The 71,279-nt window shown below is 39.9% G+C and overlaps 5 protein-coding genes across 12 annotated transcripts in view; 2 read left to right on the forward strand and 3 right to left on the reverse strand.

The window, feature by feature from the left end:
• Positions 1-444: 444 nt before the first annotated feature.
• Positions 445-21,933, reverse strand: LOC143882501 (internal alternative NAD(P)H-ubiquinone oxidoreductase A1, mitochondrial-like). Of its 7 annotated transcripts, XM_077385982.1 has the most exons (10): positions 21,803-21,933; positions 18,750-19,462; positions 10,967-11,028; positions 10,708-10,836; positions 6,430-6,590; positions 6,249-6,314; positions 5,995-6,158; positions 5,786-5,900; positions 1,127-1,306; positions 445-1,016 (listed from the first exon to the last, which is right to left on the reverse strand). In XM_077385982.1, exons 2-10 carry the CDS (start codon positions 19,232-19,234, stop codon positions 861-863), a joined length of 1,518 nt encoding a protein of 505 aa, XP_077242097.1. In that variant the 5' UTR covers positions 19,235-19,462; positions 21,803-21,933; the 3' UTR covers positions 445-860. The 7 variants fall into 7 exon arrangements, with proteins under 7 accessions (XP_077242097.1, XP_077242094.1, XP_077242095.1 ...); XM_077385979.1 differs by lacking the exon at positions 10,967-11,028 and having other exon boundaries at positions 10,708-10,921; positions 18,644-19,462; XM_077385980.1 differs by lacking the exons at positions 10,967-11,028; positions 21,803-21,933 and adding an exon at positions 21,401-21,568 and having other exon boundaries at positions 10,708-10,921; positions 18,644-19,462.
• Positions 14,133-16,824, forward strand: LOC143883812 (uncharacterized). Its single transcript, XM_077387106.1, has 4 exons — positions 14,133-14,769; positions 14,860-15,064; positions 15,164-15,374; positions 16,699-16,824. Exons 1-4 carry the CDS (start codon positions 14,133-14,135, stop codon positions 16,822-16,824), a joined length of 1,179 nt encoding a protein of 392 aa, XP_077243221.1.
• A 13,465-nt stretch (positions 21,934-35,398) lies between the features above and the next one.
• On the forward strand, positions 35,399-35,975 carry LOC143883837 (uncharacterized). The gene has a single exon (XM_077387151.1). The coding sequence runs from the start codon at positions 35,557-35,559 to the stop codon at positions 35,761-35,763; it is 207 nt and encodes a 68-aa protein (XP_077243266.1). The 5' UTR covers positions 35,399-35,556; the 3' UTR covers positions 35,764-35,975.
• Positions 35,976-60,981: 25,006 nt separating this feature from the next.
• Positions 60,982-66,883, reverse strand: BFN1 (bifunctional nuclease i). Its single transcript, XM_077387152.1, has 9 exons — positions 66,748-66,883; positions 65,375-65,555; positions 64,036-64,143; positions 63,539-63,594; positions 63,347-63,430; positions 61,751-61,846; positions 61,603-61,667; positions 61,409-61,482; positions 60,982-61,194 (listed from the first exon to the last, which is right to left on the reverse strand). The coding sequence occupies exons 1-9, from the start codon at positions 66,880-66,882 to the stop codon at positions 61,070-61,072; spliced, it is 924 nt and encodes a 307-aa protein (XP_077243267.1). The 5' UTR covers position 66,883; the 3' UTR covers positions 60,982-61,069.
• Positions 66,884-66,972: 89 nt separating this feature from the next.
• LOC143883839 (endonuclease 4-like) overlaps positions 66,973-71,279 on the reverse strand; it is an 11,052-nt gene continuing 6,745 nt past the window's right edge. The window contains exons 8-10 of one of the 2 annotated variants that reach the window (XM_077387153.1): positions 69,794-69,861; positions 69,401-69,474; positions 66,973-67,416 (exon numbers count right to left, since the gene is read on the reverse strand). In XM_077387153.1, coding sequence (XP_077243268.1) covers positions 67,298-67,416; positions 69,401-69,474; positions 69,794-69,861 — 261 coding nt within the window. In that variant the 3' untranslated portion in view covers positions 66,973-67,297. Of the gene's footprint in view, positions 67,417-67,448; positions 68,037-69,400; positions 69,475-69,793; positions 69,862-71,279 lie in introns of those variants that run through there. The other variant, XM_077387154.1, reaches the window with a different exon arrangement.

Raw genomic sequence — 71,279 nt, forward strand, 5'->3', positions numbered from 1 at the left:
TGTGATGAACGTATCAAGGGTTTTTTCTTTCTCAGCTTGGTTAAATTTCATATTTACACTCGTAGCATTCATAAAATTTCAAAATGCCCCCTTCCCTCAGCAAACTCCTAATTTGTATTTCATGAGTAATCCCATGCATCCTCGGTGCACTGTATAACACTGTTTCTCAACTCCTAGCTATCTTATGCTCATCTTGATTGGTATGAACTCCTCATGTGGGATTCACCTTTGGATTAGCCATTACCCAAAAATCAACTATTTTAATAATGTCTTCAATGGACTTTTTTTGTCTGAATCTGGATGGCATCGTTTTTATATTATACAATGTTATTGTAATGAATCTTGATCATCGGCCGTAGGAACACCCAGTGATAAGCATTTTAGTGTCGAATAACCTAAGGTAAGGCCTGTTAGATGAATGTCGGATCAATCATGGTCTGAAACTAGAAAGTAGTGAATGACTTAGATCAATCATGTTCGCCCTTATATGAATGGGTGAAACTAGAAAGCAGTGATACAAATGCATCGAGAATGCATGAGTGCTCTGGGTGTCATTAATACAAATTGTAGAGAAAGAATACCTGAGAAATAGAGAGAATATAAAGTTTAGTTTCTGTGTCCATGCTTGTTGGTTTTGTTTTCCAACTTCTGCAGCAGAAGAACTAAACACCATAGACAATACAGGGACCAAAACCAAAAATGCCTAACCCGCTATTTTTCCCGATATTTCTACAACGACTCATGTCATGCATCTAACATATGGTTTTCTTGATAAAAGAAAAGTAAGAGAATTATCCCCATTCGGATATGATGCCAGGTAGTCTCACTCTCACCACCTCCATTTGGCAATAGCAACCACATCAGCCAATCCGAGAGTTGTCGCGACCAAAAATGAGGGTAGTAGCCCAATTAACGGCCACGTAGAACCTGTTCCTCCAACTCACAACTCGTGTCAAATAAGCAGAACGCCATATCAGCCAGCTGATAAACCCTGCCATGGATAGTCCCTTCGCATCCTGCCAAATACAAAGAAACAAGAGAGATTACTGATCATCCAAGACTAGTTCTGTAGAGAGAGAGAGAGAGAGAGAGAGAGAGAGAGAGATCAAATTAAATAGTAATTTACCTTGCTCTGGCGTAGATCAACCAGTGCTTTGTAACGGCCAACAGAGGCCATGCTTCCAAAGTGCCTGTAGACAAAAGGGTCACCTAAAGGAATGACTTTGGCTCTGAAAGCTTTGCCGCCTTTCTCCTTCTCTATCTTGCTGAATAGATTCGCCAGATACTTTCCTTCTCTCTCTGCAACCTGTTCAAGGAAAACTAGTTCAGAACTAACCATTGCAAGCAGTCCTATGAAGTCAATATCAGTAGAACCAAACTGAATAAATATACCAACATGACAGTATACTTAAATATTGGGGAATGTTACTATGAGAATACTTAAATATTTAAAACCCATGAGAAGCCTAATTCAGGTCCACCGTAACATGATCTAAACCATTCATTTGGTGGGCCTTATCGTGGAGAAGACATGACCAGAAAATCACAGTTATTAGATGATCCCAACTTCTGATAAATTAATAATGGCTTGCAAAAAGGAGGTTAAGAAGAAAATAAGAATGGCATAAATTCAGGTTCTACGATCCAGTGCTTATGTGGAGTGATTTTCATGTTATTTTATCTACAAGTCGGGTTAAAACTCTCCCGATGAATCATCTTACAGTCTTACTCACCCAGATTGACAAGGTTTTAACGTGGCCAAGTTATCATCATCCAAGTTTTCCCCTACTAATTAGATCAAAAACCCCTATTAATCCGACACATCATGGAGGAATTGGAGAAGTGTTTGGCATAGTTACTTTCAAGATCTCCGTGGGAAGATCGCAAAGGTTAGAAATGGTCATTGCTTTTTGGAATCAGTAGAAGGCGGATAGGTATTTTAGGTCTATAGCAGTGGAAGTAACGCAGGGAGTGTGGAGCATCAACACCAAGATGGAGATTAACACAAGCAGCAACTAAAATAATCTCGTGGGGGTTGGAAAACCTATGCCACGGTTTGGAGAAAAGCTCCAATATAACACGTGAAAGGAGCGAAGCTCCTTCACCCACGTGAAAGAGCCATTGCTCTTTTCACAAGTGATCTCCCAAAAATAAACTTTATTCAAATCTTTCTTTCTTTCCTCATGCCATAACATAATATATAGAGTTAAAATCTAAGAATGGCAACCCTAAATACTTGCCTATCGATTATTCTCCATCTTCTATCTAAAGCAACAAAAATAAAAGGAAGAAATATCTCTAAGATAATCCTAAAATAATAATCCCGCATTAGACACTTACCATATCCTAAAACTACCTATAACATAGCCAAATCAAGTCCTAACAGCGTAATCTCGGGCTCTTTAGATAGATAATCGAAAAACCTTTCTAAAAACACCAAAATCAAGCTAAATAGACAAGTTTTGACGTCCCAAAAAATTACTATAAATAAAATAACGAAAATAAGAAAAATAAAATAAAAGATTTGATTAACGCCATGCGTTCTACATGAGGAAGCATCTCTTCGTGAGTCACAGGTGTTCTTGGTTCATGGTGCTGCTGGAGCTTTTGGGGTGGAGTTTTTGTATTGTATAAAGAAAAAGTCAATCTATAGTATCTATAGCTAAGAGGGGTTCTGTGGGTATTTTTTGTTTTGTTCTTTTGGTTTAGGGTTCACCCTCACCTATCATACTATGTAAGAGCAAGTGGGGACTCCTGGTTCCCAGTGCCCAATGTAATTCTCATGGTATGAATACAATTATCATATTTCAAAAAAAAAAAAAAAAACTACTTGGACTTGCCTGCGTTGTTGAAAAGTTGAACGCATCAATCATTCTCAACCCAAGTTGACTCCATATTGCCTTCGCTGAGTTCTTTTAATGGTAAAAGAATTTACTAATGAAAAGGGCAAAACCCAATGACCAATGTGGTCATTTAGACCAAACACAGTAAAGAGAAGAAAACAAAGTAAGTCAGTAGAACCAGCAAGGTGGATCCTGAATGTCTCAAACCCGAAACAACAACTTGGAGGGGATGGTCAATCAAACTAAACGACTCCCTTAAGACCCTAACTCGCGCTACAGCATCTGCATCTGAATTGCTGATCGCCAGACATGTTAGTAAGTCTATGCAATGGCCCTCCAGGGTGTTCTTGATCTTCTCTTATCCAAGGGTATATAACATCATCTCAGCCATTAATCACATTGAGGGAATTGCCCCACCCTCAATAATAAGCTCAAATATTGTGAATAAGTGCTGGCATCTCCCCCTACTATAGTCTCTAACACCAATCAGACCCTAGTAGGCCAAAATCAAACCTCCATGGGCTGTCCTCAGCAAGCCTCTAACAGGGGTGGGTCCTCCACGACATGTCTATTCATCCTGATTTCGTACCAAGAACTATAGAAAGATGTCACCAATATTCTTTTCAAGGCAAGAAGGATTGAAGCCCATTAAACAACCAACATGAATATCTGCCTCCGAAGTCTATCCACATTCTTAGACACACCTCTGAAGACTCCTATTTCTTTCCTTCCAAACCAACCAGAGAATGATTTTAAAGAAAAGATTCCATAGAACCTTACATCGATAAAATGACGATGCGTTAACCCATGACTCTACCAGGCCACCAGGCCAGCAATGTGACCAAGGAGAACCCAAGAAACCCCAAAAAGACCAAGCACAAAGTACTAGAACTTACAGGTGAAATGGATGAGTGAATGATACGACTAGTTTGATGTCAACGAGGCATAGGACACAAAGATTGAAAATGATTTTACAACGAATCCACAAATAATCGATAGTAAGAATTTTATTGAGGCAGGCAATCCAACAGAAAACACATTTACTCTTGTCGAGGCAAGAATATTCCAAAAAAATCTAGCAGGTGATTGGCCAGGCTTTTGAAGTAAGATCCAACTGTGAAGGAGCGAACAGGAGATCATTTCCAGATTCTTGTCCTTACCCTTCCTTTTAATGTAGGTCGAGTTGACTCTGCCAAGAAGAGAGGCAGCACAGTCTATTTTCCTATAAAAAAAGATCCTGTGGAAAACTTCATTCCACTCCAATTTTCCATTGGTTTTATAGATCGTCTGCTACCCTACTCTCTTTGGGTTGAGCCACACTAAACAGCATCACAGAATCCTCTTTTAAAGTTCTCATCCCAAACAAGTTATCAAGCCATATTCGAATCTTTTCTCCCTCTCACACACTGAACCGGAACCATTTCTGGAATAATGCATTACTCCCATGATATCTCTCCACAATGTTGTCCCCTTGAATACATATTCATCCAACGGTTCCTAGCCTCTGAAACCGGATCCATATTTAGTGTCCGTAGTCTCTCTCCAAGGGTGATATCTATTCTCTCCAAATTTCCACAAGCATTTCCCCAGCAACGGTTTATTCATCAAACTCTGCTTCCTCAAGCCTAGGCCTCCCTCTTTGAGAGGCTTGTAGACCTCATCCCAATTTACTAACTGATACTGAACAAAGAAAAAAGTATGCAAAATAGACAGAGAATTTCCAGGAGAACCTTGATCAGCATAATTCTATCGCCTAGAGAATGTAGGGACTTTTTCCAGGGGCTAATTTTCTTTCCATTCTCTTGACGACTGGGTGCCAAAGGCTTTTGTTCGGTTTGCCAAGACAGAGGGGAAGTCCGAGATATGAATTCAGACTTTATCCTTTTTTGCATCTCATGGTATCAGCAAACATCACACTTTCCGGGTCTTCCAACCTCACCACCTTAGCTAGGGATTTAAAGAAGTTAATCCCCTGACCAGACATTGCCTCAAAACATCAAAGAACAGCCTTTAGGCTTTTGAGCTTCCACAAATTAGGGCTGCTGAATAGTAAGGTATCGTCTGAGTATTTCAGATGTGATATTTCAATATCTGGTTGACCAATCAATCGTAAAGCCTTCAACTAGAACTCTAGATTTGGCCCCGTCTCAATATGCTCAGCCCCTCTGCCAGAACCATAAATAGGAAAGAGGATAAAGGATCACCCTGACAAATGCATCTTGTTGCCTCGAAAATACCTTTCGGATTCTCATTAATCAAAATCGAGCATCAAACAGACGAGATGCACTTCATCACCCCTCCTCTCCACTTTCTTCTGAAGTCATCTTTCTCAAAAGATAGTACAATTCCATCCCACCTCATCATATGCTTTTTCCATACCTATTTTAGGGACAATATGCTTGCTTTATGATAGTGCCTTGGGTCACGAGGACACAGTTGGAATTACGATCAGGAAGTGTGCTCTTCTAGTTGCATCTTCAAAAGTACATCACAGGGACGTTTGGTGGGCACTCATGTCTAAGAGGGCTGGTTGGCACAATTGCAATGGCGAAGGCTGGCTTAGCATATGCCTATGTTGGGGCACCGCACAGGATTGTATGCGTGAAAAAGAAAAGGCCCGTGACACTTGGCCGAGTTCTCATTCCATCCCAAGTTTTTAAAGACTATGATAAAGGAACCATATCAAACTAAAATCATTTGGGTGCGCACATGTCAAGTTTATCATGCACTACTGACATTAAGAGCTTGTCATTATATCATTCCCTTCTTTAAATATTTGGCAAAAGGAATGCAAAATGAGTTTATTCCCTTTGAAGTATTTTCATTTTGAGGGCAGAGATGTAAACGTCAAAAAGATCAGAGATACATACACCACACCATTGTTGCTTTTCAGGAATTAAAAGAAATTCAATACAAGAAAGAGAACATATAAAGAAGCTGACCTGAGCTAAGGCAGGGAGAACTGGCCTCCCTGTCTGTTCAAGAAACCCAGCACAATCCCCAAGCGCATACACATCTTCTACAGAAGGAACCCGCAACCACTCATCCACACCGATCCTAGATAGTTCGTGACAAGCATAATCAACATGAAGAAACTAGCTATTGTAGCAAAAGGCTTGAAAAACAAAGTCTGAGTGTTTGATGAACATACCTTCCACCGGGAGACTTGGGAAGATCTAGTGATTTAACAAACTGTGAGGGGCCTACACCTGTGGACCAGACTAGTAGACCATAAGGAACAATTGTCCCATCACTGAGAATTATCTCATTTGGCCGAACCTCTTTCACGATGCCCCGCATGAGGTGAACACCACTCTGTTGCAAATTTAACGCATTAGACAATGCAAATCAATTTTAGAAAACAAGATGCAATAAAAACAAGTTGATAGGCTTGAATTACAGTACCTTGGTCAAGTGCCTGGTTGCATATTGCCTTAGTCCCACATCAAATGATGATAGGATTTCATTTGCCTGTTCAAAAAATTAAACCAAGAACCTTTTACTTGTACCTTGGTCATCTGCTAATAACTTCATATCTTGATCCTTCTTTTACTCGTAGGAAAAAAGAGTAATATATAGTAAATACCTCTATCAGTGTCACACGAATATCGTCCTTAACATGAGAATACCGCTCGTGCACGTCTCTCATGATAAAATCACTCAGTTCACCGCTGAACTCCACGCCAGTTGGACCACCTCCAATTACAACACAGTGTAAAAGACGCTTCTTTTCTTCTTCTGAAATGCCTGTCATCATGGAGTTTCAACCACATTCATATAAGAGTGTGGTACAATGAAAGAATGTGTTTGTATAAGGAACATATAATCGGATTTGGTAAAGAGAAAAGTGAAGCAACTGTGTAGCAAAGAAAAGGAGTAATAAATGGGTAAAAACAGGTATGTTTTGAATGTAAGTTTTTGAATAAGTGAACTTCAAGCGAGCGAGTCAGGTGACCATGTTGGATGCAAAATCACATGTGTATTCTGTACACAGGATTAATCAGAAAGCAAAATGGTTTTTCATAAAGGGCGGCCCAGTGCACGAGGCTCCCGCTATTGCGGGGTCTGGAGAGGACTAGATGTACGCAGCCTTACCCCTGCTTTGCAGAGAGGCTGTTTCCATGACTCGAACTCATTATCACCAGGTCACAATGTAGCAACCTTGCCATTGCGCCAAGTCTCGCCCTCTAAAATGTTAAATAGGCAGTTTTTTCCATCGATCCTATCCTACATAACTTAAATAAAGAAACATGTTTCATTGTCAAACACAGTGACTGTTATGCCACGATGTCCATTAAGCTAATTAAAATATTAAAAAGATACGTGGTTATATGAAAATTAGTACAAGAAGTATAAAATAAAATAATCACCTATAATAAAGATAGATGCTAAAGAACAAAATCAGTCTTTATGTTTCCATCGACAAAATTATATGAGTAATATTTAAATAATATAAAAAGAGCAAAGAAAAATCGAATTTTCCCTAATAAGCGTGCATGCTTAAACTCGACATGGCAGATTTTTTTTTTTAAAAAGTATTGTACTCGTTTTATAGATACATCTGAATTGATTATTTATTTGCCTGATTGACTTGGAAATCAAACTAGCAGATCAGTTTTGGACATCATAGAGCACCATTTACATATGTATTCTATTCAACGATTTTTCTTTAAGACGTGCCTACTAAATATGTTGATATGATTAAAGATATGTACGATGGAGCAGTAACTAGTGTCAGAACTACGGATGGCACGTCTAGTGAGTTTCCAATTACAATACTACGGATAGCACGTCTAGTGAGTTTCCAATTACAATACTACGGATGGCACGTCTAGTGAGTTTCCAATTACAATAGGACTGCACCAAGGATCAGCTCTAAGCCCTTATCTTTTTACTCTAGTTATGGATGAACTTACGGAGGGTATCCTGAACGAGGTGCCATGGTGTATGTTATTTGCAGATGACATAGTATTAATTAACGAAACCAAAGCAGGAGTTAATACTAAGTTAGAGTTATGGAGAACTACTTCGGAATCCAAAGGTTTTAGATTGAGCAGGACTAAGACAGAGTATATGGAGTGCAACTTTAGTAATGTAAGGAGGCAGGGCGAGGATGTAGTAAATATGACTGGACAAGAGGTACCTAAGAGGATATCTTTCTCTATCTTGGTTCAATCATACATAAGGAATGAGAGATTGAAGAGGATGTTAACCACAGAATAAGAGCAGGTTGGTGAAGTGGAAGCATGCTTCAGGAGTTTTGTGCGATTGTAAAATACCTACTAAGTTGAAGGGAAAGTTTTATAAGAAAGCTATGAGGCCAGCCATGATGTACGGCTCAGAATGTTGGGCCACCAAAAAGCAGCATGTGCATAAGATGAGTGTAGTGGAGATGCGAATGCTTAGATGGATGTGTGGCCACACAAGGTTAGATCGAATTAAAAATGAAGACATCAGTAAAAAGGAGGCGGTGACACCAATTGAGGAGAAGATGAGAGAGCACCGCTTAAGATGGTTTGGGCATATCCAATGTAGGCCTTTGGATGCTCCAGTGAGAAGAAGTGACTCGTGCCAAGTTGATGGAGTAAACGGAGGTAGGGATAGACCGAAAACAACTTGGGTAGAAACAGTGAGGAAAGACTTGTGGGCTAGGAACATAACAGAGAACATGAACTTGGATATGATAGAATGGAAGAAAATGATCCATGTAGACGAACGAAACTAGTGTCAGGATTAGACTTAGTCATTTGAGCCGAGTAGATTCTTTCACCTTCTTCATGAAAATTTTCTAAAGGATTCATTATCCGACCCCAACTAGTTTGGGACAAAGGCTTAGTTGAGTTGAGTTGAGTTAAGACCATCTAGTCAATGGAGAGCTCATTTATATTACCATGCAATTTTCTTTTTGAGATACAGTAACTCCATTAAGATCCAAACATAACAGATGATTTCAAGGTGGATCGAGCGACGACTCTATTACAATCAGTGTACTACATATTCCTATTCCCTATACACCAGCCCAACCGTTTCCCATTGTTCTTTATTGAACTTACATCTCCGGTTTTTTGACACCCTCTTTGGCGAGCTTGTCGGCTTGGTCATTCTTTTATTTTCCCTTCTCTTTCACCTTTTTAAACCACTAGTTCGGAACTTGGAAGTGAACCAGATGGTGAAAAGTGCAGTGAAGATGCTGCGACATCCATGACTAACTCTCATCAGTTTCGTGTCGTAGAGAGAAACTTTTAAACCACTTCTTCATTTACTTTCTCTCTTTGCTACGTTGAAAGATTTATTGAGTTTCCAAAAGAAAGCTACAACATAGAATAAAAGGAAGATTTTTAAGATCTTTCCATCAAAGTTAAATTCAAAATTTGAGAGCTCACTTTCCTCCCAAACTTTCCAATTTTTTCCCCTCGATACCATATATGATTTTTCCCTTCTTGAGAATATTTAGTTTCACACAATAACTTCCCCCTCATTCTTGTCTGGTTTTAAGATTTTATTGCTAACATACCAAAAAAAAATGTGTGGGTTCTTAGTTTGCTTCTTAAACTAAATCTCAAAGAGTCAACACTCTAAAGATTGCCAAATTTTTTAGATTTCATTACTTCCAATTTTCAAATGCTGAACTTTTCGTCCATATAGGGAATATTTTATAAGTCTCATGGAAATTTATTAAAAGTTCATTTTTGACTTAGGGAATTTTACAATTAAAAGAAAAACCATAACTTCCTAAGTTTTAATGAAATAAGAGCCCTTGATTCCCAACTCCCAAGCTTTTCGATTTTTGGAAGATCAAGGGGAGTCGACACTCGGGTGATATGGTCTCGCATCAACTCGAGCTTGATCGATGATTCGAGGGATCCGATGATTGATCCGACAATCCGAATTGATCAGATCTAATTTATGCGGCCATCAATCAAGAGGAAATAATGGTATCTCCCAACAAATTTGAAGGAATCGGCCACACGATATGACATTTGACTTGTGTTCTTATTCGGCTGATAATGTAATACCCGACCCCACCATAGGTGGATAATGTCGGTAATTTTAGTCAATCTCTGCCGTAGATCCCTTGATCGATGGATCTGATCGCATCATTTCTTTAATTGGAAAAACATATTTCTTGAATTTTCCTTCAGATGGATTTTGTATACATATTTCTTAAATCATGTGGTTTCTTAATGATTCCAAGAGATTTAGGCCACTCCAACAATAACAGCCAATTAGAAGTGCTAAACAGATTTCAGAATGGTAATTTTATTTTCATAATGGCAGTTAACGTTAAAAACAGACATTGGCTTGTGGATTGCTTCAATATCTGAGCATGTATGGGAATGGCATTGATTATACAATCACCACTCATTCGTGGCAGTAGTCTGTGGTATATTTTATAGGCTGAAGTACCCGATAGAGTCTTAACTTGCATTTTTTTTCTTTTTCTTATTTTTTTCAATTCATGGTGAGATGGTACTTTATTCAGATGGTCTTTGGAGGTTGATTAGAGATGTTAGAATGATTGGTTGTATGGTTGGTCATTGTTAGTGAAAGATCTACGGCTTCATCTTTTTTCATTCCCTACAAATGTGGGTTCATTCGATTTCTTTTCTTCCAATACAAACTCTTTTTGTTACAGACCCTACTTCTTAGCTTGAGTCGAGCCAAGTAGAATTGCTTTTGTTACAGGATTGAATTAACAGCTTAAGACTTACAATGCCTTAAGTTGACATTAACAACCTTTATAGACAATATGAATTCTAAAGTATTTCTCCTCCCTATCATTAAAAAAGTAGACTATTGCACCTCTCATTCATTCAATATTCTAGAAGTTAGAATGCTTAGTAATATGAAAAGGTTAACTTACCAGGATTTTCGGAGAGCATCAGGTTCAACAGAAGCTTCTTTCGTATTTCTTGTGCGTGCACTACTTCACGGAGAAAATGTGCATGCTCCTTTACTCCTTCGATGTTAAAAGTCAAGGGCTCAGCCCCAGCTGCAATGACCAGCTTATCATAAGCAACTTTAAAGCGATAAGGCTCGTGAGGGGATCCAACATTGCTGGTCGTCTCACAATAAACCTAATATAAAAGAAATTGTATCAGAGGATTTGCTGAATGTTATACCCAAATACAAAAGACAAATGCTGATTAGGGGATCCAACATTGCTGGTCGTCTCACAATAAACCTAATATAAAAGAAATTGTATCAGAGGATTTGCTGAATGTTATACCCAAATACAAAAGACAAATGCTGATTAGGTTTATCTATCTTTTCTTCATTCCAACTCATGGGCCAGTAAACTTTTCTTCTTTTCAGAATTTACAGGCCTAGACTGATGTGTTTAGGATCAAATCCGAAATTGATGTAATTTAACTGAATATTGGACGGAAAAAGAAAGTGATATTTAGTAGGTTATTAACAGAAGTCCTCTCTCTCTCTCTCTCTCACACACACACTGGATGGAAAAGAAACCATATGAGGATATTATAGACTTCATTATGTCTCGGTATGTGCGTATATATCAATTAATATATGTTTCTAGGTATGAATCAAATGAAAGACAACTTGTAGAGGAGCTCACTTACTTCATGCTTGTTAGTGTCAATTTTTGTGCAATAAGCAAGGTAGAAATATGAATTTGGAAAACTTCTTTATCATATGACAGAGTGTTAAATAACCAAATCTCGTTTGAGGATATACAAAGGACTACCTACTATTTGATGTTTGACATCAAAAGACCACTTGCTGTCAAGTTGGTGACTAAGGGTGTCAATTTTGGCTCGGGCTCGGAGGCTCGCTAGAGCTCGGCTCGAAAAAAGCTCGGCTTGAGCTCGGCTCGAATCCTTAACGAGCCAAGCCGAGCCGGCTCTCCAGGCTCGTTAAGCTTAACGAGCCGAGCCCAATTTAGGCCAGGCTCGGCTCGGCTCGTTAAGAATTTAATATATTTAAATATATATATATATATAATATTAATTTATGCATTAAAAGGGTTGTCCAGGGAGTGAAAGGGGGGGCCAAAATATGTCACTTCATTTTTGGACCCCATTTGTTACTAGGACCACCCCCCATAGTGTAAAAAAAGTAGTCAAATTACACTAATAGGGCTGTCCAGGGAAGATGAGGGGTGTGAACATAATATAACCCGAGCTTGGTAAGGCTCGCGAGCCTGGCCGAGCCGAGCCGAGTCGAGCCCGAGCCCGAGCCGAGCTTTTGAGCTTAACGAGCCGAGCCTGGCCAAGCTCGGCTTGGCTCGGCTCGGCTCGTTTACACCCCTATTGGTGACAGAAACCTGAACGACATGGGTGTTTGCTAGGTAAAAAAAAAATTAAGTATGCTCAGTTCTATGAAAAGACCAAAATACCTCTTGTTTTTACCCGATGAAAATTGATTATTTTAATCAAAATAAAGTACTCTTAACCATAGTTGTAAATACCGTTTCGTTTCGTCCGGAATGGACGAAACGAACCGGTTTCGTTCAAATTCCGGAATGAAATTGACAAAATTTCGTTTCGGACGAAATTTCGTTCCATTTCGGACGAAATTTTCTTCCGGCCGAAATCGTCCATAACGGCTAGTTTGACTTGCAGAATTTACGACAATGCCCCTGCAACGGCTCTTTTTGGTTTTTGACCATTTTAACCTCAAAATGTGACCGTTTATAGCTGTTGGGAAGGGTATTTTAGTCATTTTTAAATGCACAATCAATAAAAAACTCTATAAATAGCATTTTCCCTACCTTCTTTTCCTCCACCTTCACATAAGTGATTCTCCTTCTCTTCTCTACTTTCACTTACACTATCTATTCTACTAAATTTCCTACAAGTCTACCCTCTTCTTCAACTCAATCCAAGTCTATTTTAGAGCAAAGGGAAGGCATACATTCAACTTACCACTACAAGAAGTCAAGAACTATTTCCAAAGGCTTATTTCAAGTGAGTGAAGGCTAATTTTTTCTTCTTCTCTTCAACTCAAGTTCAACCCCAAGGTTCTCTTTATTTCTTTCCATTTCCTTTCTTTTATTTCTTACTTCATTTGTCCCCTTCTACTTCATTTTTTTGTAATTTGTTTCAATTTTCTTTCTTCTAATTCATTTTTCCCCTTCTTCTACTTCATTTCAGAATGAGTGGGTCGGGTTCGGGACCTTCTGCAGGAGCATCCTCTATTGGTTCGGCACCCGCTAGATCGGATGACCCGGCATGGTCTTACGGTACATTGGTTCCGGGTCAAAGAAATAAAATAACTTGCATATTCTGTGGCAAAGTCATATCGGGTGGAGGTATAACCCGCTTGAAAGAACATTTAGCGGCTGTTCCTGGTGAAGTAGCATCATGCAAAAAAGTGACTGAAGATGTAAAATATCGAATAAAGCACCTTTTAGATGCAAAGAGAAAAGAAAGGGCTAGGATGAGCATATCCAGAGCAGAGGTTGGAGGTTTTTATGGCACACCAGACGAAGAAGAAGAGCAGGATGAAGAAGACCTTGGCACACAATTGCCTCAAGTCCCTCAACGAAGAGGTAAGGAAGTTCTTGTAGAACCGAGTGGTACAAAAAGGAAGAAGAAGGGAATCACAGGAGGGATCAGGAATTTCTTTGCAGCACGAACAACCCCTGGAGCCCAGCCAAGCATTAAAAGTGCTTTGGCTACTAAAGAAACAATGGATAGAGCAGACATGGCGGTTGGCATGCTTTGCTACGATGCCAATCTCCCTTTCAACGTTGCCAATTCACCTTTCTGGCAACCTATGTTTGACGCTGTGAATGCCGTGGGTTTGGGTTATAAGGCACCTACTTATCATGCTTTAAGGGGTCCCATTTTGAAGAATACAGTGGATGAGGTAAACAACTACTTGGAGGAAATTAAGTTGTCGTGGAGATACACTGGTTGTAGCATTATGGCAGATGGATGGACAGACACCAAACAACGTTCCCTAATCAACTTTTTGGTGTACTGCCCTAAAGGAGTCATATTCCTCAAATCCGTTGATGCATCTGGCATAGTGAAGAATGCCGATGAATTATACAATATCTTTGCAAAGATTGTCGGAGAGGTGAATCCGGAATATGTGGTGCAATTTGTAACTGACAGTGAGCCAAGTTACAAAGCTGCTGGGAAAAGACTAGAAGCCGCGTTTGGTACATTCTTCTGGACTCCGTGCGCAGCTCATTGCTTAGATCTCATCTTGGAGCATCTGTGCAAACCGACTGTATTTCCTCACATAGCAACCACAATTGAGAGGGCTCGAACGATTACAAAGTTCATCTACAACCATGGAAGCCTCTTGAATTTGATGAGGAAGAAGTTCAAAGGAGGGAAGGAGTTGTGCCGCCCTGCTGCAACCAGATTTGCTACAAATTTCATTACCATACAAAGTCTGGTGTTGAATCGGAAAGCACTTCAGCAGATGTTTGTGTCTGATGAGTATAGTACTAGTAGGTTTGTCCAACACCCACTGAGTGAAGGGGTAGTTAGTACTGTGTTGGATAAATCTTTTTGGGACCAATGCAAGTACATTCTAAACATCAGCGAGCCTTTAGTGAGAGTGCTGCGCTTGGTAGATCGGCAGGACAAACCGGCGATGGGTTACCTATATGAGGCTATGGATAAGGCCAAAGAGAACATCAAGGAGAGGTTGAAGAGAAAATCATATTACAATCACATCTGGAGGATCATCGACCAAAGATGGGATAGGCAACTCCACAGTCCCCTCCATGCAGCAGGATATTTTCTTAACCCTGCTCTCTTTTTCACTCCTACCTTCTCTAGGCACAGTGAAGTAACCAGAGGCTTGTTGGCATGCATCACTCGACTGGTACCTGATGAAGGTACACAAGACCTCATCACCAATCAGATTGAGGATTATCGAGAGGCTAAGGGTATGTTTGGAATGAAGCTTGCAATCCGCAACCGAACGAAGTTGGGACCAGGTATATTTGAGTTTTTTGTTTAATTAAGTATAATTCATTTTAACTTTCAGTTTCTCAACAAATAATGATTTACTATTTGTTACTTTACAGTTGCATGGTGGAATCAATTCGGAGGTGACGTGGAAGAATTACAGACATTTGCGATCAGAATTCTCAGTCAGACCTGCAGTGCGACTGGGTGTGAAAGGAATTGGAGCACCTTCGAACACATTCACTCTGCAAAGAGAAATAGGTTGGAGCACCAGAGATTAGATGACTTGGTGTTTGTCCATTACAATCTTAAGTTTCGAGAAAGGTATACAACGTAATATAATGTTTTCAACTCTCACCTCATCACTTTAAGCTTTTAAGTTTAACCTTTGACATTGATTAAACTTAATGTTTTCCTTTTCAGGGACTTGTTGAGGAAATCATCTACCACTAGTGACCCTTTGAGCATAGACCATCTGGATGTCATGATGGATTGGGTTGCAGAAGAAGAAGATGTCATATTCACGCCGGAAGACATTGGGTGGGAAAATCTTGAAGCACCTACTGTTGTGCCGGGGACGACAACGACGACTTTCTCATGCCTCTTGAAGAAGATGTCCATACTGGTGGTCCAGGTGGTGATGACGGCGGCGGCGACGACGACGACGACGAAGAAGACATTGAGTATGATCATCCGGGTTATGATGACTGAGAGTTGTTGCTACTAGCTATTGTCTATGTTTCATTTTCATGTATCTTTTTTTTTAATGTTTTTCTATGTATCAGACTATCAGTTGCACTTGTGCAAGACTTTATGTGTTTAAGTAATGAATATGCCTTTTGGGACACATATTTTGGACTATTTATTAGTTTTTCATCTTTTTCTATTGATTTTTTATTTTTTTGAATTTTTCTCATATTTTTTAATATATTTTTTGTGTGAATGAAAAGTTTCGACCGAAATGCACCAAAATGACCGAAATCCCACCGAAATTCCGTTTCGGTGGCCAAAACGAAATGGCGACCGAAACGGAATTTACAACTATGCTCTTAACTAAACATTACTTTAGTAAACATAATTCTTATTGTGTGTTATTAAGTGAATTACTATATATATTCAAATAATAAATGCCTAAAGGCCTCCCTCACTCTTTACAACTTTGTCGACAGCCTCCCCCCCTCTCTCTGCAGTTAAACCGGCTTCGATGACCCTTGTTGAAATTAAACCGATGACCTCTCTCAAACTAAGAGATTTTTATTTTATTTCTCTTTTTTTTGTGTTTTTCTTTCTTCTTCCTGGCCGAATGTTAGGCTTTTTTAGTATTTCCCCTATTTTTTCTGTATTTCTTCTTCTTCTTGCACAGGTGGATTTTTTTTCCTTATTCAAAATTTTCCTTCATCTTCCTCATCTTCTTCTTGCCCGAATTTTAGGGTTTTTTTTTTCATATTATTCCTTTCTTTTCTCTTTACTTTTGTTCATCTTCTTCGCCTCCTCCTTTTACCACTACCACTACTTCTACAACAAATTTTAAGATTTTTTTAATTTTTTTTACTTTTCTTCTTCTTGCCCCCATTTTTTTTTTGAATGGCATTCTTCTTGCCCAATTTTAGGATCTATTTCCTTGTTTTTATTGTTTTTAATGTGTAAGCTGGGGTTTTGTTGGACCCGTACCAGTGGATTAAAAAAAAAGAAAAATATCATAATAATACAATAGAGCAAATTACAGGCAGGAATAGCTTGTCCCCCTTTGATCTAAAACAATTATATCTAAGATCATAGGGGGGGATGAGCGGCCGTTTGCACGGAAATCTTCTTTTCGATAAGAATTAAGAAGTCCGCAGCAGAGTATGCTTGTCTCCACACATGGGAGTCCTTCAAGATTTGAATTTGTGGAGGAAGTTTTGAAGCTCATTTAGGAAAGGAGAATTTCCCCATGGTTTTTTAATTTTTCCTTTTAGAACATCAACCACCGAGTCCGATTCGATCCAAAGGTGTTCAATGTTCATCTTTTGAGCAACTTCCTTGAATATTGTTGTGAGCTCAAGCAAGTAGATGTAGATGACTTCTCTGTCGGCATTAATTGAAAAGAGATTGTGGGTGTAACCCTGATCATCCCGGAGAATGCCACCTAAACCTGCACCTTCAGAGTCGAGGGATGCCCCCGAGTTTAATTTGTATTCTTCTGTTCTCGGTTTAGTCCAGCTGCAGGTTTTGAGCTCTATCGGTTTTAATCCTATTGGTGTTCCTCTCAGTGTAATAATTGGAGTTTTTTAGTCTAATGGATTAAAAATATTTGTGTATATATCTATCTACATAAAAAATCTGACTTTTTAACCTGTCATCGTAAAAAATCTGAGTATTTTTCCCTATTGGAGAAAATATTATTGCCATAAAAATCAAAGTATATTTACGTAAAAATCAATCCATATGAAAGAGTAATAAATCCTTATCAACGTAAAAATCTATTAGTGTAAAAGATTTAAAAACTATAGGCATAAAAGTAGAAATCTTATCAGCATAAATTCTATAGCCAACAACTCATATTTTACGCTTATATACTTAGATTTTTAGCATAAAAAACTATGGGCATAAAAGTAGAAATCTTATTAGCATAAATTTTAATAAACATAGATGTTTATTACCATATTAGAGTAAAACTCTATAGATGCTATAATATTATTAGCATAAAAATCTATGTTTATAGGCGTAATTATTAGCATAAAAATCTATGTTTATAGGCATAATATCTGAGTTGTTGGTGAGAGAATTTATGCTAATAAGATTTCTACTTTTATGCCTATAGTTTTTTTCGCTTTTACACTAAAAGCTTTTTATGTTGATAAGGATTTATTAATCTTTTATATCGATTAATTTTTATGTTGGTATACTTGATTTTTATGGCAATAAAAATTTATCCAGTAAGGAAAAATACTCGGATTTTTACGATGATAGGTTAAAAAGTCAGATTTTTATGTAGATAGAGATAAGCAAAGAAAGATTTTTAATCCAATAGAATTAAAACCTCAAATTATTATGAGTGTCACTCTAATTGCAGAGAGAGAGAGAGAGAGAGAGAGAGAGAGAGAGAGAGAGAGAGAGAGAGAGAGAGAGAGAGAGAGAGAGAGATTAGGAAGCTGTTTATAGTTTTATTATTTGAATTTATTTAGTAAATCACTTAATAGCACTTAATAAATGTTATGCTCAACAAAGAATTATTTATTAAAGACTACCCTATTTGTCTATAATAATGAATGTTCAATGGCTGAGATTAAGGATATTTTGATCTTTTCAATTATTTAAGTATTTTTACCAAGCAACTTCATGTCAGGCAGTCTTTGACATTAAACTGCATCTAGTAGATGGTCTTTTATACATGCTCAAAGAAGAGGTGGTTATATAAGAATTCTCCATATAATAGTTAGTCTTACAAACAGGAATCTGTTTTGTAAAATAGAACGAAATTCAGTCTATGACACGTACATAAGGCAAGGAATAGAGCTCGAATCCTCAAAAAAACCAAAACCACTGAAAATGACCAAAATCGTCAGTTATTTTCACTTTCGTCTTTATTTTCCGAACAGATTCCCGTTTTGGAAGTGTATGTCTGTGTGTAGGCAAAACCATGTTTTGATAATAGACACGAAATCAACTTGTCACATATACTTTAAGCAGCTGTCAAAGGCTGCTAACAGTTTTTTGGGTATTTTAACAGGTTAAAAGCATATAGGACAAGGTGAGTGTAAAAACGTAGTTTTGCTGACATGATTTTCCTATATACATATAGGATGGAATAAGAAACCATCTGAGGTTATTATGGACCCTCGGTGTGTATGTGTGCATCAATAAATATATGTTCCAAGATATGAAACAAATAAAAGACTACATGTAGAGGAGCTCACTCACTTCATGCTTGTCAGTGTCAATTTCTGTGCAAGAAGCCAGATAGAAGTATGAATTTGGAGAATTCGCCAATGCGGATTGTATTCTACTGACTGGTTCTGCGACTGACCTGAATTCCAGGGTCCCAACACATGTAGAAGCTAGCAGAGGAGTAAAAACCATGTGATTCCTCTGTGATATGCAAACAACATCGTACAACTTTGTGTCCAATCCTTTAAGAAACCGACAGCCAGCCCATCCACTGCCCAATACGACGACCCTTGGTTTCTCATCTGGCCTTGTTGGTTCCAACCCTGGTAACTTCCTATTTTTAATCTCTGAATCAGAATCATCAACAACCGGCTCGGCCAAAGGGAATTGGTACTGGGGAGATACCCTTATTCCCCTGCTCCAAAAGCACATCTGATCCATGGTTCCCATGGCAGAAAGATCCCTCAAACTGCTGCTTGCTGTAACATTCCTAAGTGTAGAGAAGTAGCATTCCCTAGCATATAAATCCTTGCAGCAATTCAAGTAATTACTTCCTATTCTTGCTGCCGAATCGGAATTCAATGACTGTCTTAAGCTACTTCTTGCCACCCTTGACCATGCCATCTTAAAATAGAAGCTCTGAAGAAACCACAACCCTTTATACACTTTTCTTGAAACACTAGTAGTCTGCTAGAAGTTCTGCACGGAAAACCTTCAGGCCCTTTCTCTCAATGGCCACTTCTGAACTAGCAGCCTAAGAAAAACCCAAAAATTCTTCAAACAACAATATGGTTTTGTTCGGCGATGGAGAGGGAAAAGACTGTCTCTTGGAGTAATCTATTTGAAGTTGGCCTGCAAAACAGACGAAAAATGAGAAACGAAGGCAATTAAGAAAAATGACAAACGAATGCAAGAAAGTATATAAATAAAGAAAACCTAAAATGTAAAACAGACGAAAAATGAGCAACGAATGCAATTAAGAAAAATGACCAACGAATGCAAGAAAGTATATAAATAAAGGAAACCTAAAATGGTAGTTTTCTGTATGCGGAGAGAACAAGAGACAAAAGACTTTAACAGTTGGGGTGGGGATACCTTATGTCGTCAAAAAATAAATAAGGATTTTAACAGTTGGAACTTCTTACACAAGGAAACTACAACGCACATTAGGCACATGCCAACGTTGCTTTCCAAGTGGCACTGCGAAAACACACAGGCCCACAATAGAGGGGGCTACTGATTGAGCGGAAGCTTCTATAAACATATCTAGAATAAACAGGCCAAGCCCATGGGCTTGGGCTACCCAGTATGTAGTAAGACTACTAATGACATATGGTGCCAATTGACAAAGAACTGGAGTAGGGGAAAAAACCATTGTAGAGAGAGAGAGAGAGAAGAAAATTAATCATGAACACAGCCTCTTTTATGTGTTCTTGCAGATGAAACAAAGAAAGAAAAATTAGAAGAGATGCGCTAAGCAAATGAATATTATATTATTTGTTATAATTATATATAATTACTCTCTGGATACTAATAATACTCATTGATATGAAAGTATAATTCTCGGAAGGGATTTGCTAGGGACCATCGCAGAAGGACCGGCTGTTGCATGAGAGAGCAGCCACATAGGATGAATTAAATGAATATGACAATGTGAGCCTATGTGGCTGCTCTCTCATGCAACAGCGGGTCCGTGAAATACCTTATGCGATGGTCCCTAGTAAATCCCTCTCTTCCTTATCATGTAAATAGGAAATTCCTTAATTGCTGCAAGATCCCACCCACTTACATACATAGGCCTCTCCAACACAAAACCTGTGCGAACCATCTTTGATCATCCATCCAGTGGGGCCCACAATGGATGGGATGTAGTTTCCGACGACGGAAACACATGTAGTTCAGAAAAATGCCAATAGAAATGAAGATACCAAGGACAGAGACAAAACAGAAATGAAGATTAAAGACCTAAGTTTCCAAACATACAAGTCTTACAAACCCTAATTTTCGAAGTTCTTACATAGAAACAGCTTCCTAAATTGCAGAACAAGCGATTTTGAGAAATTTCAAACAATTAGAGAAAAAATTACCAAATTTCGTAAGCCTAAAGCGTTTGATTAAAAAAACCGTAGTTTTTCACAAATCCTCTCAATAAATGCTCTAAGAGATGTCTTTCACCATCTCTTTTATTTAATTCCATGGCTCAGGAAGCACAAAAAGTTACATCTTAATGAAAAATGGACAAGAAAAAACATAAAATCTCGTATGAGTGCTGGACTTCAAGAACAGATTGCAAATGTAATTAGCTAGGAGTCATAATTTTCGACAGATCTTACACAAGAACAGTTTCTCTCACTGGAAAAACAAGCAGTTCCCAGGCATTTCAGAATCCAATTTCAATTCCATGATAATTAGAGCATTAGATTTAAAAATTTTAATAAAAAAAATGCTTTTATATACTCACATATAAAAGAAAATTACTCCTGAGAAAGAGTTGCTGAGATTTATTTTTTTGAAAACTACACAGCACCAGATCTTTATGGTGAAAGTAAACCCAAGAACCCTAAAACTCCATCAAAGCAGATCAATGAACAAGAAATTAGTAATTATGGAAATCTATACTAAAAAATTCCAAAATTTTACAGAGATCTTTCACGAAAACAACAACTTTCAGAAAATTGATAAAATCGCTGTCAAATGTATCAGATTTCCACGAAATCACAAGCACCGCTAGTAAAGCAAGGGCATTTATATAGATTAAAAAAAATGAGAATTAAGAAAAAAAAACTATACCATGAGACTCTGCTTTTATAGATCTTACAAAAACGCAGAATCTTTTCAGTTGTGAAAAGAGCACTAGTGAAAAGTTTCAAAAAAATCTGATTCAGACAAGACATATCATTTGATCGGAAAACAGGCATTCATAGCTGCAGAGATCAAACTTGAGGAGCAAGAAATTTCCAGATCTTTCTAGTAGCAGCTGTCTACTGACTTTTTCTTTTTAATATTCAATTCCATCGATCCAGGAAAGAGAAGTTCGAAAAGTATTAAAAACGAATATTCGAAAAGCATTAAAAATAAATATTTTAATATCAAAGAGGAGTCATGCAAAACCAGTGAAGAAAACTTAAAAAACAAAAAATCAAAGATAAAAAGATCAGAAGAACAAAGAACGGACGAGATTATCAGGCATACCTTGGAAGAAAAATTAGGGCTCTTGCTTCTCGAGAATCCTCTTGCCTCTCTGTTTTACAGAGTCAAAGCTAACCTGAGAACGAGAATGAGGTCTGGTATTTCATAGCTCTTTCTTTATGTACTGATATTGGCACTACTATGTTTTGGTAATGGACCGAACTCACCTTGTCTTTTATTATTTAAACAGCCGTCAAAAACTCTTTCAATTCCCCAAAAGAAACGCCAGGTGACTTCGTCTCATTATAAAAACATAGTAGTGTTAATATCAGTAGCATTTTTTCCCCCGCCCGTGCCTTTTGGCGAAGACCAGAATCTGGGAGTACGAGAACACGTTGAGGTACACGTGTCGAAATACCAAGACGTTGATCAGACAGCAAAGAGTTTGCTTGAAATAATGAGACCTCATTGTCTGATAGACTTCGTAGTGCATGCCATAAAATGCGTGTAAGACTTTCGTGAACATCAATGTCATGTTATTGTGAAGGGTGAAATCTAAACAGTCCAATAATAATCAACGGTATATCTTTTCCCTAGAAGAGGTTTTAAGTTTCAAGAACATAAATAAATGTCACTATAATGTGAACGGTGAGATCTAAACCGTCCAATAAATATCAACGGTTCATCTTTCCTTGAAGTAACCCTAGAACTCTAGAAGAGAATTTAAGTTTCAAGAACATAAATGTGAATGCTGAGATCTAAACCGTCTAATAAAAATCAACGGTTCAACTTTCCTTGAGGTAACCCTAGAAGAGGATTTAAATTTTTGTTTGCTAAGTATGGGCAGGACTTATGGGTCCATCAGCTTACCTCAACATCTCAATTATGTAAGGCAAAAATGAATTTCGTAGGAATATTGACTTCTTTTGGAAAACACTACTAAAATGAATTTCGTAGACGAAAGTGACATTGGCCAATGATTTGGCCATTTACATTGCTTTTTGCATTTCGTGGGAATTGAAGCTCACTTGTCTTCTTGTGCATCTGTCGCTACCATGGGATTTGGTATTTATTTTTCCAAACCAAATCCCGTTTTGCTAGCACCCCTCATTTCTTTTTAGAGAATCACTGGCAGAACGGGAATACGGTTTGTAAAAACGACAAAATTCACTCACTTACACGACAAGGAATAGAGCACCAAAACCACTGTGAAAATGATGTAATCATCGGTCATTTACGCTTTCCTCTTTATTTTCCCGTTTTCCCTGCTATGTTTGGTTGTACGATGGTGGGCTCCGAGAGTAGTAGAATAAGAAGTTAAAGGGAGAAGACAAGCATATGCTTTTTCTACAAGAATAGTGGTAAGTAGTGTTTGGTTGGGCGGCAATTCTCTCAAAGAGTAGTGAAAAAAGTAAGGATGTCATTAACAAAAAAGAGAGTGAAGAGAGAGAAAGCGAGATAAAACGAGACCTTTTCCACGATTCTTCTACCAAAAATTTAACATTATTTGGTTGGAAGATGAATAGAGGGGACATTAGTGCCACATAGGCGCCACATGTGCAAAAAAGTAATTTGGAGAGTCAAATGAAATTTCAATGAAATATTGGCAACCAAACAAGGAATCAGCATTCATTGGCATTTGAAATTCAAATGAATGTAGAGCATTTGTGTAGATCTAGATATGTTTGATTGCGAGAGGGTGACTCGAAGAGTAGTGGAAGAAGAAGTCAAAAGGGAGGAGACACACATTTTGATTTGCTAGGAATTAGCTCGGAGAATAGTTTACATAGGAGACATCAAAAGGGGTCAAAGGAGAGTCTAGCGCTATTTTGGCAACCAAACGTGGAATGGCATGCCAAATTGAAGCCAAATTCCGACGGTTGTCGAGCTTTCATGCAGCCAAACACACCTCCGTTTGGATGCCAAAATGGGAAGACAAGGGGAAAGGAATGATGTGACGACAATGAAAGGGAAAAGTAAAGAAATGTTTCTCTTTGAAATTTTTTAGATTCAATTAGGTATTAGGTTTTCAAGTTGGTTGGAGAAGTAGTCGGTTGGCCGGGGCCTGGGGTGAGAAGGCAAAAATTACTCTAAAAACGAAAGGTTAAATCTACACGATAGCATTTGGTCACTGCTTTGGATAGATAGCAGTCGTAAGAACATAAAGATTATAAAAAAGATAGCCATCGTAAAAACGGATTGTAAGAACGGAAAGATAATCAGAAAGATCAATTAAGAAATTCTACCCCTTTGATTTCGTTCACAGTAAAAACAGAAAGATAGCGTTCCGTCATAGTAAAACAGAAAGATTAATCTGGTGCAAACAAAATTTGTCGTAGTAAAAATAGAAATTGACATCTGGACACTTCAATCTTTAGTAATGCAAATGATGACAAAATTTCCGACCTCTAATTCAATGATGACACTTGAATGTTTAGTAGGGCATATGATAACAAAATCCCAAAGCTTAAAGCTATTTTGTGATGTTATAAAGTCGTGATTGGTCAAAGATCGATCTTCAACAAATCTAAGATGCTCGGTCTTCACTTGGACGAGGCAGAGAAAACCAGATTGGCATGTCTCTTGGGTTGTTCGGTAGAAGAGTTCCCTACTACATATTTGGTTCTCCCTCTTGGAATTGGCCGATCCAAGAATAGGTCCAAGGACCCGAGAGTGGAAAAGTAGATAGAAGACTCTCTACGTGGAAATGAAACCTTATATCTCTTGGGGAAGAATCCCATTAGTTAAAGTAGTGTTAACTAACATTCCCACTTACTATCTCTCCCTGCTCAAATGTCCAATCAGTGTAATCAAGATAATTGACAGGAGATAAAGGAAATTCTTATGGGTAGGCATTGATGATAAAAAGAAGATTCTTCTAATCAGCTGAAAGGAACTAAATAAACCAATTAAAGCCGGTGGGCTTGGAATTCATTAATTAAGAGAAGTTAATAAAGTTCTGCCGTGGAAGTGGTTGTGGCGGTTTGGCTAAGGAAGTTCTCATCTGTGATTGAAGGTAATTGATATGAAGTATGATGCAATCCCTAAAAACTAGATATCGAATGATAGATATGTACCCATCGCTTTAACGATTTGGAAGGATATATTGAGGTAGAATTACAAGTTCCAAGAAGGCATAAGATGCAAAGTATGTAGCAAAGATAGAGTAAAGGTCTAGCATAGGGCTGGCAACGGGGCGGGTCGGGGCCGGATGTTGGGGTCTCCTACTCCTTCCCCTCTGCGGGGAATTTTTCCCCTCCTCTTCCCCTCCCCACTGCGGGGATGGTGGGGAATCCCCCTCCCCTCCCCACGGGGAATATATAATCCTCATCCCCGCCCTGCATCCTTCGGGGACAATCACTTTACTTTCTCATTTTACTTTGTTAAATGTTAGGTTTAAAACTAAAGATTTGCTAGGGACAATCACTTTAGGTATGTTGCAGCTTGGCTGTTGCATGTGAGAGTAGCCACACAACCCACATAGGCTAAGATTTTGTCTTATTCATTTTATTAACCTGGGGACAAAGGTGGTTGCTCTTAGATTCATTTAATTGATCACTAGTCCCTAGCAGATCCCTAATTCCCAATCCCACTTGCCAAAAAGTACTGTACGTGCCACACCATAGGAAGATCCAAACCGTCCATTTGATGGGCACACCATACTACCATAGGCATAGGATGATCCAAACCTTCCACTTGATGGGCACGTTGTAGGATGATCCAAACTGTCCATTTGATGGGCCACAACGTAAATAGGTTGTGGCCCAAAAATCATTTCCATAGGATAATCCCAACCCTCTGATCTATAGAGGAATTGCATATTATGGTACCTTCTATAGATCGGAGGGTTGCAATCATCCTATGGAAATGATTTTTGGGCCACAATCTATTTACGTTGTGGCCCATCAAATGGACGGTTTGGATGATCTATGGTGTGGCCTGTAAAGTACTTTTAAATTGTAGCCTATCAAATGGACGGTTTGGACCATCCTATGCCATAGCCCATACATTACTTTTTGAAAAATAATGGACTATACGAGCGCACACCATATAAAATCTCATCACTCATCAGAGAGATGTTGCCTTTATTTGGGGGAGGGAGATTTTCAAAGAATTTAATGTTGCCTTACAGTGATGGTTCGAGGGAGAGATTTTAGGGATTTCTAAGGGTAATATACTAATATAATGAGGGACAATGCCCAATGGATTATGGGTAAAAGAAAACATAAAAAGCTATGTCAGGGACAAAACTGTACTAATGGAAATTATGAAAATTTTGGGAGAATCTTGTAGATATGTTTTGATCCAAGGGGTTTCTAGAAGTTTTCCCAAAAAAAAAAAAAACACTTAAAAAAATACAAGAAAAAATGGCATTAATGCGGGGCGGGGCGGGGCCAACTCCATCCCCTTCTCCTCCCCTTCCCTGCACCGGGGAATTTTTTAAATCCCCTTCCCTTTCCCTTCCCCACTCAATTCGGGGAATCCCCTCCCCAAGCGGGGCGGGGCGGGGCGGATCCCCGCATTTTCGGGTTAAATTGTCACCCTAGTCTAGCACGACAAATAGTGTTCTTATGTGCCTCTTAGTGAGCTTTTCTCGGATCCTTTTAGAATGGCCTTAATTATAGAAGCCTTTGTACATGGTTGTTTCGTGAGAGAAGACAATATATCATGAAAAATTGAGTTGAGGCCAAGTTTTTTTAATGGGAAATGAACATGGTTGCCTCCCTAAATAACCTAGTGGAGTCTTATTACATCAGGAGAACCAAAAGAGATAAAAAGGAATTTGGATCTTGAACGCCTTAAGTCTTTTCTTAGTTAGGTCATTCTACGTCTACCTCACTTCTTTCTTGCCACTTTCAGAAGTCTAGAGCATTTTAACCCCAACAATAGTTTACGTGTTGGGATGGATAGCTTTCCAGAACAAGATCCAGGCTATCGATCAGCTCCACCGGTGTCATGTGCTCATAATTGATCACTATGCTCATTGTATTGGAGCAGGCGAGATGGTAGCCCGCATGCTTCATCATTGCTGGTATGCTAGAGTGGTTTGGACCAAAATCATGGACTTGTTCGGAATATCGTAGGTCTTCCCAGCTCACATCTGATCTTCTTGATAGTTGGTTTTTTGTGTCGTGGCTGAACAAATGCATGATGTATAGAAGTTCACCTTGTTGGCTTCTATGTGGGTTCTCTAGAAGGAGAGAAATGCGAGAACTTATAAGAATTTAATTTAAAGTGCCTCTACTTCTTAATGAAAGATCATTTCTCTAGTCATCTCCTAGGCTAAAGTCCTTCCTACCTTCAGCTTATATTCAGACACAAACATTAGACGCATTTGGAAGGAGGTTTTCCTTGGCAAAAATCAGAAGAAAGTCATCACCCCGAGATGGAACCCTCATGATCCTGGGTGGTTAAAATCAAACTTCAATTGTTCTAGCTTTGGAAACATGGTTCTGGTGGGACATTGGGGGCATCCTTATATATAAGAATGGCTTGAGTCATTTTTTGAGCGGATTGGAATCAAGGATTCAAATGATGCAGAGGCAAGTGCGGTCCTTCAAGGTATTAGATCGATGGTGGTAGGGATAATGTTATTGTAGACGGAGATTCCCTCAATATAATCAGATGGTTGGATGAGAGATCTCTTCATCCCTAGAGATTTTAAGAGTTCATTGATGAGATCCTGGAATGTCTGAGGGTCATTCAGTTCTCTTTTACCACGTTAGGAGAATAGGAGGTCAGCAAATGGAGAACGGATCGTCTTGCTCGCGCCGGAGTTTCTAGATCGACTTTAGAGATTTTGATTTCCTATCCTCTGTGCATAGTTGTATTTGTAGTGGAATGCTTTTCTTCTTATCATCTTTGTTCCTATGACTATCTTGGTCCCGGCCCCACATTTTTAGTAAAACTTTCACCATTTCAAAAAAGGAAAAAAGAAATCAACACCAAATTATAGAAATGGCGATCTCACTGACTTCATTGAACGAGAACTTGAGGGTGTTTTGGTTATTTTGTCAGAGGCTTTTTCTTTACTGTTGCAGTTCCTTTTCCTACATTTGGCAAGATTGTCGGTGCGGTCCAGAGAAGAAAAAGATTTCAGTGATGTTGTTAAAGCATAAAAGATTAAATAACATCATCTCCAACGGCTTAAGCTTTTGGAGTAATTGGTACTTTTCACACTTGTTGCCATGGATTTCATAGATTCATTACTCTTTCTCTCTCTCTGTTCTTTTTCAAATTCCGGTGGAACAATGGTATCCAAGGTCTTCTTCCAATAAAATCTAAGGTCTTCTTCCTCGAACAAGCATAACAAGAGGTGGAACAAGCGAACCAAAGAGTCATCTTCCACTGTTGTGAAAAAAATATAGATGCAAAAGTATACCTCCTCAACAACATTAACCTACCATTAAAATCATTTTGATAGAAGATTGCAGAAGACGACCGCCGCCGCTCTGCAGAGCGGGGGGGACATTCAGTGGAGAGAGGATTTTTTTAGGTTGCAATGGTATCTTGTAGGAGGAGAGAGAGAGAGAGAGAGGCGCTTTTCCTCTTGAATCAAGGGGAAAATTATTCGGGGCAAGTCGTGCGTCAAGTTGGCGGTCAAAGACTTGACATTGGAATTGCTAGGGCTCACTTCTCCTGAAACCAAAAACACATTTAGAAGTGACACGTAGGGAAACATTTTCCTGCACAGTTTCCTTGGATTTCTTTTTCTAGTGCCACGTCAGATTCCTAGAAAACCTTTTATTTTCCTTTCTCGGGAAAACAAGTGAACAGAGCCTTAATTAATAGTTATGTCATGTTATTGTCCTATTGCTTTATTAGTATAAACAGCAGGGTCCCACATCCCCCTTCAGAAATCCACAACAATATGTGAGACAATCATGTGACAGAGGAATGCTTAAATAGAGCGTGACTCCCTTTTCTACAAAAACATATTAGTGCCTCAAAAGACTGTTTTTAAGTTAATTAGAATAATCTCAGCCATTCAAGCAGAAGTGAAGAGGTGAACTCGACTCAATGTGTTGTAGGTTTTTAGAAGTGATACGTAGGCCTTTGATATTTATACTTAAAGCGAAGTAGGTTTTTAGAAGTGATATGTAGGCCTTCGATATTTATACTTAAAGGGAAGTGATATATTCACTTCATTTTCTTACTGGGGACAGACCCCTCTAGTGCATTTTTTTTAATACTCTTTTATACAGAGGGGCTGTCTCAAGTAAAAAAAGGGTGAATATATCAATTTTTTAACCTGAATTGTGCATTAATGTACGGGGCATACCTAACTTTTTTTTATGACATAGGGCATCCCCACCCCAATTTTTAGGGCAGGACTATTCCCTACAGATGCACACAATCACCCGTAAACTACATGCTCGGGTATGCCCTGGCGATTACAACTCTCGTCATTGGGGAGCACACCCATGAGTTTAAGCCGAACTCTCGTCACTGGGAGCACACCCATGACTTTAAACCAAAGAGCCACACCCGTACGAGTTCACCTAAATTTTTTATTAATACTTAAAAGTGCAATACACTGGTTTTGGGAAACCTATCTAGACAGGACTCGAAACTAATGTAAAACAGTTTTACACTACACAAAAATAAAATATGATGAAGGGGAGAAAGTATATCACTTCTCTACTAAAACTGTCATGGTTGCTCTTTTGAGTAAATGTTTTAAGAACTCAATCCCCCATGAAAAGATCCCGGTTCAGTCCAAACCGGTTTTTTTTCTTCTTGAAATCGTAGATATTTATTAAAATAGAATGGCAATGGCCAAGACGGGCAATGGAGCTAGGATTACATCACAAGGAAAGAAAGAAAAGGAACAAGACAAAAATCTGCTGAAGCGGGAAGAAAAATAGGAAACAGTAAAGCACCTACTAACAGTCCTATGGGAGAGCTACTTGGAAAATGCAAGAGCCTCCTTGAAGCCATTATCTGACTCCACACACACACACACACACACACACACACACACACACACACACACATATATATATATATATATATATATATATATATATATATATATATATATATATATATAATACAATAATTAACATTATATTGTGACAAAATTGTCTTTATTTTTTTTTTAAATAACCGATTTACCCCATTTTAATGCACTTGAGAGCAATTTGGGACAACCGTGACATGGGGTATTCTCGTATCATTTTTCACTGTATAACAAAATCTTAACTTCCTAGGCTCCATTTGGAGTGCAGAAATTTTTCCGCAAGATGAAAAGCCTTTCCTGCAATCCAAACAGGTTTTTAGAAGGTTAATAAGATAACTTGATAAATTAAAAAAATAACAAGTGCTAAAATTTTCTATTTCTTTTGCTATTTAGGTTGAAAAAATAATTTGTTGGTAAAAAATAGTGTTTTATTAATTGACAATAGGCTAATTGATTTGGTTCTTAAAAAATGCTTTTAACAGGAAATGATACATTTTGTAATAGCTAAAACAAAGTTGAGGGACCAAAGTTCAAGATTTTATGAATGGGCCGACTGTGGTCCTTGAATCGTAAAATCTTTGTGGCACGCATTGTCTTAAAAAGTAAGGCCAAAATGCATGCAACCATAAGAAAGTATTGTTGTTAAATTTTCCTCCGAATATAAATAATGGCGTACCTGTTTTCGGTTAAAAATAGAGAAATAAATAATTAGATGAAACCTTTTCGATGCGGCAAGATGAGGCACTGACTAGGTCGCTCTCTTTAAGGTGATTTTGCGCCTTTGCGGAAAAACCTCCGATGCAACAGATCCGAACGCAATCACCCACAGGATACAACAGCCCGACTCACCGTCGCTATCTATCTGAAGTGCACGATTAGATAGATCTGAACCAGACGATTAACACTCCAATTACCCAGCAATAAACAAAAGTATATAAGGATAGAAGAAAACGTAGTAAACTGTTCTGTTAACAACAGAGAGAGGATGCGGTAAAAGTTGTGTTGCAAAACGTTGGTGAGCTTCTGTTTTTATAAGAAAAAACGTGTCTGTTAAAGACACCATTTAATAAACGTACACACCATTTAAAACCCGTAGAGTTACAACTCTTAAAACAGTCATTTAAAAATTAGAGCCGTTTGTCAAAACGTTTTAAGAAGGGTTTTAACAGCCACACTTGAAAAGGCATGGCTTTTGGGTTTTATTAAAGAGAAAAACACGTTTAACAACTCTTGGTGTTTAAAAAATAAACGGTCACACTTGAAAAGGCACGACTTTTGGGTTTTATTAAAGAGAAAAACACGTTTAACAACTCTTGGTGTTTAAAAAATAATCTCATTTAAGGAAAACCCAACGCACCCGCCCCGGCACAGCGCGCACGCGTGTTTTTATTTGTTCTTAGTGTTCTTTATAAAACTCCCGAGGCAAACAAATTGAATGCCCTTTAAAGGCCCAAGCCTTTGTCTCAACACTTCCTCTTATATGGATGGGGGAATTTTTCTCACTTTCCCATCTTGGACTAAACTTCTCAAGTGAAAAGAGAGCACACTCCAAAGGCTTCAAACTTTTAGTGGGAAAAGTACAAAAGAAAGAATAAATTTAAAAACTTCAAATTTTGGGTGGGAATTTCAAAAGTATAGAGAATCTATTCAAAAAAGCAAAAGAATCCTTTTTGTTTTAATTTTAGTATTAAAATACAAGCAATCTCATATCCCCCAAATGTTCCCAAACCATAACATCACAGAATTTCGATGCTATCCCACTTATTATTCCGAACCCTTTAATTTGTAGACCCCATATTCAGATCATATAGTATAGAAAAACACTCCACAAATTAAAGGGTTAGGTTATTATCCTAAGGCCCCCAAAATTTGAACAATCCAACCTATATATCTATGGCGGAGACCAAAAATGAATAGTTTGGATCATCCATTTCTGTGGGCGTTGGTGTACTTTTTGGTGCTGCACCATTTAATTTGTAAGGATTGAGTTACGGTGTTGAGTAGGGACCTACGTACATGATTAGAGGATTTGATGGGACCCAGCCTGGTATGGGAAAGGTTTAAAGGGCATAGCCTAACACTTTCCATTAACTCTGTCCCATACTAGATTGGGTCCCACCTAGTCCTATACCTAGACAGGATCCCCTCAGGACCGTACCAGATCGGTCTTGTGAAGTATTTAGAGGCATGTCTATGCGATCAATGCCATTTGAACTTGTGGGACATCATGAAGCAATTCACATGGACTTTTGTTCCATCTTGAACCAACAACACGTGCTAGGTAAATTAGTACAAAAATCAACGATTTGGCTTTTGTTGGAAAAGCCCTAAAATTTTCTTGGCAGAACCCTAAATGAGGTTTGATGAATCGAGAGCTCTGGATCATTTTTAAAAAGTATTCTTAACCATCTGGCCAGCCTTATGATTTCCGTTTTGATCAGGTAAATGATGCAGAAATGACCAATTATGTGTCTTTTAGTAAGATATTCTTGGTACTCATTTAAAGACTCCTCATTTCAAACATGTATTAACTCCTCACTTTAGCTCAATTACATGTTCGGTTTTCAAGAATTTTGTCTAACCTCATCCCTTCGAATAAAACTCATCAACTTCCTTGAGTGTTACTGTTACACTCCTTACTAAATGACATGTGTTGGAGCCCATTTCTGACATCTATACGTGATTAGATCCATTAAACATCAACCATTAGGCTAGCTAGATACCATTGAGAATACCTTGATTGGATGATCCTTGGCCACTGATCCATCAAGCCAAGTTTGGGGGTTTTTTTTATTTTATTTTAAAAATGGTGGATTGTATTAAATAGGAGATCGATAAACCATGACCAAGGCAAACATGGGCATAGAAATGAAAATAAGAAAATAAAGAATAGATGGAGGGGGAAGGTAATCAAAATACTCTAGCATTGCACTACCCACTCCCGCATGAGCAAGGCTATCCGCTTCTCCATTCGTTAAACTCCCGACATGGTGGAAACGGACCATGTAAGTATGTAACCCTCATATAATCCAAGATCTCATCAAGGAACTCTGAAAATCTCCAAGGGTATTTTTTAATTCCTTCATCTATGTGCAAGATGTCGGTTAGGGATGGGATAAGAACATTTGAATCAACTACTCTCCCAATGGGACCCAAAAATTGCCATTTACTATTGATTGTGACTTTCTCAATAGTTGTTCTCTAACGAACCACCATTGATCATGACTTTCCTCTTAAGCGAGGACAGAATATAGTTGGAACCACATCGTACCCAAAGTCAATTAGTGGCCTTCACCATTCATTCTCAAAGTGCACGCAATAAATTAGATTGCAAATTTGCAATCCTAGTTACAAAGTTCAGATTCGGGGATAATCGGTGAGGCAAATGTTTAGGAAGAATTAATGATGGTCAAGAGTTCAAGTTTACTGTATGAGAATGTGATGAATTATTTGCTAAATTTGTGTTTTAAAATTATATGGAATTCTAAGTTCCTGTGTGGATGGAAAATGTTCTTCTTATGAATTTTTTTTTCTAAGTTTTAGAGGGAAATGATATGACTATGGTTAATTTAGAGGGAAATTGTATAAATTCAAGGTCTAAGTAAAAATTGAATAGGATCGGTTCAAGTTATGTTTTTTGCGTGTAAAAGAAAGTAGGAAATTTTATAGATATTTTGCATTCCAAAGTTTTCCAGAAAATTTCTACAATCAAAACATGGCCTAATAAGTTCAAAAAAGGAGTTAAAAAGTAGGATATTTTTTCAAGAAATTGTCAATAAGAGGGGAGAGTTGTGTAAAGATAACACGTACACACATACGCCACACACTCACACGCTACGCGGCCATATATCTAGAAACTGAAAAGCGACCCAACGGCCCAACCTACCTCCCTACCTATTTGTGGTTGGAAATAATTAACCGTGTAGAGGTAGAACTTGTCTAAGCTAATACGGATGTTGTGGAAAGGTTGTCATTCTGTAGAGGAGCCTACCGATGTTTATGTTTTTCGAGGAGTATTAAGGGGACTAGCGTGTCAAATTTTCAATATATAAAAGGGCTTGGGACAAATACTGACCAAATATTTTTAATTAAATAAGCACACTTTTCTGAAAAATATAAAATGGGGCCCACATGGTTAGATAATCCTAACACTCCAATTTAAATTTTTCGTGATCAGAAGAATGATCATAACCGTCTGATCTGTTGAGGGATGAAACATTACAGAAGGCTCACCAGATCTGAAGGTTAAGATCATCCTACGGTGATAAGTTATGGAGCACGGCGTATTTAAGGACGCAAAATAAATGAATGTTTTGGTTGTTTCAACTTTCAACCGTGTGGGTTACATATATGTGCGGACACAATACCTATCATTAAATAGTAGGGATTTGCTAAACGGCATTTCGCGGAAGGCCTGTTGCATCTGACAGCAGCCACCTCGTGTCTGCTGCCTATGTGGCTGCTGTCAATTGCAACAGACCATCCATCCGCAAAATGCCTTTTGCGATGGACGCTAGCAAGTCCCTAAATAGTAACTTATAGTGGAAATGAATATGAATGGTTGACAATCCAAATCTTCTGATCAAACGATTGTGATGGACGAGAAGTGGCACCGTCCATATGTGGTGTATGTATTTAGCAAATTAAGTATTTTATTATTGAAGAATGATACAGGCAGACGTGCATGTGAAGCAAATTCCAGGATCACTCGCATGTCATTCAACCCTGATTCATAGGCTTTGTTTTGTGGGTCCTATCTACTAAATGAGACGACGAAACTGAATACTTTTCAGTTCACCCTATTGTATATGCGGTTGATAAATTGTATTGTAAAAATACCAGAATACCCATGACAGTCAATGATAAATTTTGAATAAGGGGGTGGGAATATCATTTCTATTTATAGTAGCAATCTTAACCTATGCTATGCGTGGGGGTAAGTAAGAGTGTAAAAAAGATGGGGCCCACCATATACATAGACCCAGTGGAGATCCTGGGACATATCTCATCAAAACACGAGGCCAAATGGTGGCCCCGCCTGATGCATGGTTTGAGTTGAGCTGGTGGGTCCACTATAAATATATCACTGAGTTCACGGGCATTTTTGTCTTTTTACAAGGTAATTTTCATCGACAATTTGCTTTTTTACGAGTAAAAAGATATCTACTATGGGTATTTTGGTAATAAAGCAAAGTAGATGACTTCTTTCACAAAAAACCCCCTAACAAATTTTAGGAATAGGGATCCACTTCATATCATCAAGGAGTTGAGTGTCCTTAGATAAAGGATTCAGATCATGTTAGTACCATACGCTCTTTCTTAAATCACACTTATTGGACCCCACTTCTTCCTTGTGAATGTGATCTGATCCGTTGATCCGACGGTTACCGTTTGCTAATAGTTCTCTTTCGTCAAACATCGTCTGGGCTTGATAAAAGACGGTGCTCCTTCCTTCTGCTTGCCACGTATGTACGGTAGAGATTGCACTCAAAAGTTCCAACCTTAAGTGCCAGGTCGACAGTATTTCCTACGTGTTAGTGAACCACACAGTTTAGATGATTGCCCGTAAAAATTATGTGATTTACCTATAAGTGCTTCCGCCACGTGTCACTAATACATCGCTCGATTGAAAAAGCATCTTACAATCTGCTCGACCTTTAACGCATCCCTCGTCTATATATAATAAAACTCATCTTGTAGGCCAAATGTATGTAGGTAGATAGATAGATAGATAGCTATAAAAAAAAGGGATACCAAAGCAGCACGGAGCTCAATCACCGACACGGAGCATCAGAAATCCGAAACTTCACCCCCGATTTGAATTGAATTGAAGTGAAATTGGAAGTAGAAAGGCATGGTGTTCTTCTGCTTTCTAGTGGACCAGAAGCAAAAAACGAAGGGCACCAAACCGGCGGCCGGGACCTGCTCCCGGTGCGGTAGCGGAGCCAGCGTGGCCGATATCGAAATCAAGACGCGCTTCTGTTACGTACCGGTTCACCGGCGAACTTGGCGTGCTATCATTTGCACCTTTTGTGGTGCGGTTCTCAAATCCTATAGATAAGAACAAAAAAAAAAAAAAAACTTCTCCTCTTTGATCTGATTTCTTTGTAAAATTCGAATCGCTTGAATTTTATTTTCTGCATCAGATATGTAGGTAGACACTGTATGGAGTTGCAGCATATACTTCTCTGTAAAAACAAAGATCTTAAAATTTTAGGGAGTTGCAGCATCGAAAATAAGAAAGAAATGAGATATTGATGATTTTTCCGTCTTCATCTATACACCAGATCTTGCAATTTCAAGGGATTCGTAGCCTGAAACGTATGCAAAAATCAAGTCTTTATAGCACATGTTTTTTAATTAAAAACTTTTTTTTTTTCCTTATAATTTCTGTAGCCTATATCTTGTATAATTTCGGTGATTTATGGCTAGAAAGGTAGGAAAAAAAAAAAATTATAATGGTATTGTTGGAATTAGAAAATGATACAGGTTTTGTTTTGCTCTTTTCAATAATCTCTGCTAAGCAACAGAGTTCATGTTATCTTTCTGCTGTTCGTGGTCCAGATTCCCGTGATTTCCCACAAAAAAGAAGGGCCTCCACCGCCACTAGTTTGTTTTCCTTATTTAGGTATTTGAATAGAGAGGAATCAAATAAAAAAAGAGAGAGAGAGAAAGTCTGTGTCTTATATGGTCCAAGAAACCGTGAGATGTCAATTGTAGTTCTCTTGTTAGACAAAGAAAGAGGAAGAAAAAGAGAAATTATTTAGGTTTAGTGAACCTAAACATATATAAGAACAAATAATAAGGTGTTGTGTTGTCCCTTGAGAGAATAAGGGAATAGAGAGGAAGAGGATTTTGAGAGATTAGAGGGGAGGGTTTTGTGTGTTTAAATTTGATCTTAGATTAAGGGAAAAGTACTGCTACAACAATTTGTTCTTGCTTATAATGAATTTTACATTGATTCGCATGTGGAGGTGATTTGGCGGAGGCCGCAATTGGTTAGAGACAGTTTGGATCTGGTTTTGATCGAACTGGATTGTGATTTCGGGTTTTGATCAGTGTGTAAATTACGATCAATGGTTTTGATCTGCTCGATATCGGCCAGAAGATCAACAAGGTTTGGCAGGCAATTTCTAAGATTGATAAATTGCTTCTGTGATAAACACACAAATTTAGTAATTGACTGACATGTCAATTCGTTTTTGTTTCGTGGTCCTGCGATTGGTGCGGCAATCTCTGGGTAAATCAATAATACACATACAATCGTTGGAAGGGAAATGATGAGAAGGTAGAGATGATAAAGAGGATGACAAGTTTGTGTGGACAAATAGAGGTCTATCTCTAGAGATTGATTAGTTGAGAGTTGATGCAAGTTATGCATATGTATAGATTCTTTTGATTGAGTCACGTAGACTCGTGACCAGAATGTGAGAGAGAGAGAGAGATGGTATTATTTACTTATTGATGTATGGTTCTTGAATTAGAAAGAGTTTGGGAGTAGTTAACAGGGACTACAGGGAAAGGATTTTGTGTATTTTAATTTGATTTTAGATCAAGGAGGGACCATTATAAGCCTTTATTCTTGCTCAATATAAGAATCCTCATCGAATCACTTGTGGACACAAGAATCCTCATCGAATCACTTGTGGACATAACCATCTTTGTCGTGTTATCTTTATAGTTTCTATTTTCCTTTTTCTTTTGCTTGTGATTGGATTGGGCACATGGGATTTCGACAACCCCTCTTCTCATCTTTATGCTTCTGATAATGACTATTTCAAATTGAGAACTACTATGCAGACAGTCACTTTTACGCTCAATGATAAAATATCTTTTTAGGTCCTACAATGGCGCATAGGGTGCAGCCATGTATGTGTGAATTGTGACCAAGAACGTTGATTTTGTAGAACATCCTGACCCATGGTCTTGGTCCGATCCCAAACGAATATTCCCTGCATTTTAAAAAAAACGGGGCTTTCAGCAAGCAATGGTTTACCTTTTCTTTGCAGAACCAACTCTAGTTATTTGGTCGGCCTTACTATTGTCTTTCTAATCAACGGATCTGATCATCTAACATATGCAGAAGTGGGACCCAATCAATGTCTTGTAGGAAGGAGTGTAAAAGTAGTGAAATTTCCACCCATAGGAAAAAAGGACAGAATGGCCTGTTCTTATTAAGTAGAGGGGTTTCCTTTTTTATTTTTTCCAGAATTTCAAAATCAGCTCCTTCTGTTACTAACAAAAAAAGAGGGTGGAGATGCTGGAAAGGGGTGGAAATATATAAGAATGCTTGTTGCATTACTCAGGAATCGCAGCAGTGTCAAGATAAGTTTAAATTATAAGCACGGGAATGATAAAATGTGATTTTTTCTTAATAATTCATTTGCAGGTCATTGGTTGTGTAATTGGTGTTCATTTGATAAATGTGATTTTCTAGCATGTCATTTTCATGATTCAGCCTACAGTGAAAGGTCCAAATCAAGCTAATGTCATGTGGTTGAGGTTAAGTAGGCTTTTAATAGTGTCACCTTCCTAAAACAAAGATATTGGTGATACATATATGGAAAATGAATTTTTCAGGGTTTAATTGGTTAACTTGTTTTTCGTTGAAAATTATTAAACTATTGGACCTTGAAATTCTATTTTCCATGGAAATTTTATTTGCATAATTTTTTCTATAAATCCAGACGACTTCTTAGGTTTCACCTCAATCTCGTGGAAGTGATCTTAACTTGCTACGGGATCTAGGCCTACATGGACGGTGAGGGATTGCTCATCACCCAACGACCCAATTCACAAAACTACATGTCAATTGTATATGGACCTTTTTTCTTGTTTATCAAGGCAGTACATCTTACTTTGGCCACCTCAAAACATTTTTTTTTATTTTTAAAAGCTGCCATTTTTTTTTTTTTTTTCCAAAACAGCGTTTGCCACAAATCTGCCCATTTTTTCCCTCCACTTTTGGAGGGGTTAGGATGATCCAATGGACCTGATTTTTTGTACACACCCTATCTATGATGGGACCTTGTAAATGAATGGTTTTGATCAGCACAAAAAATGTGGGACCCATGTGGTTGAGCCCTCGACCGCACCTAAGCTTAGGTGTGGTCGACCGCACAATCTTATTCCTCATATATATATATATATATATGAGAATAGAGTTCCTATAGGGGTGGCAACGGGGCGGGTCGGGGCCGGATGTTGGGGTCCCCTTCCCCTTCCCCTCTGCGGGGAATTTTCCCCCTCCCCTTCCCCTTCCCCTTTGCGGGGATGGTGGGGAATCCCCCTCCCCTCCCCGCGGGGAATATCTAATCCCCTTCCCCTCCCCTCCTCCTTCGGGGACAAAATCCCCGCCCCACCCCCTCTTTGGAACCCAACCAAACCAACAAACAGAGCTTTTTTCTTCTACGTCCATTACAGACAATATTGTGATGAATGCTATGATTCTATTCATGTGATCAACAAACAGATGGACAAAATCAGAAATGCATGGATGAGACAACAAACATAAATAACAACAGGACCTCATCTTTCAGCAATTTTCTGCATAAATTATGGAATGATAAATAGGAAATGAGCACCAGGATTACTTTCATTAACAGGCAGCCAATGTGCAAAAAGTAACTATTTCAGTAGTCACAATGAACTTTAAAAGTCCATAAGTGGGCGCTCACACACGCAAAATAATGTTCATTAGTTCATTATGTATAGCATGTTAACCCCCAGATGAGCATGAGAAATGAGAATGGAGAAGAGAACAAAATCAACAAATGACTTATTTCTTTAACTGCAATTCAGTCTAGTGCTGACATGAAACAAATTTCTAGTAGCTAAATTTTTCTTGTTGAAAATTAAAACCTGCAATCCAACCCTAAAATTCTGTTGGCACTACGATTTTTTGATAATTGCATACACTCAGCGTCTCAGGCTCTCAGGTTGTCTTTATTATTTCAACATCTGTGAAAAGGTTATTATAGTTCCCAAAATGCTCTCAGAAGCTAATTAAAAGGAAAAGACAAGCTAAGTTTATGTTTGGGGGAATCTTGTAGCCGATCCACAGAGTTTCTAGTAGTTTTCCTAAAAAAAACACTTAAAAATTTACAAAAAAATGGCATTGATTAGTGGGGCGTAGCGGGGCGGGGCGGGAACAACTCCATCCCCTTCCCCTTCCCTTCCCCTCCCCGCACCGGGGAATTTTTATATTCCCCTTCCCCTTCCCCTTTCAAATCGGGGAATCCCCTCCCCAAACGGGGCGAGGCGGGGCGGATCCCCGCTTTTTCGGGTGAAATTGCCAGCCCTAGTTCCTAAGGTGTCACCTCGCTTATATGAGGTGGCGCTTAAAAACATAAGGGGCCCACTTTGTTTGGATGATCCAAAACATTCATTTGATAGGCCCTCACATAGATAGGGTGTACCCAAAAAATCAACTTCATAGGATCATCCTAACCCTTCCGTTTGTGGAGGTTGAAATGGATGGGTATAAACCTCCATAAATCTGCCCATTTTTAACCTCCATAAATGGAAGGGTTAGGATGATCCTATGGACCTGATTTTTTGTAGGCACGATATCCATCTAAGGGCCTTTCAAATGAGTGGTTTCGATCACCCAAAAAATGTGGGCCCCTTATGTTTTGTGAGCGCCACCTCTTATAAGCTATATGAGGTGACACCTTAGGAACTCTATTCTCTATATATATATATACTAAGTTCGTAACTTTTCAAAATGTCATTTGCCTTTTCAAGAAATTTTTTTCCTGGAAAACCTTTTCCCTATATCCCATGTTTTGTTTTGAAAGTGTGGGGCCAACATTTTATACCTAAGCATAGCATGGGTGGGGGCCAACATTTTACACCTAATCCAGTGAGCCCATCATATCTACCCAAACCCATGCATGTGGTGGGTCCCACTATTTTACACCTCTTGCTATGATGGGTAGGGCTCACCATTTTACACCTCAAACCTATGCATTAGTGTGTCCACCATGTTTTTTATGGGGTGGGCCAATCTTTTACACATCATGTGTTTGATTGTCTCCTCAAATAATGACACTCCACACCAGGAAATAGGGGCAGCTTGGGCGGGCTCAACCCGAACCCGTCGGGTTCAACCGTGGAAAAAATCGGGTTGGGTTGAGTTTGGGTATTGGGTTCGGTTTCGGGTTGAGTTTTCTCAACCCGGGTTGAGTTCGGGTAGAGGGCTTGGGCAACCCGACCCGAGTTCAACCCGACATTTTAAATATTTTTTATATTTTTTAAGCTTAAAATATCGGGTTGGGTTGGGTTGGGTTGGGTCGGGTTTGGGTTAGCAAATAGGGTTCCTCGGGTCGGGTCGGGTTGGAACTCGGGTTGGGTCGGGTTTGGATTGAGTAAATGGCTGGTCGGGTCGGGTCGGGTTCGGGTTGGCCTCAACCCGACCCAACCCGACCCGAGTTGCACCCCTACCAGGAAACTACTTCAATTGAAAACCAAACACTACTTACCACTACTCTATGAGGTAACTATGAAGAGATTACCTTGCCTGTCTTCCTGTTGACTCCTTAAATTCTAATTTACCAGTACTCTACGAGCTAACCATGTGCAGTCAAACTCACAACCAACTGAATACAATTCCCTGTGGATGGATTTTTGGAAATTGTGAGTCTCAAAGAATATATTTAGAAAGTATATAATCAAAAGACGAGTGTCATTATCAAAGCAGTGTAGGTAACACCTACGCCATAAACCATTTCACGCACACATAACACGAAGTTGTGAGCCTTGGAGTCAGATTTTTGACCCCCAACAAAAGTTCAAAAGGCAAATAATCAATGTAATAAGACTTTCAACACCTTGTCTCTTGATTCTTCAATTTCAAATGTGGAAGATATTGTCATACCAATAAAGCTGAACGTACCTGCCTAAGAATTGTCCTTTTTAGGTTTTGGTTATGCGGCCAGTTACCGGGAACCGCAAGGTTGCAAGGTTCCCGGGAAACGACGTTCCCTTTGTAAAGTAGGCCTTTTTGAAAACTTATTAGAGTTGACATGAAACGGATCACGGAAGAAGACGCATCCGATGAATGTGCCAGAATGGTATTTCCTACCGATCCATGCCATTCTTCGCAGTATACCTGACAAATCGGAAGATCAAAGATGCAGTCGTCGATTTTCCCGAGAGGCCACAATTACCGCGAGCAAACATATTAATGACAGTTGAGATGTGAAATGATTGCATCTCGGTGCCTAAGGACACGGTCTAATAGATCATTTAAGTTTATGTTTAATCTCAGTAAGTAATAATTATCTTGGGAAGCACAAAAAGGGAGCACCAGTAAACTTTTACTTAATAAGTGAGAAAAGATTCTCCCTTCCGTATTAGATACTGGCCTCGATATTAAGAATTGGATTAAGAATTTCACTCGTCTCTTTATTTACACTTTTCGAATTGGATTACATTCAATTTTTCAATGAAGGATTTCCACAATATGAAGTTTCAAATGGTCCAAGTGCAACTGACCTCGATATTATCATCACTGTTAAAATGAGAATACTTTATAAGGTTCCATGAAATACTTCTAGTTTTCAAATTTCTTCCATTGTTTTTGGGCTGCAGATAGGTTCAATAATGACTTATGCTTTGATGCTATAATCTTGCCTGGACATGCAAGAGAGAGATAGCGGGAGTGAGTTAACCTGAATTAATGGGAGAATAAGAAAATAGCATGCACGAACATGATTCATACAAAACTTATGTGCTCGTATGCATAATAGTTATGGGATGAAAATAAAAATGCTAAGGGTCAGAGAGATCGAGATCCTCTTTAATGCAACCAAAATTGGTCCTTATTTGCAAAGAGATTATTTCAACCCAGGGACGGAGCCAGAAATTTGATCCAAGACAGAAGGGTTCTTATATAATAATAATCAATTAATTACGATAAAGTCAAAAAAATCAAAACATAACATAATCTCATATTCATTTTTAATTTAAAAAATCATTCACCTTTATTTTTTATTCCTACAAAATTGTTACATTTTTCATATTTTGGAAACTATGTATAATCCTGATGGGGTCCAAAATATGCAACCAATCGGCTGTTGACACGTGGCCCTCACAGGGACCACTGCAAAGCCCACACCTGTCCCCTGCTAGGTATGCTGCCTGGAACAATCAGGGACTTCCACCTGCCCTTACTAGGCATGAAACCTGGTCCAGTCAGATGTTACCACCTGTCCTGGACAGGTGGCTCAGAATCACTATAAATAGCCTTCACTTGTGCTAAGGTGAGGGTTCTAAGATCTGAAATCCAAAATCCTAAGCTCCTCAGTTCGGAATTGTTCTGCACTCCTGCTCATACTGACTTGAGTGTCGAAGCGCCCGTCCGGAGCACCACTCCGGGCTGGTCTTCTGACCCTTTGTCTTCTTGTCAGGCCCTAACAGCGCAGGACTCCATCAGCCCTTCAGGCCCAGATCAGCCCTTCAGGTCCAGATCAGCCCTTCAGGTCCAGATCAGCCCTTCAGGCCCAGATCAGCCCTTCAGGTCCAGATCAGCCCTTCAGGCCCAGATCAGCCCTTCAGGCCCAGATCAGTCCTTCAGGTCCAGATCAGCCCTTCAGGTCCAGATCAGTCCTTCAGGTCCAGATCAGCCCTTCAGGCACAGATCAGCCCTTCAGGCCCAGATCAGCCCTTCAGGTCCAGATCAGCCCTTCAGGCCCAGATCAGTCCTTCAGGTCCAGATCAACCCTTCAGGTCCAGATCAACCCTTCAGGCCCAGATCAGCCCTTCAGGCCCAGATCAGCCCTTCAGGTCTAGATCAGCCTTTCCGGCCCAGATCAGTCATTCAGGTCCAGATCAGCCCTTCAGGCACAGATCAGCCCTTCAGGCCCAGATCAGCCCTTCAGGCCCAGATCAGCCCTTCAGGTCCAGATCAGCCTTTCCGGTCCAGATCAGTCCTTCAGGTCCAGATCAGTCCTTCAGGTCCAGATCAGCCCTTCAGGCCCAGATCAGCCCTTCAGGCCCAGATCAGCCTTTCCGGCCCTACCATAACCTGTTACCAATTTTAGACCTAACAGATTTGGCGCCATCCGTGGGACCCCGCAACAAAAAGCTGTTCGAAATCTCACTCAGACAAAAATGGTAGGACGGATTGGCGCGGAGAACACACGTCCCCGGACCGGAATCAGACTCGTCATTTCACAAGACGAGACAACAGCCTCCGGGACAGGCATGTGCGTCCTGAGTCTAAGTGTTTGCAGTGCTTGCAGACTTAGACCTCAGCAGCGGTGCAGAGGTTCACTCCGTAGAACCTGTTTGCAGCGCAGACTCAGCAGCGGTGCAGAGGTTCACTCCGTAGAACCTGTTTGCAGCGCAGACTCAGCAGCGGTGCAGAGGTTCACTCCGTAGAACCTGTTTGCAGCACAGACTCAGCAGCGGTGCAGATGTTCACTCCGTAGAACCTGTTTGCAGCGCAGACTCAGCAGCGGTGCAGAGGTTCACTCCGTAGAACCTGTTTGGAGCGCAGACTCAGCAGCGGTGCAGAGGTTCACTCCGTAGAACCTGTTTGAAGCGCAGATTCAGCGGTGGTGCACTCCGGCTCATCCTAGTGGCTTGGAGATCAGTTCCAGTCGAGGAAGCCAGTAGTGTGGCCCACTCCGGCTCATCCTAGTGGCTTGGAGATCAGTTCTAGCCGAGGATGCCAGCGGTGGAAACCACCTTCAAAGACTCTAAGTGTTTGCATACTTAGCTCTCAGCTCGGTGCTTGCAGACTTAGAAGCCCCGCAGTAGTGCACTCCGGCTCATCCTGTTTGGTGTGGATATCAGTTCCAGCCGAGGACGCCAGCAGTGAAGACCACCTTGAAGACTCTAAGTGTTTGCATACTTAGCTCTCAGCTCGGTGCTTGCAGACTTAGAAGCCCAGCAGTGGTGCACTCCGGCTCATCCTAGTGGCTTGGAGATCAGTTCCAGTCGAGGACGCCAGTAGTGTGGCCCACTCCGGCTCATCCTAGTGGCTTGGAAATCAGTTCCAGCCGAGGATGCCAGCAGTGGAAACCACCTTCAAAGGCTCTAAGTGTTTGCATACTTAGCTCTCAGCTCGGAGCTTGCAGACTTAGAAGCCCCGCAGTGGTACACTCCGGCTCATCCTGTTGGCTTGGAGATCAGTTCCAGCCGAGGACGCCAGTAGTGGAGACCACCTTGAAGACTCTAAGTGTTTGCATACTTAGCTCACAGCTAGGTAGTTGCAGACTTAGAAGCCCAGCAGTGGCCCACTCCGGCTCATCCTGGTGGCTTGGAGATCAGTTCCAGCCGAGGACGCCAGCAGTGGAGACCACCTTCAAAGATTGCAGACTTAGAGAGCAGAAGTGGTTCACTCCGGCACGTCAGCTCGGCACGTCAGCTAAAGGATAAAAGACCAGTTCCGGCCAAGGACACCCAGTGAAAAACCACCTTATAAAGCTCAAGTTCTGAAGACTTGGATCCGACCAGAAAATGAGGTCATCTCAGGCCGAGGCCGACCAGAAAATGAGGTCATCTCAGGCTGACCAGAAAATCCTGGTCATCTCAGGCCGACCAGAAAATGAGGTCATCTCAGGCCGACCAGAAAATCCTGGTCATCTCATGCCGACCAGAAAATGAGGTCATCTCAGGCCGACCAGAAAATGAGGTCATCGCAGGCCGACCAGAAAATCTGGTCATCTGAAGACAACAAAAGACCTGCCCGGCCGAGCCGCCCAGAAGGGCTCGGCCGGACAGGATATGACGCGTTCGCTAGAAGACAAAGACCTGCCCGGCCGAGCCGCCCAGAAGGCTTAGCCGGACAGGATATGACGCGTTCGCTAGAAGACAAAAGACCTGCCCGGCTGAGCCGCCCAGAAGGCTTAGCCGGACAGGATATGACGCGTTCGCTAGAAGACAAAAGACCTGCCCGGCCGAGCCGCCCAGAAGGCTTAGCCGGACAGGATATGACGCGTTCGCTAGAAGACAAAAGACCTGCCCGGCCGAGCCCGGCTCGGCCGGACAGGATATGACGCGTTCGCTAGAAGACAAAGACCTGCCCGGCCGAGCCGCCCAGAAGGCTTAGCCGGATAGGATATGACGCGTTCGCTAGAAGACAAAAGACCTGCCCGGCTGAGCCGCCCAGATGGCTTAGCCGGACAGGATATGACGCGGTCGCTAGAAGACAAAAGACCTGCCCGGCCGAGCCGCCCGAAGGCTTAGCCGGACAGGATATGGCGAGACCTGCCCGGCCGAGCCGCCCAGAAGGCTTAGCCGGACAGGATATGGCGCAATCGCTAGAAGACAAAGCGCTAGACGACAAAAGACCTGCCCGGCCGAGCCGCCAAGAAGGGCTCGGCCGGACAGGATATGACGCGTTCGCTAGAAGACAAAGACATGCCCGGCCGAGCCGCCCAGAAGGCTTAGCCGGACAGGATATGACGCGTTCGCTAGAAGACAAAAGACCTGCCCGGCTGAGCCGCCCAGAAGGCTTAGCCGGACAAGATATGGCGCAATCGCTAGACGACAAAGACCTGCCCGGCCGAGCCGCCCAGAAGGGCTCAGCCGGACAGGATATGACGCTTTCGCTAGAAGACAAAGATCTGCCCGGCCGAGCCGCCCAGAAGGCTTAGCCGGACAGGATATGACGCGTTCGTTAGAAGACAAAAGACCAGCCCGGCCGAGCCGCCCAGAAGGGCTCGGCCGGACAGGATATGACGCGTTCGCTAGAAGACAAAGACCTGCCCGGCCGAGCCGCCCAGAAGGCTTAGCCGGACAGGATATGACGCGTTCGCTAGAAGACAAAAGACCTGCCCGGCCGAGCCGCCCAGAAGGGCTCGGCCGGACAGGATATGACGCATTCGCTAGAAGACAAAGACCTGCCCGGCCGAGCCGCCCAGAAGGCTTAGCCGGACAGGATATGACGCGTTTGCTAGAAGACAAAAGACCTGCCCGGCCGAGCCGCCAAGAAGGGCTCGGCCGGACAGGATATGACGCGTTCGCTAGAAGACAAAGACCTGCCCGGCCGAGCCGCCCAGAAGGCTTAGCCGGACAGGATATGACGCGTTCGCTAGAAGACAAAAGACCTGCCCGGCTGAGCCGCCCAGAAGGGCTCGGCCGGACAGGATATGACGCGTTCGCTAGAAGACAAAGACCTGCCCGGCCGAGCCGCCCAGAAGGCTTAGCCGGACAGGATATGACGCGTTCGCTAGAAGACAAAAGACCTGCCCGGCCGAGCCGCCCAGAAGGGCTCGGCCGGACAGGATATGACGCGTTCGCTAGAAGACAAAGACCTGCCCGGCCGAGCCGCCCAGAAGGCTTAGCCGGACAGGATATGACGCGTTCGCTAGAAGACAAAAGACCTGCCCGGCCGAGCCGCCCAGAAGGGCTCGGCCGGACAGGATATGACGCGTTCGCTAGAAGACAAAGACCTGCCCGGCCGAGCCGCCCAGAAGGCTTAGCCGGACAGGATATGACGCGTTCGCTAGAAGACAAAAGACCTGCCCGGCTGAGCTGCCCAGAAGGCTTAGCCGGACAGGATATGACGCGTTCGCTAAAAGACAAAGACCTGCCCGGCCGAGCCGCGCAGAAGGCTTAGCCGGACAGGATATGACGCGTTCGCTAAAAGACAAAGACCTGCCCGGCCGAGCCGCCCAGAAGGGCTCGGCCGGACAGGATATGACGCGTTCGCTAGAAGACAAAGACCTGCCCTGCCGAGCCGCCTAGAAGGCTAAGCCGGACAGGATATGACGCGTTCGCTAGAAGACAAAGACCTGCCCGGCCGAGCCGCCCAGAAGGGATCGGCCGGACAGGATATGACGCGTTCGCTAGAAGACAAAGACCTGCCCGGCCGAGCCGCCCAGAAGGACTCGGCCGGCCAGACCTCCAGTGCAGATTCTGTTCGGCCGAGCCGACCAGAAGGCTTCGACGGACAGACCTCCAGTGCAGATTCTGCCCGACCGAGCCGACCAGAAGTCTTCGACGGACAGACCTCCAGTGCAGATTCTGCCCGGCCGAGCCGCCCAGAAGGCTTCGACGGACAGACCTCCAGTGTAAATTCTGCCCGGCCGAGCCGCCCAGAAGGCTTAGACGGACAGACCTCCAGTGCAATTTCTGCCCTTTCAGGCCGCCTAGAAGGGCTTGGCCGACCAGACTTCTGTTCCAAAATTTGGTCGTACTGGATAGCTCAGAGGCTCCTATCCGGCCGTGCTCCTTCAGGGCAAACTTCAAGGCCAGACCAGGGCGCCCGGAGGCCCCTGTCCGGCCGTAGTTTCTTCAGGCCCAGTCTGAGGCCGGCCTGAGCTGCCCAGAGACCTTAAGGCCGGCCAGATGCTGTTTTTAACCCTCTCTTTGCTTCTCCCAGCCACTCTCATGGCTCGAAGAACCAGGGGGCAACTGATGGGGTCCAAAATATGCAACCAATCGGCTGTTGACACGTGGCCCTCACAGGGACCATTGCAAAGCCCACACCTGTCCCCTGCTAGGTATGCTGCCTGGACCAATCAGGGACTTCCACCTGCCCTTACTAGGCATGAAACCTGGTCTAGTCAGGTGTTACCACCTGTCCTGGACAGGTGGCTCAGAATCACTATAAGTAGCCTTCACTTGTGCTAAGGTGAGGGTTCTAAGATCTGAAATCCAAAATCCTAAGCTCCTCAGTTCGGAATTGCTCTGCACTCCTGCTCATACTGACTTGAGTGTCGAAGCGCCCGTCCGGAGCACCACTCCGGGCTGGTCTTCTGACCCTTTGTCTTCTTGTCAGGCCCTAACAGCGCAGGACTCCATCAGCCCTTCAGGCACAGATCAGCCCTTCAGGTCCAGATCAGCCCTTCAGGTCCAGATCAGCCCTTCAGGCCCAGATCAGCCCTTCAGGTCCAGATCAGCCCTTCAGGTCCAGATCAGCCCTTCAGGCCCAGATCAGCCCTTCAGGTCCAGATCAGCCCTTCAGGCACAGATCAGCCCTTCAGGCCCAGATCAGCCCTTCAGGCCCAGATCAGCCCTTCAGGCCCAGATCAGCCCTTCAGGTCCAGATCAGCCCTTCAGGCCCAGATCAGCCCTTCAGGTCCAGATCAGCCCTTCAGGTCCAGATCAGCCCTTCAGGCCTAGATCAGCCCTTCAGGTCCAGATCAGCCCTTCAGGTCCAGATCAGCCCTTCAGGCCCAGATCAGCCCTTCAGGTCCAGATCAACCCTTCGTCCAGATCAGCCCTTCAGGCCCAGATCAGCCCTTCAGGTCCAGATCAGCCCTTCAGGCACAGATCAGCCCTTCTGGCACAGATCAGCCCTTCTGGTCCAGATTAGCCTTTCCGGTCCAGATCAGTCCTTCAGGTCCAGATCAGCCCTTCAGGCCCAGATCAGCCCTTCAGGCCCAGATCAGCCTTTCCGGCCCTACCATAACCTGTTACCAATTTTAGACCTAACAGATCCCATTATTATTAGGAGTCTAACTTTGGTGTAATGGTCATGAATTCTGCCTCAGAAATGAAGCTGGCGGAAGGTGACATAAAAAATAGTGAGACACAAGCGGACCATTACAGTGCCATTAGTTTGTAGATAATATTTTGTCATTTTCTCACTCTATGAGAAAACTAAAGCTCAACTAAGTGCGTCACCCAGAAATCAGCCTTTCAATTTTTTGTGAATCACTAAAAAATATGTTTTTTTAATATCATCTGTCAAGATTCAACCCCTCTGTGTAAATATTGTCTGATTCTGGGTCTTCTACCCGCCTCAATATTTTTGTTATCCGGCAACACTACCATGCCTGACCCACCTCACGCGTCTACACAATTGAGGGGGAGAGTCCACCTATAACCCTGATACCATTATGTCACGACCCGGACCTATTGTGTAAATATTGTCCCGTTATGGGTTCCCTACCCACCCCAATTTTGTTCTTCAGCGGCACTAGCTACCTCGCCCGACTCAACCTACAGGCCCCGCCCCTTGGAGATGCTAAAAACGCGTATCTACATAATTGAAGGGAGAATCCACATATATAGCCCATCAACCTTTCCTCCCTTTCTGATGTGGGATCTCGCATCAGTCGTTAAAAAAAAGTGTGAGGCTGATGTCTGGGTGACGCACTTAGTGGTAATGGAGGTGAAACAATCTCGATTTGCAAATAACTTCAAAACCATTTGTACACAAGATTATATGCAAAGAAGTATCCAAAGAGGCCCTAGATTTATGAGCTATAGGACGTATTACATTTACAAGGTTGTAAATAACTTATGGCAATGCAAAGCAATTTTTTACATTCGATATAGATAATGCATGATTAAAATTGAGCATCCATTAAGATTCCTTCATACTTAAAAGCCTCCTCCTATTGTTCAATTGTCTCAACAACATGTCACAAAGCCAGGCCGACCACATGCAATGAACCGTCTTCTAGAAGAATTCTAGACATAGATGCATCCAAAGCTCCACGTGGCAATCCAAGAAAGCAATTTGGTCGTGATCACCACCTACCAATAGAGACATTTCAAGGAGTGGGCGTGGGGCCATGGTTCATAATAACCGTAACTGCCCATTTAGGTCAGCTGTCTATTTAATTTGCCGACTTTTATGCTTTGGAACTATACGTTCATTCAAACTCATACTACATCCGTCTCTCTCTCTCTCTCTCCCATAAAAGCTTTTCAGAGACAATGCAAAGATTTAGAAAATGTCTCTAAAAATGTCTTACGACTCTTACCTGATTTACTCTTACTATTTTCAAACCTAGTTGTTATATGATGGGTATGGATGCCCATATTCAAAAGGAAATTAATGGATGGGCAAAATAACAAGTGGGCTTTCTTTTTCTATGGTTCAAATCATTTGTTTGCTAGGCCTCATGCATACCAAATTCTTCTCCCTTAAGCTATCTTAGAAGGCGTTTGGATCTAGGAAAAAGAAAATGATGGAAAATAATATTTTTCATGAAAACTAAAATTATATTGTTACAGTTAGTTTTCATTGAAAACTAAATCATGGAAGAAAGAGAAGATGAGAGAGCACCGCTTAAGATGGTTTGTGAATATCCAACGTAGACTTTTAGATGCACCAGTGAGAAGAAGTGACTCGTGCGAAGTTGATGGAGTAAAAAAAGATAGGGGCAGACCGAAAAAAACTTGGGTAGAAACAGTGAGGAAATACATGAGGGCTAGGAAACAGAGAACATGACCTTGGATAGGATAGAATGGAAGAAAAAAATCCATGTAGACAAACCCAACTAGTGTCAGGATTAGACTCAGCCAATTTGAGCCGGATAGATCATTTCATCTTCTTCATGAAAACTGTCTAAAGGATTCATTAGCAGACCCCAACTAGTTTGGGACAAAGGCTTAGTTGAGTTGAGTTTACAGTTAATTTTCTTTGAAAACAAAAAAATAATATTTTTTTTTTTGAAAAAACATCCATAGAAAATGAGTCTATACAAAAAAAAAATCCATTCTTTCCCTAAATTCAAACAGCCCCTTATGGTTTTGACTTTAGGGGTTTTCTTGCCCATTCAAAGGCTACAAATTAGAGGCTTATATCACGCGAGGAAGTGAACTTTGTCTCATGGCCATGTATAGTACAGCCTAGTAGACAAATGGTTTGGATCATTAAGCAATATGGAGCCCCACCTATATTACTTGTATTTTGAAATAAGGTGAGGGGGCACCATAATAGGCCACTACCTTGGGATGGCCAGTGTTTTTTTGCCATATGTCCGGTTGGGCGCCCAAGTCTACATCCTAGCTCCTCCTATCATTTTCCTTATATCTTTCTCATTCACATGTACGTAACAGATCTTTAAAGAATGTATAGGATATATACAGACAAGGTGCCACGCCAAAATTATGAGGGACAATAATGGTTCCCAAAAGAGGGGAAATGATATTTCAAGCCCCTTACGCATCATTTCCGCTTTCTTCTCTTTCCATTTTCTTGACAATGACTTAATTTTAATAAAAAGACAGAGGGAGGTGAAAATGCTAGAAAGAGCAGATGGGACTACCATTTCCCCAAACTAAACATAAAGCAAATTGGGTTGATTTTAGAGGTATATTGGACATTAGAAAGTAGAAGCATGAACTATCATGGCAACATACCCGTTTTATTGTGTGCGCATACATTTTTTATTGGGGCATTAGATTTTGAGAACTACACCATGAGACGCCTAGTCCCAGTCCACCCAGAATTCCGCATTAGTTGACTTTATTGTAGAGATGAGAAAGACCCTAAAATCACCCTTGTATTATGGTCCCATCTCCTTACAGTCCAATCCATGGCTTGCAAATGGGTAATTTGTTAGCGTCATGTGCCCTTTTAGGCCAAAAAATTGATTATTTTCTAGTTATTTACTTAGTATATTATTATTTGATTTTAGTATTATTCACAAACATGATTATTTTTTAGTATTTTACGATAAGATCAAATTTGATGAAGACATAAAGTTCCTTAGGAAACAATGTAGAGACACTATGCCCATAATTAAGGAATTCATGACAGAATGTGATGTTTCAGTTTTCTTGTAGACCTAAAGAATGTTCTCAACTATGAATTCAGATACTATACATCGAGAAATTATATGATGCCCGACTGTCAAAATAAAGGGCAGAGAGGGACAAAATCTCTCCCCTTTGATTTGTAATCCAAGGGGAAGCACTGTTTTTAACTTTTCCTTGGTTCAAAAACCAAGGCAGCAATTTTTCTCTCCTTCCGCCCTCTACATTTTGACGGTCGGGCATCATATAATTTCTCCTATACATCTCATTTAATCATAGTTGACACATTACATTATTATATGATAGAATGAAAAGTGAAGCTACACACTCGTGTAGCTAACTTAGCTACACCGACGGCTTATCTAACTTAGCCCACATTGTTTGGGTGATCCAAATCATTCATTTGATAGGCCCTTACATTGATAGGGTGTGCCCAAAAAATCAGCTCCATAGGATCATCCCAACCCTTCAAACTGTGGAGGCAAAAATGGACAGATTTGTGAAGGTTTTTACACGTCCATTTTTGCCTTCACAAATCGTAGGGTTGGGATGATCCTATGGAGCTGATTTTTTGGGCATAACCTATCTATGTGAAGGCCCCTCAAATGAATGGTTTGCATCACCCAAACAATGTGGGGCCCACTGTATTTTAAGCACGAGTGTGTAGCTACACTTTTCTCATATATATATATATATATATATAGAGGAAAAGGATTGTGAGCTTGAAGCTTATATGAGCTTGAGGGCCCAAACACATGTGGGCCCATATTGTTAGGATGATCCAAAGCATTCATTTGAAAGGCTCTTACAAAGATAGGGTGTGTACAAAAAATCAGCTCCATAGGATCGTCCTAACCCATCCAAAAGTAGAGAGTAAAATGGACAGACACCGTTTGCCACAAATCTGCCCATTTTTTCCCTCCGCTTTTGGAGGGGTTTGGATGATCTAATGGAGCTGATTTTTGGTACACACCCTATCTATGATGGGGCCTTGCAAATGAATGGTTTGGATCACCACAAAAAATATGGGACCCATGTGTTTGGGCCCTCAAGCTCATATAAGCTATATGAGCTTCAAGCTCACAATCCTTTTCCTCATATATATATATATATATATATATATAGAGGAATATGTTCGTGCGCTCAAGCTCTAATAAGGAATGGTGCGCTTGAGTGCACCATTCACATGGGTCCCACAATTTCTGTGAGGATCCAAACCATTCATTTGCAAGGGCCTATCATAGATAGGGTGTGTACCAAAAATCAGCTCCATTGAATCATCCTAACCCCTCGAAAAGTGGAGGGCAAAAATGGGGCAGATTTGTGGTCTGTTCATTTTGACCTCCACAAATGGATGGGTTAGGATGATCCTATGGAGCTGATTTTTTTGTACACACCCTATCTATGTAAGGCCCTTTCTAGTGAATGCTTTGGATCATCCTAACAATGTGGGCCTCAATGGTTTTTGAGCTCAAGCTCACGAATATGTTCCAACGCTCAAGCTCACAATCCTTTTCCTCATATATATATATATATATATATATATATATATATATATATATATATATATATATGATACCCTAAGTAGACATGTGAGTGTGTATAATATGTATATATACAAACTAAATGAGATCATTTATATAGGAAAACTAATAAAGTGATCACTGTCGGTTGACATGCGTACTTCTATTTACAAGATATAAGAAGTTTACATTCGTTCGTTATAAGAAGTTTACATCATCTTATGTATTATATTTGTGTAACTTTGACAGCATCGGAGCTCAATCAAGAGATATATATACGAGTATATTAAGTTACACACATGATGTATACATGATGTGGATGGTCAGCATTGAATCCACACTCACTCGAATTTTAATAGATTATATTCAATTGGTTCAACATGTATGTTGGACCTCAAGAAATCTGGTCAAAGGGAAATGATATCAGCACAACCATGTTTTGATATTTGCATTAACTCCTCTTGTCTTTTATTATTTAAAAAGCTGTGAAACGCTATTACATTTCCCAAAAAGCTCTCACCTACAAGCCAATTTATATATATATATATATATATATATATATATATATATATATATATATATGAGCAAAGTTTCTCTAGTCGGCCCCCTAGAGATGGTTTTCTAGTCCTCTCTCTTAAAAAAACCGTTGGATAAAATCCCAGCTAATCTCAGCCATCGAAATGAGATTTCTTCATTTGGTAAGTGAAAATATCATTCCACACTGTGTGTGTCTCGACGAAGAAGAAAACCCACGGTCTCTCTCTCTCTCTCTCTCTCCTCTCTCTCTCTCCTCTCTCTCTCTCTCTCTCTCTCTCTCTCTCTCTCTCTCTCTCTCTCTCTCTCTCTCTCTCTCTCTCTCTCTCTCTCTCTCTCTCTGTGTGTGTGTGTCTAGACCAAGAAAACCACCGAAGCTCAACGGTTTTTCTCTCTCTCCTTGACGGTTTCTCTCTCTCTCTCTCTCTCCTCTTCTCTCTCTCTCTCTCTGTGTGTGTGTGTCTAGACCAAGAAAACCACCGAAGCTCAACGGTTTTTCTCTCTCTCCTTGACGGTTTCTCTCTCTCTCTCTCTCTCTCTCTCCTCTCTCTCTCTCTCTCTCTCTGTGTGTGTGTGTGTGTGTCTCGACGGAGAAAACCCACCGAAGCTCGACGAAGAGATCCACCCATTGCTCGACGGTTTCTCTCAATCTCTCATACTCACAGATTTTTGGGTTTTCAAAAACCCTAGACAACCGATCGATTTTGGGTCTCTTCAATCCGATATTTGGGTTCTCACAACGACGATTTTGGGTCTCTCTCTCTCTCTCTCTCTCTCTCTCTCTCTCTCTCTCTCTCTCTCTCTCTCTCTCTCTCTCTCTCTCTCTCTCTCTCTCTCTCTCTCTCTCTCTCTCTCTCTCTTCTCTCTCTCTCTCTCTCTCTCTCTCTCTCTCTGTAAGTTTCACCATCCCCTTCCTCTTCTCATTTTTAGGAACCTTGAAAGAATTTTGTGCAAAATGGTTTGATTTTTTTGGGGATTTTTTGTGTGGTTATGGCTGAGATTTTTTAGGGATTATTGATGGCTGAGATAAGATGGAAATTGATCCATCTAATCTCAGCCGTCCAAATGAAAAACCCCTTGCTCTGTAAGATTCTTCTCACCTTCCTCTGCATATTTTTAGGGTTTATAAATGGGTGGAATTTTTTTTGTCATTTTGGCAATTTTTAGGCTCGATTTGCGGCTAATCCGTGGATGGGCTCATTTATTAGCAAATTTTTTCTATCAATGATTTTTGGGGCACAACCTATATGGGCTGTGGCCCATCTAATGGACGGTTTGGATCATCCTATGGTGCGGGCCATACTATACTTTTAATAAAGTGAGAGTGCCATCATCAAAATACAGTAGTGCTGAAAACATTTCCCTTTTTTCTTTTTACAGGAACTTGCTAGCCACCTTCGCCGATTCCAATTGCTCGGCTTGTGGCCCGTCCTGATGCAAAGATTGGAAGAAGTAAATGGGTGCAAAGGTGGTTAGCAAAGGTAGAAAAAAAGTAGTAATCATTACGGGTTATTAGATTTGTGATAGAAATGGTAAGTTTTAAATGAAAAATTACCGAAAAATTACAAAAGAAATACGAAATATGGGTACTGACATATGACAATTACAAAAAAATAACTACCCATGAAAGTTATAAAATTATTACAATTACAGAAAAATTAAATTTTTTTTTAGAATCGGAGAAATTCTTTCGGCGAATTTTGAGGCTGACATATCACGGACAGCGCCCGAAATCCACGGCGGTCAAACTCCCCCATTTTCTTTAAATTTCCTACCAAACAACCTCGGGCGAATTACTACAATTACATTCCCTGCTATTTCTCTCAAAATAAGAGAACTAAACAGACGATTAAGGTTCCTATCGCAGAGCTTTCCTATTCTTTTCGTTTCCCCTCTCTCTCTCTCTCTCTCAAGTTCTGTACGGCTGCAGATTGCAGATTCTGATATTGAGCTGTTTTCTGAGCATCGGCGTAAGCCCTCTCTCGCCTTTTAAAAGTGCGGATTTATGTTCCTTCCTCTTCTTTCTCTGTTTCCATTATTATTTTCAGGGTTTAGATTGGTTGCCGATCTCAGAAAACAGTCTGTCAATGGATTCTCGGCCGGATTGTTTGACCACAAGATTATATTCGAACGAATATGGGGCCGTCGGGTACTACATAGCGAGCATTTCTTTTTTGCTTTTCTGTTCTAGGGTTTGATGTTGTTTTTTTCTGTTGTTGTGTTGTTTTAGTTGTTTCTTTAATATGACACTTTGTACAAGATGCTATCACAAAAGGGCAAGGTGCTGATTAGAACCTTCGATGAGTCTAATGAAATTGCAGGGATTTCATTCTAAATAGATTCCTTTAGTAAAAGAATGAAATTCAACATGCTTTTCTTATGGAATATATGTATTGATGTATAGTGGGTGGAATATTAAATTGCTGGATTATGATTGATTCACTCCAAAAACACCTAAGAATTATTTGATTTCAGCAAAATGGCCTTTGTGTGTTTCTATACATTAAAAGGAAATGCATATGTTTTATTGAGAAATTTAGGGAAGCTTGCCATGTAATGTAATGGTGCTTTTATATACCATATGATCTTTGTTTTTCTCATGAACAACCAGAGGATTCAAGACGCTCTAAAGATGCAGCAACTAAAATGAGAAATTATGTTTTTCTCCGATCTTTGTTATTCTCATGAACAACCAGGGGATTCAAGACACCCTAAATGTTCCACTCCTTTTTTTTTATCTTCCCAGCAATGACAGACCAAAGTCGGATTGGCCAATGTGTTTGTGTCAACGCCTTGGGACCAGGTAACGGTTCATCTTCTTGGAGAAACAATTCAGTCCATGTGAAGCTTTACTTTTGTCTGATATATCTCTATCACAATCCTTGAGCTTATATGTCGCATTTTGTGACTTGATTTACATATGAGTGTAATCGCTGCAGGACGATGCTTGCAAATAATTGTACTGCATAGGGATTTTACGTCCTTCTTATATTTCTGTGTTTTACAACTGGGGTGATGTGGACAATGCTCCCAAATAATAATACTGCATCGGGATTTTACCTGCATCACATGGGGTAATGTTACTAATGTATATAGCTTGGTTGTGGTAGATTTTTAACTTTTAATTTGTAAGAACTATCAGCCCCTTTTTTCCATTTTTAGGCATAAGCTGCATTTCCAACTTCCATCTTTACTAAAGAATTATATCCTATATATAAAGCTGGATGCGGTCGGCACCCCCTCTGCATACCGCATTCAGCTTAATACGAGAGAGAATTCGCAAACGCAATTAACACAATATCTCCCCTCTCATAATACATTTAACGCATTTAAATCTCTCTATATATATCAAGCTTGATGTTGTGCGCTGGAAATCTAAAAACGTTTTAATTTTTAATCCGGTAGCAAAAAGTCATTAGCATTAAACGGTAGAAAAACGTTTAATTACGTATTAAACGGACTAAAATTTTCTAATAAAGAATCCCAACAAAATAGAGGATGTCGTATCCTAATAGGATTCTTTAATACATATCTTCTATTTAACGCTATATTATAGCTATAGCCGGTTTCTTTTCAGAATTCCAAGAGTCAAGAGTCACTTCTATATCCCACAGTACACGGGCTTGCATGTTACATGTTTGATTTATTGAGCTGTTAATTATAAACCTTTATTTGTTGGTCCCATCAAATTTATAAAGCTTTATTTTTTAGTTATAAAGCTTTCTTTTGTGGGCCGCCCCTAGTTACAAAAGAAAAGAGAAGCTGAGTTTCTGCAGTTATTGAAATCAGGTTGTCCTGATATCGTTTCCCTATGTTCATTAACAGTGATTTAATCATTTTTGAGGCATCCAATTAATTAATGAGAACCATTGATTAATATTTATATATGTCATGTACTATAAAATGATAAATTATCCTTGCCCAGTGGGTCCTTTTGGAAATTTTTATTAACATGACAAATGGGCATGCAAAACATTGTTTGGTGCAAGGAATTATTTATAAATACAGTAAGATAAAATATTTCCATGAGCCATGACTATACAATGATAAATTATCAATTTCCAGTGGCTTATATGAATTATTGCATGGTGTGGGGGGTTACTTGTTAATACTGGAAGATAGAAATTTATGTGGATCTTTACTCTTTAGGGGGTTTAATATTATGCTGATGAACATTATTGTAATTGGTAGAAGTACAAAAAATTAACCAAATGTATAAATTTTGTTGCCAAAAGGTGATAATGCTGGGAATTAGATTTCTAGACCAACTAAAACTAGAAAGAATTAAAGTTGGAACACACTATTGAAAATATAGATCCCTAAAAGATTTCACACTCAAACTCTATCTTAAAAAGCCCTAAAGTGTTTAACATAAAAAAAAAAAAGGAAATTTTTTTTGAAGGGGACAACCATTTCTAAATATTCGCTAATTATTTCTTAGTGAAGAGGGAAGAGATAGCAAGTTGTGCATCCAAGGGACGCCAGACAATTATGTTGCTTAGTGAGATAATTTTTTATTTTATACTAATTTTCTTTAGAATATCCATGAATCTTCATATTACAAGTTCAATTTAAAAAAATAATAAAAAACAGTGATTTATTTAAATTACTTTGAGTATGAAATACATAATCATTCATAATTAATTAAGAAAATTAGCGTTCTCGTATTCTCTTACTATTAAGTAACAAAGATCTGTCCATTTTGCCCTCCACTTTTGGATGGGTTAAGATGATCCTATGGAGCTGATTTTTTGTACATACCCCATCTATGCAAGGGCCTTTCAAATGAATGCTTTAGATCATCCTAACAAAGTGAGCCCACATGAGTTTGGCGCCCTCGACCACACCTAAGCTTGGTGCGGTCGACCGTACACTCCTTTTCCTCTCTCTCTCTCTCTCTCTCTCTCTCTCTCTCTCTATATATATATATATATATATATATATATATATATATATATATAGAGAGAGAGAGAGAGAGAGAGAGAGAGAGAGGAAACTGTTGGTAAGCTTAAGCTCACCAAACTTATGGTGAGCTAGCTTGCCCAATCACATGGGTCCCACATTTTGGGGAGTGATCCAAACCATTCATTTGCAAGGCCTTATTATAGATAGGGGGTGTACCAAAAATCAGCTCCATAGGATCATCCTAACCCCTCCATTTGTGGAGGACAAAAACGGGGCAGATTTGTGTCTGTCCATTTTTGTCCTCCACAAATGGAGGGGTTAGGATGATCCTATGGAGCTGATTTTTGGTACACCCCCCATCTATGTAAGGGACTTTCAAATGAATGCTTTGGATCATCCTAGAGAGAGAGAGAGAGAGAGAGAAGATTGCTATAGTTGCGGGGTGCCATGGGGGCAGCTGGACACCGCCGCCTTTCCTGAGAATTTAGGGGTAGAACCCCGACCATAACTATATCATGTTATTAAGGCCATGTATGGCAACCATGAACTTTTTTTCATGATAAATTAGTTTTTCAAGTGGTGGGATAGGGAGCGGGTGGGAGAACGAGAGACTGGGGAAGGTACGAGTGACTAGTGTGAGAAGTGGCTAAAAAATAGAGAAAAAGCTAGAATTGGAGGTAGATAGTGCAACTAGATGCAATATAGGTGTTGCTGGAGGAGGGTGTATTATCAGAGATAATAACAGCAGGGTTATATTTGCTTTCTCTCACTTCTATGATGTGAATACTAACATGTTGGCTGAAGCTAGAGCTATGAGAGATGGTCTTCGTTATTGTGTTGTCTTAGGTATTAAAAATATCTAAATTGTCAATATTATCGAAGGTAATTAAAGAAAAGTTCTCTTGGCACATTCACTAAATTCTAAAAGAGATAAGGGACATATTATCTGCTTTGAATTTTGTTATTACTCACATTTTCATGGAACGTAATCTTGTTGCGGACAGCTTGGCCATTCATGACTCCAACACTAATGCAGTTTTCTGGAATGGGCTACTCTCCCCCAAAACTCTGGAGGAGCTGTTAGACCTGACCAATTATGTATTCCTTATGTTCGTACTAAATAAACGTCGCTTGATGTTTTCTGGTAAAAGGTTTTTTTCCCTTTTTTTGTATCATGGTGAGTTAAAGGCAAGGTTCTATGTTCTCCTCTTGTAGCTATTTTTTTCATATCAAAAAAATTTTAAGGTCGCCCCCGTGTTCCCAGATAAATTCCGGGTAAAAAAAAAAAAGGAAAAAATGATTCGTATCTTGGTTGAGCTTTTTGTTTCCTGGTTTTTCAGGCTTTTCTTATCCTCTCTTCACTTCGTGTGTGTCCATCTCCCGCCCTCCCTCACCATTGGGCAAGCTAATATTCCATGCGCGGGGGATGGTGATTCATAATAGCCAAAAAGTGTCCTATAGGTACTTTTATTATTTTAATTTATTTTTAGGGAAGTGATATATCGGCCCTTTTGATTATTTGGGACACCCAGCAGCAGCGTATCAATGACTGCGGAGGGGCTGATTTATGCCACACTGGATCCAAATCACCCAAGTTCATTTATAATAGCATGTAATAGCCAAAGCATAAAAGTGCACTTTAATGACATGAAGTCAACGTGTGCCCTTACTGCTTATCTCTGTAAAGGCGCCCTTCAGTTTTGCATTCCTTGTGAAATACAAAGGAGTGGAGGAACCACCGTTAACTCCAAAAGGCTTAAAAGATAACGATTTCTGTTAAGGGAGGGGGATATCACTTCCCTTGGGAAAAACTTAGAGATGTGACATGCTTGTGGGGCCTTTGGCTCTCCAAAATAACCAAAATATCAAATTCAAGCTGTAAGCATCATTTTATTAGATAAATATTTCTCTACAATAGAATCAGGCAAATTATTAGCCTGAGATTAATACGGTTTAGGTTGGGGCCGGGATAGCTTGATTGTGTTCACCAAATACTCTGTTCAGAATCATGGATAACCTAACACCACCCTGTGCAATTCGTTTGGCAATGATCGGCAAACGAGAATTGAAGTAATCATCTGCAAATATACAAAAAACAAACCACTTTTAAGTCACTTCAAGTCTTCAACCATTGATAAGAACACTCATATTCAATTATGTTGGCCTAGTCAAGGTCAAATCCTCTAGTTGGACTCAGCCATCAATCGGTAAGATTTTAACCATTTTATGAAAATTTCTTGTATTGTATTTTTATTCTGTAATAAGTGGTTACTTAAGAGGTTAGATAGTTACCGGCTAGAGTCTCGCCTGAGGTGACACCTTTGTAACCCCATTTGCAGGCTAAGCTTATGCTCTCAGCAGCATACCTTGATCGTGAAAAAGGGGTACAAACACACAAAGAATTTGGTTTAGCTTGAAATAAATAGATTAGTGTCTAGAGATCTTTTGAGAATTGGAATCGAACACATTAGTATGACTGAACTCACTTGTTTGGGCAAGAGAAAAGATCATCACAGTCTCCCCAAGAAGACATATCATCAGACCAAATCCCCTGAACCAACAGCAACAAAATAGAAGTTTCTTTACTAAATAGAAGAACACGCATTTCCAATCAGATGAAAGGGAGCTACTAACACTGGTGAAGTTCCTTTGTATATCTTCCTGGAAGAGGTTCATGTCCTTTCCATATAATTCTGCAGCAGCAGTGAGAATAACCTCCCTATCCCATACCTACAAATTGAAAAGATTATGCAATTCAGAGGAGATAGCATAAGGAAATTGTTAGTGTTCCTATGAGTCTGATAACATATTGATCTACTTGGAACTCTGGTGAGTTGACACAGTTTGGTCAGGCTCGCTTGAAATCCAACTTGAAAGAAGGGATTTGGGAGGTAGAAGACTGGTTTTCTGTTTTTTAAACATCTTTAACTTCTTTTCAAGTTTTTAATTTGTCGAGATCAAGGTTTTAAATTTTGATTTTGATTTCAGTCGTCACGAAAATGGAACCTTGTTAGTTTCGGTTGAAAATTTCGATGGAAATCCTGTAAAAGTATGAAAAAAATATATGCAAATAATAAGATTTAAAGATGAAATTTTAGGAAATACTAGAATAAGCACAATTACATATTTAGAAATCTTCACATAAGCAAGACAAGCATTCATATTGGTTTAAAAACATCAAACACCAAGTGATAATGCATTGTCGCACATTTGTGATAATTTAATACATACCAAATTTCACGTGTAATTCATATAAATATTGTTGAAGTATAAAAGATTAAATGATGCCATCTCCACCAGGCTTGAGCTTTTTAAGTGATTAGTTGTTTTAGATGGTACCAGAGAAAAGGTCCTGAATTCAAAACTCCTTGATGTTAAAAACCCACATGTAATGGCCAACCCAAAAGAGGGGCCACATGTGCCACATGTAGGCCGACCCTAAAAAGAGGGGCCGCACTTGAGGTGAGTGAAGTATAAAAGATTAAATAACGCCATCTCCAACGGCTTAAGCTTTTGGAGCGATTGGTTATTTCACATTATACATAATACATGCACCACATTTTGCATTCAACTCATATAAGTATAGTCATACAATACATACTAATATAATATAACACTATTACACTAACGCTTTTGGTTTATAGAATCGTTAATTTCGGTTTCAGTTTTGGTGGTGATAGAAACAGAAACATTTTAGTTGTTTCATGTCAGTTTCGGTGGAAATTTAAAACTATGATCGAGATATCAACTACTAAACATACCAATATATGTATTTAATATATTTTTATCAATTGAAATAATATCTTTTCTGTTATAATTAAAAGGAAAAATCATAACACCATTAATACAATATGTCGATGGCCTATAAATTGTTGGTTGATATATTAGTCAACTTGGTTTTACCTTCACTGAGTTCCTATCTGTATTCGAGTTTTGCCCCACCAAATTCAATCTAAAACTCCCTTGACTTGCCTAAGTTAATGAAAATTGACCGCATCAATCAAGGAATCATAAGTCACACACTTCTTTACCATGGCCTAATTCTTGATTGAGTCCTACTTTCCTAACACTATAGAGAAAAATGTTTATAAGAAACTAAGGCCCGTGGAATCAGCCTAACGATTTCCTAGCTTCAAATTGTCTAGCTCAATGAACTAGCTAGTTCTTTCTAAACAAGTTGGTATTGAAATATAACCATTCTTGTTGTAACCATCGTTTTCCGGTACTCACATGCTGCAGGTTTGATTTATGCCTAAACCAGCGCAGCGATATGGTGTTGCCACCTTCGTCGCTCGTAAAACCAACATGTAGAGGCTGCAAGAAGAAAGAAATGAGTCACTATAAAGCAGAGAAATATAAGATACAGGAAATTTCTAATAAATCAGAGGTGTTAATTTCTTAGTATGCTGCCTCGCACTATACCTGATGGATATCCCCCATGAAGTGTGATAAGAATAGCAAGGATTCAGTCAGATTATCTGTAAAAAAATCTCAGATATGAAGAGATCTATGTCAACAGAACAAAAGAAATGCAAAAACCTAAGGGGCGTTTGGATACGCAGATTTTAGAATCCAGGTTTTTAGTTTAAAAACAGTGTAAAAAAGGGTATGAATCTGCTGATACTGTCCTGGCAGCGTTTCTTAGATTTTAAGCAAGAAAATCAGGTTTTAAAAATCTCTCCTACATCCTATGATTTCTAAAACATGGAAATATGGGAGGATCTGCTACTCTCTTGCTGATGGAAAGAAGGGAGAGAAGCAAAAAATAGTCAAAAACAACGGCAGGCAGCTGGTCCTCTTTTTCTCGTCTCTAACCCTCTTTTACACTGTTTTCAAACTAAAAACCTGGATTCTAAAATCCGCGTATCCAAACGGCCCCTAAAAGAAGTCACCAATTTCAGGGAGGTCAAGTTCCTCACATCGACGATCAGAGGATCCTCCACGATAATGCAACAGCTGAGAAGTAAAATTCCGGATGGCACCAGCGACACACATGTCCTTTGACCCATGTGGATCATGGCAATCCCCTATTTCATATTATTTAATAAAAATGTTGAGAAAAAACAGATTAACTAATCCACTAAGAAAATTATTCGCGTAATAGAAGCAAGTGCAAATCTGCTTGAAAGTTCTAAAAAAATGATTAGAAAAATTGAATAAAAATTGAAAAAATAAATACCCATGTGAAAAAGAGTTAAAGCAAAAATTAAAAGAAAAGAAAAGAAATCTAAAGAGACATTCATTTATAAATAAATAATTGATAGGGAAATGATATAATCACAACGATGTTTTGATAATATGCATTAACTCACCTTGTCCTATATACTTTAATCAGAGAAATTATATGGTGCCCGACCGTCATGTCCCTTGTAGGTGGTAGAATGGAAGTGCCACCTTTGATATTTGATCCAACAGCAGCCTCTTAAAAACATGGGCTGCTGTTGAATCAAATATCAAGGTCGCTACTGCTAGCATGGTACTTGACGGTCGGGCACCATATAAAAGCTCCTTTAATAATATGTAACAATTCCCAAAAAACTGTCAGCAGCCTTGGACAACTGATTAATGCATATATGACAAGTTGATTTCGTGCCTGTTATCAAAACATGTTTGGGCCTATTCATTTGCCCAAATGATAATGTAATAAAAAGAAGAGAGAAATTTACAGCCTTTTGTACGGTGGAAGTACCACCCTTGACCCTTGACATTTGATCCAACAGCAGCTCATTAAAAAGCTCAAAAAGTGAGCTGCTGTTGAATCAAATATCAAAGGCGGTACCCCTATCGTATTATTGTAAGCCCTTACACCATATAAAATCTCAAAAAGAGATGAGGCCAAAAGATACAAATATCAGGGGCCAACCCGAACCGACGGGTTTAACCCGATTTTGTTTTTGGTTTGGTAGAATTAGGGTTGTATTTTCCCAACCCGATTTGACTCTAAGTTGGGTTAGGGTACTAGAGGCATTGGGCAACCTGACTCTGAACCCAATAGTCATGTTTTTTGTACAGTTTTTCTGTTGTTGCCACAGGCCAACCCAAAAATAGGTTAGGCGAGTTGGGTTAGGGTTGAGAGATTTAAAGGTGGGATTTGTTAGGGTTGAACCTCCTCAAACCGAGGTTTGGTTTGGGTTTGGTTTGGGTTGGGTTAGGATTGATGTAATGCTACCTGGGGTTGGGTAAGGGTTGGGCTCGCCCTAACAAATATATTGTGAGTGGTGAGAAAGAAGTCGCTTTGGATAGAAAAACGTTGCTTACTTGAATAATCAAAGGTGCAAAGCCCATCTGGGGTGTCAATGAAGTGAAGAGAACTAGTCCACCGGTATTTATACCAGTGCCGAATCTGATCAGGCCATGTACAGAGAGATGACAAGTCGCCTTCAGCGTACTCCGGCAACAAATTATGAACAGCCTCTAATGCCTCAGGATTCAAAAGAGCCTGAGAAAGATAAAGAACGGGTAATTATTTGTATTTGGGCTACGTAACATGTGAACAATATGAGGCATTAAATATAGCATTTCCAATGTATAAAAGCCGACACCAAGGGCCGTTGGATACGTGGATTTTAGAATCTAAGTTTTTTGTTTGAAAACAGAGTAAAAGAGGGTTCATGATCAAGCTGCTACCGCTGTCCTGGCAGCGTTTCTTGGATTTTAAGTAAGAAAACCAGGTTTTAGAAATCTCATCATGGGGGAGAGGTTTCTAAAACCTGGTTTCCTTACTTAAAATCCAAGAAACGTTGCCAGGACAGCAGCAGCAGCTTGCTCATGAACCATCTTTTACACTGTTTTCAAACAAAAAACCTGGATTCTAAAATCTGTGTATCCAAACGGCCCATAAGATACGCGGATTTTAGGATCCAGATTTTTAGATTGAAAACAGTGTAAAAGAGGGTTTATGTTCAAGCTGATGCCGCTGTCCTGACAGCTTTTCTTGGATTTTAAGTGAGAAAACCAGGTTTTAAAAATCTCTCCTGTATCCTGAGATTTCTAAAACCTGAAAATATGGGAAGATCTACTACTCTCTTGATGTCGGAAATAAGGGCGAGAAGTCAAAAAACTTAGTGGCCATTTGGATACGCAAATTATAGAATCTGGATTTCTTCAAAATTATAGCTAAGAGACCAGAGCAGAAGCGGACCAACCGTCGCTTTTGACTCGTTTTTTGACTTCTTGCCCTTCTTTCCAACAGCAGGAGAGTAGCAGATCCTCCCATATTTCCTGGTTTTAGAAATCTCAGGATGTAGGAGAGATTTTTAAAACCAGAATTTCTCACTTTAAATTCAAGAAACGTTGTCAGAACAGCATACAACAACAGCATACAACAGCTTGATCATGATCTCTCTTTCACACTATTTTTAAACTAAAAACCAGGATTCTAAAATCTGTGTATCCAAACAGCCCCTTAGGTCCCCGTAAATAAAACAAGAAATGCAGTGGTTCAAGTTACATTTTTTTATGAGTAATCAAACAACGGAAAAGTTTGAAAATTTGGAAATAATTTCTTTTCTAAATTTTTGCAGAAAATTACTGAAATAAAAATAGGGCCTTAAATAACTAGACTCCTTCCCGAGTACAACCCCCGTAGCCACAAGGAAGGATTCCTGATTGCCCCAAGAAAGTAATTTTACCTGAGCAATCCGACAAGTCATGACATGACCCTCTTTACTCCACGACCAAGCACAGGTTGCCGAAATAAGAATAAGACCCACCAACAAAACTTGCAATTGCCAAAACAACCTTAAGAAACCCCTAATCTTATCCATTCTCTCCGATGTTCCTTTTCTTTCTTTACTTCAGTCAAAATACAAGCAAAATAAGCCCAACAGAAGGCTTGATACATGCACATATATATATATACAGACCAATGAGGTATTCATTGAGTGCAAGTTTCATGTTTATCACGCAGAAGAGTGTCTCCAAAGTTCAGTTCCGTGAAACTGTGAAAGGAACAAATGATGAAAGATTCTAAATAAAGAAAGACAATCATCAACAGCTAAAATAACTAAAAGGTCACAATCAGATAACTCTCTATGGGTTTTCTTGAAGAGTGACTAAGGTGTAACGGCAAGACAAGAGTTAGGTTGTGGAGAATTGCGTGAAGATAAGTGGTAGCTGAGTGGGTTTGTGTCACGCATGGGTATCGTGTGCCCCATCTTTGCTTTGTTTAACTATATTTTGTCATTCTTGAGAGATCAAAGGGCTAGAAGTGAAAATGCGGTTAAGGGAAGCAGCCAAACGGACCCCACCTTGAGCCAACCTCTTCTCCACCACCGGCAACCGGGAGAGGAAGTAGTCATCTACACATCAAAGTTGATAAAAACAAAAACAACAAAGTTATAAATAGTTAAAAAGGGGATTTTACTGATTCTATAATAAAGGGAGAGGAGTGCTTCAGTAGGGCATGACCCCATTGTAATACAATGTGGCACGCCTACTCTGGCATAGTGGGGCCCATTTTTTCCTTATCCGGGCCGTCCATTTGACAGGCCCTGCTTTGGATCTCCTATAGCCCAAAAGTCACATGTAATCCTAACATGCAATAAGTTGCATTTTGTTGTCCATGAAAATGAACCTTTCCCTATATGTAGTTCTTGTTTCTGACCTTGAATATGACCTTTCCCTATATGTAGTTTCTGACCGTCCATGTTCAACGAACAAAAAAAAAAAACACATTATTGAACATTATGACTAGATTATCAGTGTGGTTTCTGAGTCATAGGAGATCCAAAACAAGGCCTATAAGATGGATTGCTTAGATGAATTGAATGCGGGACCCACTATGGTTCAGTGGATGTGCTGTGTGCCACATTATATTACAATGAGGTCATGTCCTACAGAAGCAGTCAGAAATCTTTCAAACGGAATTGAAATGGGCACTCCCCTAGTCAGCAATGGAAATCCAATCCTTTCTTTCAAACTGCCATAATCAAAAGATTCAAAACAATAGGGAGCGTGTATATCAATTATTCCCTTTTGAAAAAAGGAATGATAACATGAGAAGCCTGAAAAATAGCACAAACTAAGAGAGTCGCATCAATGTATGAACTTATAATAATTTGTGTCCTTACAATGAGGATGATCTGCTGGAGCCCAACTCCTCTAATACAATCCTTCACTTCAATAAAGCTAAACATTACTCCAACCCTATCTTAATTATTCCATGAGAAAACATGTACCAGGCCCCACAGTGGATTGTCCATGGCACAGATCTCACTACGATTCGACAAAAACCTAGCTCTCCAATTAAGAGCCACATGTGGATGATAGGTGGGCCAACAATTTGCATAATCTAAATTTCAGTTAATCTGGGTACCACATACATATATGGTGGAGCTAAATATTAAGACAGAAACAGTTACCTATTTCCTTATCTTGACCCACGTGGTCTCTTGAGGATGATGGTGAAGGAAATACATCCAAACACAAGATACTGGTTCATATACTTGAGCCAAATAGTCTAATGGTAATAGTCAAAACAAAAGGTTTATTTCCAATTGAAAGCTATTAAAAGTCTCTCACGAAAGACAGTTTAGTTGGGCAGCTCTGTTGATTTAAAAAAAAACAAATGGAAATGAGTGTTTTGTTAACTTGCAAGATCTTTTTCATTTAAAAAGGCAAAAAAATTTAGTAAGAGGCTAACTCTGGATCTTGTTTGTTAACCCGGGATGAGCTAACTCTGGATCTTTGGTGATGCACTGTTGCAGCACCATCAAATTAATATAGCCAGAAGTGCAGAGTGGAACTTACACAAACGCTCCATCAAAATTATGTTGCGTGGTGGGGATTCAGATCAGAAACAATTGTACGGTGCAGTAGCTATGTAGCACCCACTACTCTTTAAGACAATAAAACTGGGTGGGCCTTTACATGTGTTGAGAACTTGGAAAACAAAATCATTTTGCTAACTATATAAATCAAGGTCAAAACAACATCATTTGACTAGGACTCAAATGCAGTTGAGTACTCAATCAAATTATTTAAGATACTACTTTTGAGGTTTCAACTTTCCAGGTATTGAATCGATTTTTGTTTTCTTTCTTTTTTTTTGGTGAGTAAATAGCTTTTCATATAGACAGGTTTTAGGGAACTGATTACTCCCTTGATGTGAACAAAGCCATGATCCAGTAAGCTACTACTCCCTCAAGTCTTTTGGAGTAATAAATTGAGTTTTTAAAATTTTGGTCTTTGTGCAAACTTTACTTTTTCTATAATAAAGATGATTATAAATATAGTCAGATGACATGATCTTTTCAAAAAGAAAAAACAATCAAATTGGATTACCTGTTAGAGTACTGCCTGGAGTGGCATTCCTGTATGCAAACTTGCAGGCCAAGCTAATGCTTTCAGAAGCATACCTGCAAGAATCAGGTCTCACTTAGTATTTCCAACATTTACATGTTTACATCTGATGAAAACATTATGAGGTCCTCATGAAGCCCATCAGCTTAGTCATAATGGTTTTTTTATCAGTGCCCGTCAGCTTAGTAAAAAAACTCAGGACTTGGTGGAGCTGACCTAGTTTGGCCAGGCTCCTGATACTGAGAAAACTCCAATTATTTTATAAATGATTTCGTTTTCATTAGCCCATGAATACTTTGAGCATGCCTGACTAGGCAGTACAAAATTAGTATGCGGATGCATGTAGCAAAAGAGGATTTCATATAGTGGACTTACGGGTCTGGACAAACTGTATGATTTGAGACACAGTTTTCCCATGATTGGATATCTGCAGACCAGCCCTCCTAGTCAAAAAAACAAAAAGAAAAGAAACAGGGTGAAACAGCAAACACCTCCATCAAACTACAATTACTGTAAACAAGAAATGGATGCGCAGCATATTATTTTAAGCTTCAGAAACACTTCTCATTTAGCAGTGAGTACAATGATAACCATTGAAAAGAATATACTAGAGACTTTTCAAAAAAAAAAAAAGAATATACTAGAGATGAACTGAAGTGGCAGATGACAAGGAGAATATGCATGGGGCATGTTTGTGTGCGCGAGCGCGCTCGTCACCAAATGATCACATATTTAAAATTAAATTAAATCACTAGGCAAGATCATCACGGAAATCAAGAGGGATATACTTCTGTGGATAAACGACAAGAAGCCAATTGTGGTATTTCCTTCTAGTATTCCCTTACAGAAAACTCTCTCCCCGATGGTGTTTGTTCCCTCGTCAGATGATAAAAGTTAATTTTGATAGCAGCTCTAATGGGAAACAGGTCCCGCCAGTCTTGGGGGAATTTTTAGGGTCTGTGATGGCCGTACACTCAAGTTTTTTTCCTCGCCATGTGGAATAGCAGACTCTTGGAGATTTCTAACCTATGCAACCTGATCAATCAACAATTACAACACCAATCCCCAGCTTATCTACCCAAAAAAAATAAAAAAAATTACAACACCTATGGAGATCGGCCAATTCGGAAGCGGGAACTTTCACTAAACAATGGTTTTCCTATTGCATAGCTCATTTTCTTTGTGTATTTGTGTTCTATGTTTTTCTGTTTCTGTTTTATATAGGACAGCTCATCCTTTTGCATTTTGATTTCCTTTGCAATGCAATTACCTACTTAAAAATAAAGTAATAAAAAAAAGAACACAGCTCAGAATCAGGTGCAAGATCAGGGATGATAACAGATACTAAGGAATAAGCCATCAGAGGATGCAAAGGCCTACCAATCATTAGTTTTGACACAGGAGAAGCACTATTAACTCTAAAAGATGCGACTGTGAAACTCCGGGTACCACAACAGAATAATGAAAAAGCTATTTCAGTACCCTAAGATCTCCCAATTTCATGAAAATGAGCACGTGCCCAAAGAAAATATTCCACAATCAGCTCCACTTACCTAGATTTTCAGGAAATGGGTGAACCAGCGAAGTACCCACTATAGAGATATCCATAAATCATTTAACACCAGAAAATATTCTTACCCTGAAAGCTGAAATGGTGAGATTCCTCATGTTTGAATGTTTGCTAAGGAAATTTTGTATTTCTTCATGTGAATGGTTGCTTTCTTATATATGTACTTTCTAAGTCATATTGATTTTGCACATAGGAGCATCATGGTAGTCTTTTTGTAAAGCAGAAAACACAAGCGCATTTTCTTGTTTCATGTTCAGTACTATAAGTTATGAGCTGAAACAGAGAGAAAAG

The sequence above is a fragment of the Tasmannia lanceolata genome, unplaced genomic scaffold, assembly GCF_043159265.1.
Source record: "Tasmannia lanceolata isolate RefF3 unplaced genomic scaffold, GAP_Taslan_0.1 ptg000008l, whole genome shotgun sequence".
NCBI classification, from domain to species: Eukaryota; Viridiplantae; Streptophyta; class Magnoliopsida; order Canellales; family Winteraceae; genus Tasmannia; species Tasmannia lanceolata.

Bases quoted from the DNA above. Each gene is read 5' to 3' on its own strand.
- LOC143883812 (XM_077387106.1), top strand. From the start codon at position 14,133: ATGAGGAAGAAGTTCAAAGGAGGGAAGGAGTTGTGCCGCCCTGCTGCA. The intron at 15,065-15,163 runs GTATACAACGTA...TTTCCTTTTCAG, and splicing joins AATCTTAAGTTTCGAGAAAG to GGACTTGTTGAGGAAATCAT. The intron at 15,375-16,698 runs GTGGTGATGACG...TTTTCCTTTTAG, and splicing joins TGTCCATACTGGTGGTCCAG to AACATCAACCACCGAGTCCG.
- LOC143882501 (XM_077385979.1), bottom strand. From the start codon at position 19,234: ATGGCATGGTCAAGGGTGGCAAGAAGTAGCTTAAGACAGTCATTGAAT. The intron at 1,307-5,785 runs GTCAGCTTCTTT...TTCCTTGAACAG, and splicing joins TTCTCCCTGCCTTAGCTCAG to GTTGCAGAGAGAGAAGGAAA. The intron at 1,017-1,126 runs GTAAATTACTAT...TGTATTTGGCAG, and splicing joins TTGATCTACGCCAGAGCAAG to GATGCGAAGGGACTATCCAT.
- LOC143883837 (XM_077387151.1), top strand. From the start codon at position 35,557: ATGGTGTTCTTCTGCTTTCTAGTGGACCAGAAGCAAAAAACGAAGGGC.
- BFN1 (XM_077387152.1), bottom strand. From the start codon at position 66,882: ATGGATAAGATTAGGGGTTTCTTAAGGTTGTTTTGGCAATTGCAAGTT. The intron at 63,431-63,538 runs GTATAGTGCGAG...TTCTTCTTGCAG, and splicing joins TCATGGGGGATATCCATCAG to CCTCTACATGTTGGTTTTAC. The intron at 61,847-63,346 runs GTGAGTACCGGA...TTCAATTTGTAG, and splicing joins ATAAATCAAACCTGCAGCAT to GTATGGGATAGGGAGGTTAT.